Genomic DNA, 60,948 nt, shown 5'->3' with positions numbered 1-60,948 from the left:
TCTACTGTTTCCAAAGTTTTCATTTCAGTAGACCTCTGCCTTTATCTCAAGTGGCTAGGCATTTTGAGAGTCATGGGAATAGTATCATAGCCTTTTGTTCATAATAGGAAAAGTAGGCAGGGCTTTGTGCAATGCAGGCCTTCCTTAAGCCATTCACACTTCAATCTTGGGATCATTATTTCGCACATATACGCAGCAGGTTTCTAACATATATCTAGAAATCTATGAAATAATATGTACCATTAGTCCATATGACAGAGCCTGTGTTTTCTATTGTAATGTATTTCCCTCTTTTATTCTTATTTTAGCTTTTGTCATTAAAACTAGAGTCTTTTAAATTTAAAATTTAAATTTTAACTCAAAAATTAGCAGGTTCAAGACACTCTAATTATTTCTTGGAACACAAATAGATAAAATCCTCTATTTTATAAGAAACTGCCCTATTGAATATGCTTATTTCTGACATAATTTGCCAAATTTCAAGGTGACAAGGCTGAAGAAATTATTCTGAAACAGCCTCCCAAGGAATGATGGCAGTTTTTCCTTATTGTGAGTCATGGGACAAGAATTAGACAAAAAGATAACAAAGCAGAATAAGCATTACATAAGAAAGAAGGACAACAATAGGACATGTTAACCTTTCATAGGATAAAGTTTTGGTAATATGTGGTGAGAAGAAATGCACTGAACAGAGCTTGGTGGAGATGATTGAAGGCCTGAATAAGTTATTGTTTCAAGACCAAATAATTAGAATTTTGAGAGTTGCAACCAGATGAATGGAAGAGAGGCTGTAGAACCAAGGCCGTGGTTGAAACACATTTGATTAACTTCAAGAATATTTTCCATGCATCTCTGCTAAGGATGATGTTATAATGCTAAATATTTTAACAATCCCAACAACAAAATTAACAGCAGCATACATACTGTCCTACATAATGTTGTAACTGCTTTGTATTATTTAAGCTGTGCATAGCCCTGTAAGGTACATCCTATTATTGTCACCATTTCACAGATAAGGAAACTGAGGTAAAGGGAGGTTATGCAACTTGATCAATTTTAAGCAATCCATGAGCAATGGAGCTTCCTCGCCAGCCCAGAGAGTACTTCAGGGCCTGCCATGATAACTTCTGGACTATTGGAGGGAAAATAAATCTAGCTAAGGATGAAGCTCTAATTCCTGAACGGATGATGATTACCTCTGAACTTGCTTCCACCTGACATGGGAAAGTAAATGATTTTTAACAGCTTTAGGAAAACAGCAGAATTTTTGTGAATTTGAATCAGTACTATGAAGAGAGGAATTTTAAAAAATTGTTAATTTGAAGAGGCTCTGAGTCTAGGTTGATGAATGTGTTGTTCAGAATAGCGTGGTGGATAGATTAGAGGATCAACCAAGGAACAGTTCTTTGCCTGCATGGACAAAACCATCTTCTGTCTTTAGGGAAATGGTATCACTACCCTGAGTGTTTGGAGCCCAGGTCTCACTTATCTGTGCAGTTGTGAAGGTCCTCACACCCACAGTGGTGAGGTTAATTGAATGTTACTCTTTTAATTCCTGCAAAGAATGAGACAGCTTCTGGACCTCAAGAAAGATCGCTAACAAGTAAATACAAGTATATCCGGAAGATAAAGTTGTAATAGACTCTTCTTTTCAACCTGATCCATCATGCACTTAGGGAGCTGACTGGGCACAGTTGGAGTATAAAGAGAAAAATGAAGCCACAGCCTTCTATTTTCTTTCTAACAGACTTGTACCAACATTCTGTGGCTGAATCTAGGTGATGGTGACACAAGAGGACACAGGGGTTAAATTCTGTGGCCACAGGGGAGAAGTTCTACCCTCAGGGTGAGCCAATGGCCTTTTCTGGCCTGGTCCCCTGGGCATGGGCTGCTGAGTGCAGAGAGGGGAGGCAGATGGTCTCTGCAGCTGGAAGCCTAGCACCTGCCCCAGCTGCTTTGCATGTCCCTCCCAGCTGCCCTACCTTCCAGAGCCCATATCAATGCCTGGGTCAGAGCTCTGGAGAAGAGCTGCTTAGTTAGGACACAGAGGGAACCATGGAAACCCCAGCGCAGCTTCTCTTCCTCCTGCTACTCTGGCTCCCAGGTGAGGGGAACACGGGATGGTTTTGCATGTCAGTGAAAACGCTCTCAAGTCCTGTTACCCGGCAGCTCTGCTCAGTCAACACAATAATTAAAGCTCAATATAGAGCAATAATTCTGGCTCTTCTGGGAAGACAGTGGGTTTTATCTAGATTACATGGGTGACTTTTCTGTTTTATTTCCAATCTCAGATACCACCAGAGAAATTGTGTTGACGCAGTCTCCAGCCACCCTATCTTTGTCTCCAGGGGAAAAAGCCACCCTCTCCTGCAGGGCCAGTCAGAGTGTTGGCAGTAACTTAGCCTGGTACCAGCAGAAACCTGGCCAGGCTCCCAGGCTCCTTATCTATGGTGCAACCAACAGGGCCACTGGCATCCCAGACAGGTTCAGTGGCAGTGGGTCTGGGACGGACTTCACTCTCACCATCAGCAGCCTGGAGCCTGAAGATTTTGCAGTGTATTACTGTCAGAAGTATGGTAGCTCACCTCCCACAGTGCTTCAACATGAAACAAAAACCTCTGCAAGACCTTCATTGTTTACTAGATTATACCAGCTTCTTCCTTTAGAGATAGCTGCTGCAATGACAACTCAATTTTAGCATCTCTTCTCTGCTTGGGCATTTTGAGGATCTTGAAAAAGTAATCCCTTCATGTATTTAGACTCTGATTCCTGCGTTTTTCCTCAGACCAAGATGGACAGCCAGGTTTAAGCACAGTTTCACAGTAATGGCCATTGGATCAAATTTACATCAGTGGATGTCAATAAAGGTCCCAACCAGAGCCATAAGGCAACAACAATAGCAACAAATAATCAAAATTGGAAAAGAAGAATTAAAGCTGTCATAATTCACTGATGAAGGATTGTGTGCAGATAAAATTCAAATTTGTCTACAGAGAAACTATTAAAATTGATATGAGAAAGAGAAAATCATTAGATTCAAGATCAATTTATTAATTCATAGATTCAAAAATCAATTTTATTTTTGCATAACAAAAAAATGCTAAAAATTAACATTATAAAACAAACGCACCATTTACAAAAACATCAAAGTATCAATTATTTAGAAAAAATAGACTAAATACACTGATGTCTCCAGGATATTATTTTGAAAAATAAAAGAAAACCTAAGTAAATAGAAATTCATATTATGTTCAAAGACTGAATGTCTCAGTATTATAAAAACGTAGGTTCCTCAAAGATTAAAATATTGATTACATACAAGAAAAATCAAAATCCTAAAGTATACTCAAATTTAAATTAAGAAGCTAATCTAAATATTATATGGGAATGTCAACGATGTAGAATAGCCACAGTGAACCTGAAGAAACACCAAAATGAGAACTTACAGTGCCTGAATGCCTGGAATATAGTGTGGGTGACAGTATGGTGGTGATGGTGAGATCAGAAGTTTAAAAATTTGCGAATGTGCCTATTTTTGGAAATAATTACTATGCAGACGTAGCCAAACCGTCTTCAATTGTGCCACCAGAATCTCAGATTTCCAGAATTAGTTTCTCACAGTGTGATTCTTAACACGGCATCAATAATTCTCAGTCTCCCCAGTAAATGCAGTTCAGTGCATGGTACAGCTATCCATTTGTTTTCTACAATATTTTAAATGGTAGAAAATTATATTTATTTATCCAACTAGTTGACTCGGTAACAGCTGAGTCATTTGCAGAGAGGTACTCTGTTTTAATAAATAACAAAACTAAGAAAGTTAGTGAATGACCAAGTAGGAAGAGTGATAGGAACAGCTGTCTTACCTTTGTCCAAGGCTTCCTTCCAAAAGGGATTTCACTGATCACTTTCATTTATCACCACCAATAATTTATTATAATTTATTGTAATGTAGTTTATTGAATATTATATGAAAGTGAAAAACAGAGTAGTTGTACCAGTACTGGAAGCACTGTTTCTACTGAATACAAATAATTTTCACACTATTGTAAAGTCAAAACATCTTAAGTCCAACCACCATGAATTAGGGACTTACTGTAAGTTCAGGAAGTAACTATAAAGAAACTCGCAAATTTTAAGAAAAATAGAATATATTCCTGATAGAGGTACAAGAATATATTATCTAAAATGTACAGTTTTCCATTAAAAAAATCCTGCAAAGAAACAGAAAAGTATGATCAATATTGAGGGAACAAAACAAAACAACTGCAGCAAAAAAACACAGTCAATGAAAGCTGATTCTGACTTGTCCTAAAACCAGCTTTAGCAAAGACTACAAAGCAGTTATTATATAGATGTTTAAATAATTATTCTTAAAACTATGATCATATACTTTTAAAGACATAAAGAGAAAAATATAAAGACAATGACTCAGCAAATGGAAACTCTTAAAAAATAGAAACTATGGAAAAGAATCAAGTGAGAATTCTAGAAACAAAAACTACAATAACTCAACTGAAAAATATATTAGATAACTCCAACATCAGTTTAAGATGGCAAAAGATTCAGTGAACTTAAAAATAGATGTACAGAAATTATTGAATCTAAATAAAGAAAGGAGTTTAGGAAAAAATGTGCAAGACTTGACAGAATCACAGCTCAGGTGGAAAGATACCAACAAGTGTGTGAAGGGAGTCACAAAAAAAGCAGAGAGAGAGAGAAAGTGATCAAAAAATACTTGGAATAGTAATGACAACAGCTTTTCAAAAATAATGAACCACAAAGATAATTTAATCTATAGATGAAAGAAACTCAGTGAAACCCTTTCAGGATATAATATGAGATTAATAACAACATACATCATACTTAAAAATGTTGAAAGACAAAGAGAAATTCGTGAGTGTGTCAGGACTGAAAGCTGACTCTACATATGGAGAAACGATAATAATGCCATTGGTTAAGTTTTCATCAGGAGTGAGGGAGGCTGGAAGACATTGGAATGACATATTTAAATACTCAAAGGAAACTAAAGAGGACAACCAGCAATTTTGTTTCTGATGAAAATATTCTTCAGAACTAAAAATATTCCTTGATAAACAGAATAAATTCATTAATAGCAGCTCTGCCGTCTAAGAAATTCAAGAGGAAATCTTTCAGAATCACAGAAAATTACAGCAGGCAGGATTTTGAGCCCACAGGCTATAATGAAGGACTCAAAAGTAGTAAACAATAAGAATAAAGCTAGAAAAAAAACCACACAATTCAATTTATATACATTAAAGATGTAAAAACCCAAATTACTGTGTTCAATGTCAGAATGACAATTACCTTGGTTGAGATGGGGAAGCAGTTACTGAAGAGGAAGGTGCATGGAGGAAGCATCAGCAGAAGGTAAATATTCTGTAGTTCCATCTGGCCAATGAATACACAAAAACTTTATTCAGTTACAATTTGAAGACGTGTGCCCTTTGTGCCCTCTGGGTGTTTTATCACTTAAAATAATACGTAAAAAGACCAAATAGAATAGAAAATATTTATGAAAACTCAGCCTATTAAAGACCAATGTAAAACATGCCTGAGAAAGGGAAAAATAATTAGAAACCTCTTAGAGAAAACAGAAGGACATTAAAAAATATGTCCCTTTGGCAGGGCGCAGTGGCTCACGCCTGTAATCCCAGCACTTTGGGAGGCCAAGGCAGGCAGATCATGAGGCTTAAGATCCATGTCTGGAAGTTTGTAAGATGCTAAATTATGTAAAACACAATAAGCCAAGGATGCAGGTTGTAGTTCTCTGGGGTACTCAATTATAATAAAATAATACAGAACTAAAAAACAAGTTAGGATAAAATAAACCAACACTGTAAACAAAATATGTTGTGCCAAATATGATTGAATTTTTAGATAAAAGATTGTAAATAAATAAATGAAATTGCATACACAAAAATAAAATCAAAAGACAACTAAAAACAAGGAGAAACTATTCTTAATATATTAAACAAATAAACTGTTACTGTTCTAATATGAAACAACTCTATTAAAAGTTAAGATAATGGATCAAAAATCCAATAGAAAAAAGAAGAGAACAGACAATGCATTATAAAAGATATATATATATAGCATTTATACACAAGTAAAGTGTGTAATCTCAATAATGAGGGAAATGCAAACTGAAACTACTTTGAGGTAGTATTATCTGGTTCAAGAAAAATCCAAAAGATATTAACCATATTTTTAGGCAAGGTTATAGGGAAACAGGATTTCTCATTAACAGCTGTGAGGATGGAAACTAATACTACCTTTTTAAGAAGGAGAATATGACAACATCTACAAAACTATCTTAATGTGTATCTTTGACCCATAATCCCATTCCTAGGAATCTCTGAAGATACACCTTCAACACTACAAAAATACATACACACAAGGTTATTCATTGGAACATTAATTGTAATGATTTGTAAAATGTTGACACCACCCAGAATATTCATAGATAAATATTTTGTTGAAATAGCTATGGAACATTCATGCAATGGAGTATGTATCAGCTGTCAAAAGGAAGAAAGTATCTATGAATTGACAGGAAGTTATTTCTCAGATATATCGCTAAATGAAAAAAAGCAAAGTGCAAACAAATATCTATACTGTGTTACCTTCCAAGTAAGAAAGCAGTGGAGATTTAAAAACAAACAGAACCATAAACGAAAACAACAAATTTGAGAGGATAGACAAAGTGAGGCTGGGAGGGAGTGATAAGAGGAAGGGGCTGGTAACAGGGTGAAGGAATGAGATGACAGTGGTACAGAAGGGGTGGAAGGGGACACGTCTCTGAGCTTACCTTTTTGTTTTTGGGAATTTATGTCTTTGGAGACTCTATTTATATTACAAATATTTGAAAATAATTGAAATCAAGAAAGATGAGAGGATCCAAATCGGTTACAAACAAGAGTAAATGAAACTAAATGTATTACAAATGAATTAAAAAAAATAACCTGGGGGTGGATATGGGAAGAAAGGACTAATCCAGTATTTTGACTATTTCCACTAAAGCTAATGACAAAAATATCTGTGATTCAATATTTTACTGGACTTAGTAGCTTCAATTTTTACAGGGGTATGGTTATGCATCTGCACACATATTTTTCTTTCTTTATTCCAGGCAATGGCTACATGAATTTTTAAAAGTTTTATTTTGATTTTAATTGACAAATAGTAATGTATATACATACGGGGTACAATGAGATGCATACCTGTATACATTGTCGAATAATCAAATCTGGTTAATTACCATAGTCATCACCTCCAATATTTATCATTTTTTTGTAGTGAGAACATTTAATATATTTTGTTGTGAGAACATTTAATATATTTTGTTATTTTGAAATACAGAATATAGTATTATTAACTACAAAACCACTGTCATAAGGTTAACAAGAACAGTATGCCATGTTCCAGACTGAAGTATAGTTAAGCATTAATCAGGCTACATTCTGAGCCACTTCCCTTAGCTTCTCACTAACGAAAAGTCAAGTTGCAATAAATACAGACCATTAACGTCCCCAATGTTCCCAAATATAACACCTTCACCATTAGGAGTGTAAAACCTAATCTTTGAGATATTTTCCCGATCCTGAATTCCAGTAGCATAGCTGATACCAACTTGTCTAAAGACCACCCCCCTCCCAAAGAACCGAGTCAACATAAGAATGCAGTTTCTTCACCTCCCAGTCCCGTGACTTCATCCATCACTCTTCAACCAATCTCTCTCCATCCAAAACCACTTAAAATCTTAAACCCCAAAGTGCTTGGGGAGGTAGATATGAGGTTTCCTCCTGTCTTCTCATTTAATTGCCTTGGGATTAAATCTCTTTCTCTGCAGCAGCCCCCAGTGTCTTAGTGTATGTTGACTTGCCATGTAACTGGCAATCAAGCATGCCAGAATTACATCTATATAATAATGTCGCCATGCTATGCAACAGGTCACCAAAACTTACTCCTCCTATCAGACTGACATTTTGTACCCTTTGACAATGCAGTCCCTGGTAACCAGCATTCTACTTGCTATTTCTGTGACTTTCATTTTTTTAGATTTTTCTTCCTAAGCTTAGAACAAGGGATTGCTGTGGCCATGGCAGAAGAAGTTTGCCTCTGCATACAGTTTCCCTCCACTGCAAAACTGCAGCTTCTGCCAGTTGCATCCACTGTCTTTATGAATAAACATACCTGGAAGTGTTCATAGCATTTGCAATGAATTATACAAGATTTTGAAGCCCCCCCTCCTTTCTCTTCCTTTTTTTTTCTTTTGTGCCATCTTTAAATTTTTCATTTAGCACAGTGGATGACTGTTGGGGCTCAATACATATTTGTTGCAAAAAGGGTAAAAAAAAAGGTGTTCCTTCTTTTCAATAGGAAAAATCTGTAGCTTAAGTCTCACAAGACCGTCTTCTAGTCAGACTCAAACTCACATCCACAGTCACCTTCTGTGGATGTAGAAAATGTGACCTTTATGTGTATGTCTCCTCATACATTGAATGGTGGTCCAGATTTCCAGCTTCTCGGGATCTGTGCCCACAGGCTATTGTGTCCGGAGTTGGTTCCTGCTGGTGAGTCTCGCCGACTTCAAGAATGAAGCCACGGACCTTCCCAGAGAGTGTTACAACTCTTAAACATGGCACGGAATGGTAGGAAGCATTACTGTGAAGAGCCAAAGGACGAAGCTTCCACATCAGGTAAGAGGACCCTAGCAAGTTGCCGCTGCCTGCTGAGGTGGCTAGCTTTTATTCCCTTACTGTCCCCGCCCATCCGTTTCTGTCCTATCAGAGTGCCCTTTTTTCAATCCTCCCCACGATTGGCTACTTTTAGAATCCTGCTGATTGGTGCATTTTACAGAGCACTGATTGGTGCATTTTACAGAGCGCTGATTGGTGCATTTTACAGAGCACTGATTGGTGCATTTTACAGAGCGCTGATTGGTGCATTTTATAGAACGCTGATTGGTGCATTTTACAGAGTGCTGATTGGTGCATTTTACAATCCTCTCATAAGAAGTCCCCACTCCACCCAGGCAGTCCAGCTGGCCTCACCTCTCATTATCAATGACTGAAATGATCATTAGTAGCAGTGGCTTTAGTTAAATTTATACCAGTAGTTACATACAGGGTAGAAAAATGGTCTGAAGAGATATATTCAGTATCAAATGAAAAATTACACCTTGTGACCCCTTTCTCTCCCTGTATGATCCCTTAAGATTGTGCTGAAACCTCAGAGAATCAGGTCAGCCTCATATTGCTCCTTCCTAAATCTTGGTCCCTGCTCAACCTGAGCCCATGTTTGGCCATCCACGGGCATCCATGTATACAACTTTGAAGGCAAAACTCCCTGCTTGGAGTGGCTCATTAGATGACCAGGGTCCAGATAGCATTGCCAAGGAGGCTTACAGATGGCTTCATACTGAGTCTCTCTCCTCAGCCTCCCAGCATCACTGGCCCTGAAGGAATGTCCCTGTTATCCATGGCACCCAGAGCACAGTCAGCCCTGATCTGACTTCACTGCCCAATTCACAGCCTCATCGCAGATTCCACTGCAAAATTGACAGTGTCAGATCTCAAAGAGAGGCCGATTTGTAGGCCCGAAAAGCAACAACCCATTGTTCCCTCGATCTCTCTGGTGGAATTCTGAAGTTCGTCATAAACTGAATTTCTGTACAAACATACTCTCTTAACAATGGAAACTATTTGCAATATGGGAAACATAAAACATAGGAAAAGTTTAAATCTCACAAGAGAATCTTCTAGTCAGACTCAAATTCAACTTCCCTGATTCTGAACTTCCTGTCTTGCAGTCACCTTCTTTGGGTCCATGTGTTTCACCCTTTCCAGCTCAGATCTTCTCTCCCTGGCTACCCTTAGTCTCAGGTTGTCCTTATGTTTGATAGGCTTCTACCTTATGGATGCTGTAAGGTTATCCTCTCATTTGCTGGATTCTCGTGGAAAAAAATCCCTCCAAGTTCACATCCTGAGACTTCAGACTCCACTCTTCCTTGGAGAGCCATCCTCCATTTCCTGCAGGTCTGGTCAGAGCCCCTTTCATAGAAATGGAAACACTTACTTGAATTAGTTTCTGCAGAAGCCAGGCCAACCTCTAAGGTGCCTGATTTATGAAGTTTCTAACAGGAAGTCTGGGGTCTCAGGCAGGTTCAGCCCCAGTGGTTCAGGGACAGATTTCAATTATTGAAAATCAGCAGGGTAAAGGCTGAGGACGTTGGGGTTTATTACTGCCTGCAAGGTACGCAAGTACCTCCCACAGTGGTACAACCCTGAATACAAACCTCCCTGCTTGGAGTGGCCCAGCTGCTCAAATATGTTGTTCATTTGGGGAGCGGCACAACAGAATCTCTGTCTGTATAAGATGAAGATGTTGGGCCGAGACGGACAGATCATGAGGTCAAAAGTTTGAGACCAGCCTGACCAACATGGTGAAACCCCATCTCTACTAAAAATACAAAAATTAGCTAGACGTGGTGGTGTGTGCCTATAATCCTAGTTACTCAGGAGGCTGAGGCAGGAGAATAGCCTGAACCCAGGAGGTGGAGGTTGCAGTGAGCCAAGATCATGCCACTGCACTCCAGCCTGGGTGACAGAGCGAGACACCGTCTCAAAAAAAAGAAAAAGAGATGAAGATGTTGGTGAGCTCAGGGTAACAGGTTGCATCTGAATGACCCGTCCCATGGGGGCCTCAGCAGTACATCAGGTAAAACCCATTCATGGTCCTGTCAGCTCCCACAGCCTTGGTATGGCATAAGCCAAAGGAAAATAGAGATAATTCAAGTGCCTTCAGAGTAAGCAGACAGGACTGAGGGAGAACGGAGGGAAATCTCACCCTAATCCTCCCTGCCTTGCCTACATTCGACAATAAGACTTAAAATAGCTTAGTAGTCAGACAAGTAACACAGATTTTTGTCAACACATGTTGAATATCCCTTGAAGTTTAGCTCTTTTGTGTATATTTTTAAGAGGATAGTATTTGGTAGCATTTAGAAACTGGTATTTTTCAACTTTCCCTATTTCCTTCTTCTCCTTTTCACTAGTTCCCTTCCCTCTGCACCACATACAAATAGTGAAAAGAGCATTCTACACAAGCTATCCTCAGGGAGAGCTGGCCGAGGACAATCATTAAAAAGCTTGAATTTGCACCTCTAAATAGACTTTTGTGAATTCATGGAAGATGGAAGATCCTGATGTTAAAACTCTTTCATTCATTTTAATTACTTCTTGCTAATAATAAAGGATAATATTTGAAATTCCAAAAGTTGGATTTTAAAAACAAAAACTTAAACTGGTATAAGCAGATTATAGAATTTATCATATATGCCACTAGAATAACACAGAATAATGTGAGATTTTTTTTTCTTTACCAAAGGGTGAGAATTTTAAAACTGTGGGCAGACTCCAGGAATGAGAGCATAAAGGGAATATAGTAGAGGCCAGCTACGGTCCAATAACCTGCACTTTGTCTTGTATTTGTTGCAGTTGTGGATGGTATTCTGTGATGTACATATACCACATTTTCTTTCTTCTGTCTACCACTGATGGGCACTTAGTTAATTCCATGTCTTTGCTAGCGTGAGTAATGCTGCAGTGAACATATGTGTGCGTGTGTCTTTATGGTAGAACAATTTATATTCCTTTGGGTATACACTCTGTAATAGGATTGCTGAATCAAATGGTAGTTCTGTTTAAAGTTCTTTGAGGAATCTCCAAAGTGCTTTGCACAGTGGCTGAACTAATTTACACTGCCACCAGCAGTGTCTGAGCATTCTCTTTTCTCTGCAACCTCATCATTTGTTATTTTTTGACTTTTTAATGGAAGCCATTCTGACTGGTGTGAGATGGTACCTAATTGTGGTTTTAATTTGCATTTTTCTAATGATTAGTGGTGTTGAGCATTTTTCATATGCTTGTTGACTATGTGTATATTTTCAAGAAGAGTCTGTTCATGTCATTTGGCCACTTTTTAATGGGGTTGTTTTTGTTTGTTGCTTGTTAATTTACTTTCATTACAGATTCTGGTTATTAGGACTTTGTCGGATGCATAGCTTACAAATATTTTATCTCATTCTGTAGGCTGTCTGTTGACTCTGTTTATAGTTTCTTTAACTTGTGCAGAAGCTCTTTAATTAGGTCCCATTTGTTTTTGTTGCAGTTGCTTTTGGAGTTCTTGTCATGAAATTTTTACTATGGCCTTTGTCTAGAATGGTATTTCTTAGATTTTCTTCTAGTGTTTTTGAAGTTTTAGGTTTTACATTTAAGTCTTTAATCCATATTGAGTTGATTTTTGTATATGGTGAAAGGAAGGGGTCCAGTTTCAATCTTCTGTATATGGCTGGCCAGTTATGTTAGCACCATTTATCAAATAGGGAGCCTTTTCTCTATTGCTACCTTTTGTCAACATTGTCAACATCAGATGGTTATAACGTACAGCTTTAAGTCTGGGTTGTCTAACCTGTTACATTGATTTTTGTGGCTATTTTTCTACCAGAACCATGTAATTTTGGTTACTGTAGGCTTGTAGTATATAGTTTGAAGTCGGGTAGTGCAATGCCTCTGGTTTTGTTCATTTTGCTTAGGATGGCTTTGTCTATTCAGGCTCTTTTGTGGTTCCATATGAATTTTAGAATAGTTTTTCTTCTTCTGTGAAAAATTTTGTTGATAGTTTGATATAAATAGCATTGAATCTATAAATTGCTTTGGGCTATATGATCATTTTAACAATATTGATTCTTTCCATCCATGAGCATGAAATATTTTTCCATTTGTTTTTATCATCTCTAATTTCTTTCAGCAGTTTATTATAATTCTAGTTGTAGATATCTTTCAGCACCCTGGTTAACTGTATTCCTAAGTATTTTATTTTCTGTGGCTATTGTGAATGGGATTGCATTATTGATTTGGCTCTCAGCATAGACATTATTGGTATAGAGAAATGCTACTGATTTTTTACATTGATTTTCTGTCTTGAAACTTTGCTGAAGTGGTTTATTAGATCCAGGAACATTTGGGCAGTGAAGACAGGGTTTTCTGGGTATAAATTATATCAGATGCAAAGAGAGATAGATTGACTTCCTCTCCTCCTCTGGCTAGGACTTCTAGTTCTATGTTGAATAGGAGTGGTGAGATTAATAAGCATCCTTGTCTTGTTCTGGTTCTTAGAGGAAATTCTTCCAGCTTTTCACCATTCAGTATGATGTTGGCTGTGGGTTTGTCATATATAGGTCTTATAATTGTGAGGTATCTTCCTTCAATGTCTAGTTTGTTCCGGGCTTTTAAAATCAAGGGATGATGAATTTTATTGAAAGCCTTTTCTGCATCTATTGAGATGATCATATGGTCTTTGTTTTTAGTTCCTTTCCTCTCAGATCCTGTCCTGAAAATCTAACAAGCCCTACTAATATAAAAAGAAACAAACAACCACACATGTTCCCCCACATTGTGCTGTGAGAGCTGACCCCTAGGATCTCAGACATGCAGATCATATGAGACCTAATAAAGGGACTCTCCCAAGAGATTTTCCACCTAAGAATTCTGGTGCTAGCTCTCCTCGCAATAAAATATTCTCCGCCTCTGGTCAAAATCGACACCAAATGATAACACAATGGAAATGTTTAGGAGAAGAAGGACAATCACACTTTTAGAAAGATAAAAGACATGCCTTATGCCTGTAACAGTTTCCTATTGCTAGGGCAACTAATTACCACAATTATACCGCATTCAGTATGATTTATTATCTACAATAAATCCTATCAAATTTATTATCTATAATTCTGGATTGAGAAGTCTTACTGAGCTAAAATTAAGGAGTCACTAGGGCTGTATTTCTTCTGGAGGCTCCAGGGGAGAAAATCAGATTTCTTGCTTTTAATCTTCAAGATACCCTCATATTCCTGGCTCCATAACTCCTTCCTCCATCAGTCCAGCACATCCACGCAGGAAAAAAAAAAAAGATGTGAACTTACATTTAAATCTGCATCTCTCTAGAATTTGATCCTGGCAAGCTGGATGTAAGCAAGTTTCTCTAAAAAATCAGGCTCATGAAAGGCCACAGGAGGATGGTGCACAGGCTAGACTGCTGTGATTTGGCCACCCCTAGTCTTGCATGCCAATGCTCCCTGGAGTCCTCAGGCTCCAGTCTACTGATGCTGATGCAATTTGTTCCACTCCCTCTGTTGCTGAACCAGGCTGAGACAATCAGGGCCAAGTTAGATATGTAAAAAATCAGAGTTTAAATCTTTGTCCAGTCTTATTAGAATCTAAAATACTTTTCCATATACATAAGCAGTGGCTTGCCAGGAGATGAACACTCTCCCTCCTACAGATGCCAACAGAGAGGCTGGAATCTGGGTCAGGATGATGTCCCCATTCATTGCTTAAGCGTAAAAGAGGAAAGTGGCATTGATGGTGCACAGCAGGAATATACACCCAACAGCTCCATGACGTGGCCTTTCCCCGGTGCCTCCCCTTCACCTGCTCTCCAGAAAGCCAGGGTCTAGGAGAGCTGTTCCTGAGTTCATAGGAACATGCTAGTAGGGAGTAGAGCTCAGAGAATTACTGAGGGAATATGATATTGGTCTTCCTGCTTTGGAGACCAGGTGTCATTGGAGCCTGGATTGATCCACTTTTTCAGTTTATCGGAATCCAGTCTCCCACATTAGAGAGAGAAACAGATTTTTTTTTAAGTAATCAGATTTGCCATCACTATTCATCCTTCATGCTAATGAACTGTGAGAAATCATAACCAATGGCAGAAAAGAAGGCAGAATATGGAGCTCACCAAACCAAGAATAAGGTGCAGCTAGTCTCTGAGTAGTAAAAAGACCTACAGCTCCGAATAATGGTGTGTCTGTAAATGGTGCATGCATTGAAGAATCACGGTATCATCTTTGCACATCTGCGGTGAATTGCTTGACCTAATACTGATAATTACAATGACTTAGGGATATCACAAAATTATTCTGAGAACATCTAACATGCTTATGATAATTTTTATTAAAAAATTAATTCCACACTTATAAAAATGTAGTATATCACAAAGTATCCCTCCCCACAACTGAAATAACTTCACAGTATGTTGAAGAACTGAGAGCTCCACCCTCTAAGGCTTTATAAAATAAACCACACACACACAAACGCACACATACACACACACACGAAGAGATATTTTTCCATTTACCCCCAATACAATTTTAAAATGCATTACTCCATGTGGTTCTCACAACCACTTCAAGGTTTGGCAACAGATGCCCAATAAATTCTTTGGTAATAAAATGTCCACCTGGGAGAAATATATTCTCCGCAGATAAATCTCTGCTGCCCTGGTCTGCCCTCAAACACCTGGGGACACTGAGCCTGTGCTGAGTTACTGAGATGAGCCAACCCCTGCTGATTTGCATGCTCCCGGAGCACAGCCCCCTGCCCTGAAGACTTATTCATAGGCTGGTCACACCCTGTGCAGGAGTCAGACCCAGTCAGGACACAGCATGGACATGAGGGTCCCCACTCAGCTCCTGGGGTTCCTGCTGCTCTGGCTCCCAGGTAAGAAAGAAGAGCACTAGGAATTTACTCAGCCAGTGTAATCAGTACTGCCTGGGTCTTCAGGGATGTCTTCTTATAACATGATTAATTCTGTAAATATTTGTCTTAAATGTTTCCAATTTCAGGGGTCAGGTGTGACATCCAGATGACCCAGTCTCCATCCTCCCTGTCTGCATCTGTAGGAGACAGAGTCACCATCACTTGCCGGGCAAGTCAGAGCATTAGCAATGATTTAACCTGGTATCAGCAGAAACCAGGGAAAGCCCCTACGCTCCTGATCTATGATGCAACCAACCTGCACACCGGGGTCCCATCGCAGTTCAGTGGCGGTGGATCTGGGGCAGATTATTCTCTCACCATCAGCAGCCTGCAGCTGGAAGATTTTGCAACTTATTACTGTCAACAGGAATACAGTTACCCTCCCATACTGTTACAAGCCAGAACAAAAACCCCTTAGGGAAGTCGATATGTGAGGCTGGGCTACCCCAGCTGCTCCTCCTGGTACTTTGATCTGCTGAAAGCATTTCTCAGATGCAGCCAAGTTTTGAAGGTTTTGGTAAGAGGGGCCAGGGAGGTTCTCTGCGTTCTAACTCTTTCTTCCATGTCAGCCCGGCAGCAGAGACATGACAGTGTCTCTCCTGACTTAATAAAGGAAAGCAATTATGATACCTGAGGAATCAATTTCATGGCATCAATCAGTGTTCATACATCAAAAGATTAAGATGCTCTACATATTCCAAGAAAAAAACCATTGTAATACAGGGAATTATAATTCAAAATACAAACCTGAGGTTAGGGTTATCAGGGAAGCTGATGCTTGAAACAGGGGAATCTCTGATGGTCCACCAGAAGCCAGAGTGCATCTAACCATGAAGGTCTGGGCTGCCTTATATGTGGTCCTCAGACCTGTCTAGGAAGTCTACATTTGAGGATGCTGATGTTCTTGGCTGCCTGCAGCACCTCTCCATGTGATTTTCCAGTTCTCAATTCAGTCCAAGGGCCTACCTGCAGATGTCAATGAATATTGAATCATCCTTTTCTGACTTTTAAATATCGTGAGAGGACATCTCATTGAGAAACTCTACAAGACACCGTAAAGGGAAAATGGGTTTTGGGAGACATACTTCTAGAAATGCCTTTAATAATGGGGAGTTGAGAACTAATAGCCAAGTAAGGTTAATATTTTCCCAAATCTCAAAATGTTCTGGGTATGCAATGGCCCCAGAATACCCATGCATGTGCTTCCATGTACTATTAGCAAGTCTGCGATCATTGCAAGCTAACTCCATTTAGTCATAAAGTAAAAAGAAAAATGAGAAACTTGCTTACAATACATAGCAATCCTTTGACAAACAAATGAAGATCCTTTCTTGAAAAACCAAACAAGAAAACCCACTTGTTCACATAGTGTACTTTTTCCTTAATGTGAAAACACTTTGCAACTTAAAATTTGTACAGATTTCAGCCACATCCTCAGCATCACTATAAGCATATGGCAAATGCAAAGTAGCAGATGCACCTTAGATGGATTGCATGATACTCTGCTTTTTAACAAGTGTACAGGTAATCTGTAGCAGTTTTAAGGAGCTATGTTTTAGAGGACCTTTACTTTTGTTAACATTTTTACAATGAGGCCATTATGTTAAAGTTACATGTTGAAAACACACCTAGCCTTTTTTTTCTAATTGGTGCAAAATTACATTTGAAAACATTTTCAAGATTGTAAAGGTTGAAAAACATAATTTTTCCATGGATGAATCAAATATCTTGATAGTTAAATGCAGTAAAGGTTTTTAGGAACTTTAGGAATTAACAACGTGAATAAAATTGTATGCACCTGGGTTATAAATTAACAGACTGACATTTGCCTCTTCAACTTGGTTTGAAAATGTTGTTCCATTCCCGTTACTTGCCACAAGCATGTTGTACCTGAGGTAGCCCCTGCCTTGGTCCCAGATAAAACATAATTCAAAGACTGTAGACAAGCTCAGTGCCCTGCAACAGAACCACCCTGCTAAGCCCTTCTTTGATCAGTCAGATAATTGTTAACATGAACAAGAAAATAAAGAGTTAGTGGTATTAGCCACTGAATTTTGAAATATCATATACTTTTACGTACATTATTTTTCATAAATGAGGCAATTTTCCCAATTTTTAATCAAATACTATTTAGTTTTAGTTTCTTCTCAAAATCTTTTTCAATAGGACCATCAATTTTTATAAAATATATCTATCTATATAAGTGGATGTTTAAATATTATATTTGTCACCTTTTATCCAGGTGGTCAAATCAGAAAAGGCTATTAGCTCAGCCTGAGTGTACAATTTCTGTTCTTGACCACAGAATTTTATCCCTGTGTCCTCCTGTCTCATCAATCACGTGGACTAAATGAGATGGCACCTGGCATGAGACTTTAAGAAATAAAAGAGAAGCCTATGGTCCCATTTTGCTTCTTCTACCCCACATGTGCCTGGCTGTCTGTCTCCCTTGATGCATGGCAGAATCTGGTTGGAATGAGAACTGATCAGAACTTTATCTTCTAACTATTTTTCACTTTATGCTTAGTGATCTCTCCTGAGGGTCTTGAAGCATCCTCAAAGAGTAACACTCAAGTAACCCCAGCACTGCAGGTGCAAAGATGTCACAATTGCACAGATGAGTAGCACTCAGACTCTGACCCCTCAGAGTACTGATATCCATTCCCTGAAGACAGACAGTGGCGCTGTCCAAGCAGGCAGGTAGCAACTCCTTGGGTGATTTTTAAATTTCCATACCACTCATTCCACACAATATTTTCATCAACCCAGACTCAGGACCTCTTCTCCTTAATAGTTCTGAGAAACTCTGTTTATGTTTCTGAGTTTCATTTACTATAAATCTGTTCCTTTCCTTCAGCCAGTTAAACTATTTTGCTTTCCCAGCGTTTCTCTAGGACTCAAGGAAGCAGTTTTATTAATGCTACTCCAAATTCTTATGGAATAGTCATCCATTCTGGAATTAGAGCTTTATGCACAGCCAGAAAACACACACGCAACAGTCCATATATTATCTTGGCAGGCCCTGAAGTCAAACCACTGTGGTTGCAGAGAGAACTTTAATGCTTACAGTTTGTATGGCATTAGTAAAGTTACTTAACCTTCTGTTGCCTCAGTTTCCATATCTGCGATACTGTAACAATAATAGGTTCTACCTTATCGGTCTATTTACAATTTAAAAAAGCTGGGGGCGGGGGCTAAAGTCTGTAATCCCAGCACTTTGGGAGGCGGGCAGATCACAAGGTCAGGAATTCAAGACCAGCCTAGCCAATATGGTGAAACCCCGTCTTCACATCTTTTATTATGTCTATTCATAAGAATTTAATGTTTTGTGATGCTTTTTAAAAAGCATATTTCACAATTCCATCTCCAATTTGTTTGTTGCTGATATGATCTTTTTTTACACATGGTTTTTATATTTATTGACTTTTCTAAATGTATTTATTCATTCAAAAATATGTATTAGCCTTTACTACATTCACCTGATTTTTAAATGTCCTTTGAATCCTGTACTAGCTAATAACATTAAATGGACTTTTAGAAATAAAATTATATATGTTCCTTACAAAAATTCTATGGACATCCCTACCAGATTTAGATACTTGACTTTCTGAATTTATTTTCAAAAATAAGTTCTCTGTTTATTATTGATTCACCAAGAAAAAATAAATAAATATTTTCCTATTAACACCTTAGTCTCTACAAGTAATCATCAGCTCTATGTAACTATTATTGCAGACTGCAAGCCCATTTGCTGATTATCTACTGATGCTCTTGGCATAAAAATGCAACACTCTAGAGGAGACCTGATCCTGTGCTGCCTGGATCGTAAGAGAGAGACCAATAAAATAATGGAGTATATACCTGAAATTTTGAATAGTCAAGCATTCCAATCAGTGTATTATTTTCTCAGAATGTATTTCTTGAAGATTCAAAGCACAAAAAGAATGCAATTTAGCAAGCATTTACTTAATAGGGCAAGGATGATACAGTGTTTAATAATGTACCTTCTAGAGCTATGGTCAAGACAGATTTTGGTTCTCCTTCTCATTTCAGTAAAAAAAGACAATGATTTGTTGATCTCTCCCATGTGCCTAGGAAAGGAGCGTGTCAACACATTCTAGATATAACTAATTCTGTTATAGAGCAAAAACCAATGATATCTTCTCAGTAGCATTTTTTGTCTCATATGTAAACTTAGAAAATAATTATTAATTAATAAATAATTTTAGCAGCTTTAAAATTATGCACTTTCAAATATGTTCCTAGGCACCTCTTTTCTTGCAGTTCAACAAATTAACTTGCAGTTCAAATATGAATTCACCTGATAAGAAAAGAATAGTGTGTCTTAACAAATACTACAGTACATTGCACTGAACCTTCTACATATCTAGGACTCAAAAATATATTTGACACATTTTAAAACGTGAAAATATTAGATTAGTGCTTCACATTTAATTAATCTTTTAAGGTAATTTGTGCATTGGCTTTTTGTTAGACATATCAATTCTTCAATTTTTTTATTTCTATGTTTGAATTTAAATATATTTAAATTGGTTTAATAAAATTATAAAATCAAATTTCTATAAGCAACAAGGAAGTAAATTCTATATCAAATACTGAACCATAAATATTTGTAATAAACTCTGAAATAAAGATTACAATATTATATTGAAACAGTGGAAAGTTCACAAAGAAGTACGTTAACGCTCACAATAATGAATAACAAATTAAAGGTAAAACTGATCTGTATATAATCACATTACTTTATCCAGTCTATCACTGATGGACATTTAGGTTGACTCCATGTCTGCTACTGCGAATAGTGCTGAAATGAACATTCATGTGCATATGTCTTCATAATACAACAACTTCTATTTCTTTGAGTACATACACAGTAATGAGATTGCTGGATCTAATGGTAGTTGTCTTTAGCCCTTTGAGGAATTGTCACACTGTCTTCCACAATGGTTGAACTAATTTATACTCCCACTAAGAGTATATAAGCATTCGTTTTTCTCCACATCCTCTCCAGCATTTATTTTTTGACTTTTTAGTAATACCAGTTCTAACTGGTGTGAGATGATACCTCATTGTGGTTTTGATTCGCGTTTCTCTAACAATCTGTGGTATTGAACTTTTTTCCATATAAGTGTTGGCCACGTGTAAGTCTTTTGAAAAGTATCTGTTCATGTCCTCTGCCCACTTTTTAATGGGGCTATTTTTTTCTTGTAAATTTGTTTAAGTTCTTTATAGATGCTGGATATTAAACTGTTGTCAGATGCAGAGTTTGCAAACATTTTCTCCCATTCTATAGGTTGTCTGTTTATTCTGCTGATAGTATCTTTGGCTGTGCAGAAGCTCTTTAGTTTAATTAAGTCCCATTTGTCAATTTTTGCTTTTGTTGCAATTGCTTTTGGTGTCTTTGTAATGAAATATTTGCCCATGTCTATGTCCTGAATGGTATTGCCTAGGTTGTAGGATTTTTAGAGTTTTTGGGTTTTACGTTTAAGTCTGTAATCCATCTTTAGTTAATTTTTGTATATGGTGTAAGGAAGGGGTCCAGTTTCAATCTTCTGCATATGGCTACCCAGTTATCCCAGCACAATTTCTTGAATAGGGAGTCCTTTCTCCATTGCTTGCTTTTGTCAAATTTTTCAAAGATCAGATAGTTGTAGGTATGGAGTCTTATTTGCGGGTTCTCTATTCTGTCCCATTGATCTATGTATCTGTTTTTGTACCAGTACCATGCTGTTTTGGTTACTGCAGCCTTGTAGTATAGTCTGAAGTCAGGTAGTGTAATGCCTCCAGCTTTGTTCTTTTTGTTTACAATTGCTTTGACTATTTGGGCTATTTTTTGGTTCCATATAAATTTTAAAACAGTTTTTTCTAGTTTGTAGATAATCACAATGGTACTTTAATGATAATAGCATTGAATATATAAATTGTTTTCAGCAATATGGTCATTATAACGAAATTGATTCTTCCTGTCTATGAGCATGGAATGTTTTTCCTTTTAATTGTGTCATTTCTGATTTCTTTGAGCAATGTTTTATAGTTCTCTTTATAGAGATCTTTCACCTCTTGGGCTAGCTGCATTCCTAGGTATTTTCTTTCTCTTTGTGGCAATTTTGAATGTTATTGCATTACTGATTTGGCTCTCAGCTTGGCTCTTCTTGGAGCACAGAAATATTAGTATTTTTTGTACATTGAGTTTGTATCCTGGAACTTGGCTGAAGTTGTTTGTCAGCTTAAGTAGCTTTGGGGCTGAGACTATGGGGTTCTCTAGAGATATAATCATGTGGGGCCAGGTGCAGTGGCTAGTGCCTGTAATCCCAGAGCCTTGGGAGGCCAAGGTGGGCAGATCACTTGAGATCAGGAGTTCGAGACCAGCCTGGTCAACGTGGTGAAACTCCATCTCTAGTAAAAATACAAAAGTTAGCTGAGCATGGTGGTGCATAACTGTAATCCCAGCTACTCAGGAGGCTGAGGATGGAGGATCATTTGACTCCAGGAGGTGGAGGTTGCAGTGAGCAGAGATTATACTGCTACACTCCAGCCTGGGTGACAGAGCAAGATTCTGTCTCAAAAAAAAAAAAAGAGGAAATCATGTCATATGCAGCAAGGATAGTTTGACTTCCTCTCTTCCTGTTTGGGTGCCTTTTATATCCTTCTTTTGCCTGGTTGTTCTGGTCAGTACTTCTAACACCATGCTGTTAGGATTGGTGGAGAGAGGGCATCATTGTCTTGTTACAGTTTTCAAGGGGAATGCTTCTAACTTTTGCCCACTCAGTGTGATGCTGGCTATGGCTTCATCCTAGATGTCTCTTATTATTTTGAGGTATGTTCCTTCAATATCTAGTTTGTTGAGAGTTTTTAACATAAAGGGATGTTAAATTTTATCAAATGTCTTTTCTGCATCTATTGAGATAATCAAGCCATTTCTGTGTTTAGTTCTGTTTATGTGATGAATTATATTTATTTATTTGCATATGTTGAACCAAACTTATATCCTGGGGATAAAGTCTCTTGATCATGGTGGATTAGCTTTTTGATATGTTGCTGGATTTGACTTGCTAGTATTTTGCTGAGGATTTTTGAATCAATGTTCATCAACCATATTGGCTTGAAGTTTTTTGTTGTTGTTGTTGTATCTCTGCCAGGTTTTGGTATGATGCTGGCTTCATAGAATGAGCTAGGGAGGAGTCCCTCCTCCTCGATATATATATATATATATATATATTTTTTTTTTTTTTTTGAGACAGAGTCTTACTCTGTTGCCCAGGCTGGAGTGCAGTGATGTCATCTCGGCTCACTGCAAGCCCCACCTCCCGGGTTCAAGCAATTCTCCAGCCCCAGCCTCCCATGTAGCTGAGATTACAGGCGCATGCCACCATGCCAGGCTAATTTTTCTGTATTTAGTACAGACAGGGTTTTACCATGTTGGCCAGGCTGGTCTCGAACTCCTGACCTCAATTCACCCACCTCAGCCTCCCAAAGTGCTAGAATTACAGGCATGAGTGACCACACCCAGCCTTTCCTCCTCAATTTTTTGGAATACCTTTAGTAGGAATGATAGCAGCTCTTCTTTGTCCATCTGATGGAATTCGGTTGTGAATCCGTTTGGTCCTGGGATTTTTTTGGTTGGTAGGCTATTTATTACTGATTCAATTACAAGCTCATTTTTGCTCACTTCAGGGACTCAATTTCTTTCTGGTTCAGTCTTGGGAAGGTATATGCATCCAGGAATTTATCTATTTCTTCTAGATTTTCTAGTTTTTGTGCATAGAGGTGTTCACAGTAGTCTCTGATGGTTAGTTGTATTTCTGTGGGGTCAGTGATAATGTCCTTTTGTCACTTCTAATTTTATTTATTTGGATACTCACTCTTTTCTTCTTTATTAGTTTAGCTAGTGGTCTATTTATCTCATTAGCTTTTTCAAAATAAAAACAGATACCGGTTTCATTGATCTTTTGAATTTTTTTGTGTGTCTTATCTCCTTCAGTTCAACTCTGATTTTGGTTATTTCTTGTTTTCTGCTAGATTTGGAATTGGTTTTCTCTTGTTTCTCTGGTTCTTTTAGTTGTGATGTTCGGCTGTTAATTTGAGATATAACTTTCTGATGTGGACATTTAGTGCTATAAACTTCCCTTTTAACACTGCCTAACCTGTGTCCCAGAGATTCTGGTATATTGTATCTTTGTTCTCATTCATTTCAAAGAATGTTTTGATTTCTGCCTTAACTTCATTATTTACCCAAGAGTCATTCAGGAGCATGTTGTTTAATCTCCATGGTTTTGAGTGATTTTCTTAGTCTCGAATTCTACATTCATTTTTCTGTGGTCCAAGAGAGAGGTTGGCATGATTTTGGTTCTTTTGCATTTGCTGAATATTGATGTATGTCTGATTGTGTGGTCAATTTTAGCGTATGTGCCATGTGGTGATGAGAATATGTATATTCTGTTGTTTTGGGGTGAATAGTTCTGCAGATTTCTATAAGGTCCATTTGAGCCAGGGTTGAGTCCAGGTCTTGAATATCTTTGTTAATTTTCTGCTGCAGAAAATTAATTATACAGATTATAATCTGTAAAATACTGTCAGTGGGGTGTTGAAATTGCCCACTATTATTGTGTGGGTGTCTAAGTCTCCTTGAAAGTGTCTAAGAACTTTCTTTATGAATCTAGGTGATCTTGAGCTGGCAGCATATAGATTTAGAGTAACTAGATCTTCTTGGTGAATTGAACCCTTTACCATTATGTAATGCCCTTCTTTGTCTTTTTTGATTTTTGCTGACTTAAAGTCTGTTTTATCTGAAATTAGAATTAAAACCCTGTTTTTTTTCTGTTTTCCATTTGCTTGGTAGATTTTTCTCCATCCCTTTATTTGAGTCCATGGGCTTCACTGCATGTGAGATGGGTCTCTTTAAGGCAGCATACCACTTGGTCTTGCTTCTTTATCCAGCTTGCCACCCTGTGTCTTTTAATTGGGGCGTTTAGCCTGTTGACATTCAAGGTTAGTATTGATATGTTAGATTTGATACCACCATCATGCTGTTAACCTGTTATTTTGCCAACTTGTTTGTGTGGTTGCTTTATAAGGTCACTGGTCTGTGTACTTCAGTGTGTTTTTATAGTGGCTGAGAACAGTGTTTCATTTCCATATTTAGTGCTTCTTCCAGAAGTTCATGGTAGGCAGGTCTGGTGGTAACAAATTTCCTGAGCATTTGCTTGTCTGAAAAGGATCTTATTTCTCCTTTGCTTCTGAAGCACAGTTTGTTCAAATACGAAATTCTTAGCTGGAATTTATTTTCTTTAAGAATGTTAAATATAGTCCCCCAATCTCTTCTGCTGAGAGGTCTTCTGTTAGTCTGATAGGCTTCCCTTTGTAGGTGATCTGTCTTTTCTCTCTAGCTGCCTTTAACATTTTTTTCTTTCATTTTAACCTTTGAGAATTGATGATTATGTGTCTTGGGGATGATCTTGTGAAGTATTTTGTGATGGTTCTCTGCATTTACTGAATTTGAATGTTGGCCTCTCTAGCTAAGTCAGGAAAGTTCTCATAGATGATGTCCTGAAATATGTTTTCCAGATTTTTTCCATTCTCCCCCATCCTTTTCAGAAATGCCAATGAGTAATAGATGTGTTCTCTTTATGTAATACATATTAATTGAAAGTTTTGTTCATTTTTTTATTCTTTTCTTAAAATTTTTGTCTGCCTGTCTTATTGCAGAAAGTCAGTCTTCAAGCTCAGAGATTTTGCCTCAGCTTGGCCTATTCTGCTATTCATACCTGTGATTTCATTATGAAACTCTTGTATTGTGTTTTTAGCTCTATCTGGTAAGTTATATTCTTTTCCAAAATACTGGCTATTTTGTCTGTCAGCTCCTATATCAATTTATTGTGATTTTTAGCTTCCTTAGGTAGGTTTCAACAATCTCCTGAATTTCAATGATCTTTGTTCTTATTTATATTCTTAATTCTGTTTCTTTTATTTCAGCAATCTTGGCCCAGTTAAGAACCCATGGCTGGATAACTAGTTTGGCATTTGAAGAAAACAAGGCACTCTGTCTTTTTGAGATGTCAGAGTTCTTATGCTGGTTCCTTCTCATCTTTGTGGGCTTTCAGTCTTTGAAGTGGCTGTCCTTTGATTTGGTTCTTGTTTTTGTTTTTTTCTTTTATTCTATTTGATAACCTTGAAGGTTTGATTGTGGTATAAGCTGGGTTCCATCAATTGGCTTCATTTCTGGAAGATTTTATGGAGCCAAGGCACAGCTCAGGACTCTTGGACTGCATGGTCTAACCCTTGGGGACAGGTATTGGTACCCACCTTTGTTCTCTGGCTCCTCAAGGTTAAGAACCTGATTCACTGGAGGGGCCAAGGTGCTCTTGGACCACTGGTCACAAGACTTCTGTGGGTGGTGCCAGCCAAAGCACTTCATAGGGTGGTGGCAGCGGGATCCATCCTTGTTTGTGTGTGTCAGCAGCAGTGGCAGCCACATGTGTGCACTCATCAGCTGTGGCAGGATGCTAGTGGGTGCTGGGGTGCCAGCTTCCATGCAAGCATTTTCAGCAGAGACAGTGGCAGCATGACTCGTGGGGGGAGTGGGGCCTGCCAGTGACTGTACACACATTTGAGCTGGTGGTGTATTAACACAGGGATGGGGAATTGGTAGGCACAGGACTGTATGCAGCCTCTGTGCAGGTTCACGTGGGCAGTGGTGGCCACTCAAGGTGAGGGTGTGTTCGCTTTTCACTATGACTTTTTTTGTGCCAGCAACTGTGTCAGCACAGACAAAGTGGCACAGGGGAGTCTGTGCCACGAGGGATGCTGCAGTGGTGGAATAACACTGGTGACCTGGTATATGTCCATGGGAGCCACTCTGCTGGAGTACTTTCCCTGTCAGATGCAATCTGCCAGTGAAGGAGCTATGATGTGGGCCCCCAGGATGTACCTAGGGGCTGCAATGCAAGCAGGAATGGTGAGGCTGTGGCCCTGGGAGACAGTAGCAGCCCAAGGGAAACTCAGATCAGATTGTCCCTGTTTCATTGACAAGATCACTCTGCAGAGTTTATGTCGTACAGTTCCCCTAGGACTAAAGCCTAGGGGCATAAGTGTCCCTGGCCATACTCCACTACAGACACTCCTGCACCAAACGCTCTGGGCTCTGTGCTGGCTGGAATTCTGTCCCTATCATTTCTGTAAGTAGCTCTCCCTGACAAATCAAGTGTCTTTGGTGTTCAAGGGATTCCAGACACCCAAGTTGCTCCTTGTTGGCTCAACTCATCCCTATCACAGGAGTCATTGGGAGCGAGGACTGTGTCCTGGTACATGGTAGCCCCACACAGTGTTCCCAGCTTCCTTCCCCTTCAGCCCAGTATCTTTGTCTTCCTTTCATCTATTCTTAGTGCCTTCCCTCTGAAGATCTGCTAGAAGTGCACCAGTCTTTCTAATGTCATGGTCCTTTGGTGCGAGCTCTTCCTCCTGGCTGTGACTAGTCAGCCATCTTGGAGCAGCTGTCATGGAAATAGAATTCTATGTTGGCAGGTCTTTTCTTTCATTACTTGAAATGGTGTTATTCCCTTCTAACCTTCATAGTTTTTGAGAAGGAATTCTCTGTCATTCAAATCATTTTCCCCTAAAGATTACGAGTAGTTTTTTAAAAATTCTGCCTTTAAAGATTTTCTTTGTGTTTAGTTTTTAGAAGTTTGACTAGGATACGCCTTACCATAGATTTCTTTCTGTTTATCTTGTGTCTACATCCATTTCCTTTTGGCCTATTTTCTCACTGTTGTTTAGATTGGATAATAGTAATTATCCAATTACTAATAGATAATTATTATCTATTATCTATGATCACTTTCCTATGTCTACTCTTTTCTGCTATTAGGCCATACACTGAGCTGCTCATATAGTGATTGTATCTTTCAATTCTAAAATTTCCATTTTTCTTTTATTAAATTTCGTATTTCATTCTTTATGCCATTATTTCATTTGTCTCAAGCTTTTTTTGCAATTGTTCATTGATGCATTTTTATGATGGCAGCTTTAAAATCCTTTTAAGATAATTTTAACATATCTGTCATATAGGGGCTAAATAGCTACTGGTTTTCCTTTCCCATTCAAGTAGAGATTTTCTTAATTTTTGGTATAAAAACTGCAATTTGATTGATATATGGACCTTTTCGATGTTGTGTTATAGTCCTGGACCTGATATTTTGAATATTCTAAGAAGCTCCCAGTTCATGAAAATGCTGTGGCTGCTGGACTACAGAGGCAAAGAGCCAATTAGATAAAAGATTTTCTATCCTACTTGCATCTATAAATATTCTGGGAAGATTTTTAAACATGCAGCTGCCTGAACTCCAGTCAAGTATTTTTAGCCAACTAGGCTAGGATAAGAGCAGGCAGCAATACATTTAAAATATTCCCATTTGATTCTAGTATGTGGCTAGAATTACCTTGAAAAGGGTGATTCATAGCTTTCAAGTGTGAATGAACACCTGAAAATGAACACACATGATACATGTTGCTGAGGGAAGTATATCGTAAGACACAAAACTAAAAAATTTCCATGCATTTTTTGAGCCTTGGAGGTTCTTGCTATAGCTGCACTTCTCCTGAAAGAGCTGGAGCAATGGAGCCACTTAGAAATATTTTCCTTTTCCTACCTTCTTTTAATTATTTGTAATTTTACTTTACATTAAGTTGAGGATTAATTATCATCTAATTATGGTGTGTGTTCTTCAATCCAGACATATTCCCAGATATATTCCTCCTCTAACCAAAAATGTAGCAGAAAACGATCTTTTCATGATAGTTTTACTATTTGCTGAAATAGGTATGTTTGGTTGCCTTCTTGTCTACTGGTATGAGGAAGCTTGCATTACCATAGCTTGAGGTTTAGCTTCAGGATTATCTATAGTAGTCCCGAGTAGAAGCATGTACTCCTGGATATCCATAGATGCCTGTGGCCAACAGGGTCTAAAATTGCATTATTGGACACACATGTCCACCAGCTGGGTTCCTGTTTAGGATGACTAAAGAGTCTGCTTGTACTCCTGGCCCTTGGCTTCCTGAACCATTACTTCATTCTACTATGGTCATTGGTTTAAAGATTCAGAACACCTTGAGGGAGAGCATCTAAACTCTGCAGAATATTATACCCTTGTGGATTTATTTGGGTGATATATTTGGTAGGACCAATGGATGCTATAATCACGTGGCTATTATTTTGTTTCTTTCCCCACAATGTAGGAACATAGTTCTGAAATATTCCCATATTAATACAAAAAACGCTCTCAGAGCACTGAGATAGCCAATTGTCTGTGGGCAGGAAAGGTAAACATACATCTAGAATACAGGAGAATCCTAGTTAGGATGCATCAGAGTCACCTCCAGGGGACAGTGATCTGATATCCCTAATAACCACCCACTTGTTGAAGATAATTGTCTCTGCTGTTGAGAAGTTGGATACCCAGAAGTGGCAACAGTGGGATTAACACAGGTGGCGATGGTAGTTGTGAGGCATGGCTCAAGTCATTTTACTCATTCATAGCCCTGTTCAGGCCATCATGTCTACTTCATTACAGACTCTATTATGCAAATATTGTGGAAGTTAAGAGAAAAGACTGAGTTCAGTTATCTGCTTATAAGGGGATGAGCCTTCCAGTATGATTGGTTGTTTGGTGTCTTACTGTGGAAGATATTCTCTGCTTTTTGCAGAAATAAATAAAATTTTGCACATGTAATTTCTTACTCATATGCGTGCATCCACATACCTCTCCTCTAGAGCTTCTTCTCTGTGATCTTCCAATTTTCTTTATCAAAGACTGTGGCCAACCAGCTATCACTAATTCATGCATATACTTGACTCAGTACATTTCTCTCTCCACACTAAGTTGAACACTACATGCTGTCCTCAAATGTCTGCTAACTCAAGATAACACCTCAGTCACCCATGATTGTGGCCAAAATGTGGGAGCAGCCCACTTTTACTTGCAGAAATATATGATGCTAACCCATTCAAAAAGCTTAGATTTTCTTATTGTTGTTTTGGTTTTCTTCTTTTATTTGTTTGCATTTTTGGTTTCCCCCTTTGCTATTAGCTGATTGAGAAAACTCCTGAGGTCACTGGAGTGGGCTGATGCAAAGGTGTTAGAGTAAGAGAGAAAAATGATAGGAAGAACTGGAACACCTGTTTATGTAAATGAAGCATGGCCTCTGAATCTGCTTGAACCAAACCCCAAAGGTACCTAATATTCATGCTAATATTGAATGGTGCGAAGTCTCACCTGACCCTAAAAATTGGTGAGACTGGCTTCCTCCACTTATGAGGGGCAGTTCGGTCACATACTTTTTAAATGCCTCATGGGACTACCTACCATTACCTAGTGATATTCTGCATTTTGAACAAGAATTTTTGTATTTTTTATCTGGTCATTACTTGGTCTTTTCTAAAATTCCAGGGATTTATGCCGTGAGTTTTATTGGAGTTTGCAAGAAAGTTCACAAAGCATTCCCATCTAATGCAGATGCATCTAGCACCGAACAATGTTCTGGATCACATGGCTCAAGTGACAGAGTCACTTGTATCAAAGCCCAAAACCTTCTGCAAAACCTCTTTTTCTGAGCCCACTCCAAAAATATAGCCTTCCAAGTTAGCTTGTAAGTGGGGTGGTGGAGTAGACCCAAGTGTGGGATTTGTTACGTTGTTGCCAACACTGTGCTGCATTCTCAGTGGTTGGAGCTGCAAACTACAATTATTTGTCCTTACCTTGAAGGGGATGAGCCAACGCTACTCATGCCCCTTCACTAAATCCCTAATACCTTCTCCAATGTGACAGGCCCTTAAATTTCGTAGGGTTGAATCCCACACTCTGGTCCACATGTGCTTTCACTGAATACCCAGAGTCATTATTATTTTTTGCTTATCATATCTAGTTACCATGATGACATCAATATTGTGTTGTATGGGGTGATGCATTGTGAAGCATCCACAGGATCAAAGTTTCTTCAGCCTCATTGTGAGTGTTGTCAGGAAAGTTAACATAGCCCTGGGCCGAGACTGAGGATGTGAGCTGCTGTTCACCCCAGATGACTGCAGAGCCTCCCAGAGACTGCGATGGACTCTGCCTTCATTCTGTGGCTGGGCCCTGGGTCTGGTCAAACCCTGCGGGAGGCTCAGCTGCGCTCATCTGCAGGTGCCAGCAGAGGGCGCCTCTCACATTCACGGAAGGGGAGGGAAGGGCGCTCTCCTGACAACAGTGATGTCTGTGTATTTAAAACAACAGGACATTCCCATAATTTGCATGTATCCTTCCTCCCACATCTGAAGTGGTCCTGCCTCTCAGTATCTTATAAGAGGCTTTTTCTCCTAGATGCGTCTTCAGCAACACTGAAGTCAAGAGCACTGAGATGATGTCCCCGTTGCAACTCCTGTGGCTTCTGCTCCTCTGGGTTCCAGGTGAGAATATTTAGAAAAAGCTAAAACTAATTCTTTGAATCATTAATTTTCTTAATTAGGAACCTAGCACCATATGGAACTTGGCTTGTTTTTAAATGTGATTTTTTTTTTTAAGTAATGCGTATTCTTTCATCTTGTCCTACTAGATTAGTGGTGATTTCATTAAGCAGATGCTTATATTGTGCTAATGTTTGCTGTATGGTTTCAGCCTCCAGGGCTGATATTGTGATGACACAGTCTCCAGCTTTCCTCTCTGCGACTCCAGGGGAGAAAGTCACCATCACCTGCCGTGCCAGTCAGAGCACTGGTAGTAGCTTACGCTGGTACCAGCAGAAACCAGATCAAGCCCCAAAGCTCCTCATCAAGTACGCTTCCCAGTCCATCTCAGGGGTCCCCTCGAGGTTCAGTGGCAGTGGATCTGGGACAGATTTCACCCTCACCATCAGTAGCCTGGAAGTTGAAGATGCTGCAACTTATTACTGTCAGCAGGGCAGTAAGTACCCTCACACTGTGCTACAACCTAAAACAAAAACTAGTTCAGCCTGGCTGAACAGAGAAACTGAGCAATACCCCGTTTTTATGATCCTTGCAGGTGCAGTTGGGGAAATAATCTACCAAATACCATCACGTATGGCCCATTCAGCAGAGCTGACACCCAAGAGTCAGTGCCTCATACTTTCATCTTTACCCACATAACTTTCAAACTAGGAGAAGAGTTGTTGAAGATTACTTCTCCTGTTTCTTTCCATATGTGTACATAAACTGTCCTTTACAAGTTGGTAAAAACTGTGGATTGTTCTTCAGGGCTACAGTAATTCATTTATGACAAAATCACTTTAAAGGGCAAAGATTAGGAAACAGTCAGGTGACGGCCTGGAGCTCTTTTGACAGAAGAGCCATGGACTCAGGTTTCAGTCATTGTGGGTTCAAAGGAATGAGACATTGTTCCTATTTCCAAAGCAGCTCTGTGAAGTCTGACATTTGTTAAATCAGATTAACATTTAAGGTTCACTTTCACTGAATATTTGGGTTTTGAAACATGAAACTGATCCATCAGGAACAGGGTTATAAATATCTAGCTATGGCTTTGGAAATGGGTGAAGGGCGACAGGCTAGTCAGAGACGACACCGGTGGCAGCCAAGAGATCTTTATTGGAGAGGTAGAGGTCAGGTCGCGCGGGGGAGAGAGAGAAGAGAAAAGAGAAGAGAAGAGAAGAAGAGAAGAGAAGAGAAGAGAAGAGAAGAGAAGAGAAGAGAAGAGAAGAGAAGAGAGAGAGCTGCTGGTGTGCTGGGTGTTATATCCCTTGGGCTTACGTGGAGAGGGCCCGAGGGAAGGCGAGAGATGCTTCTTTCTGATTGGCCCTCCTTTGGCGGATTCAGACAGTGCCAGGTCAAGGAGGGGAGAAGAACCCGGAACCGGCGCCATTAAGGTACCCCTGTTGCCTAACAATGGGGACTATCCCAGAAACAATATTTACCTGGAATAAAAAAGGAATCAGCGTCTTTTGTTGCCAGTCTTAGAAGCAGGACAGGGCTACGAGCCAAAGAAGGTTGAAATTACCAACTCTTAATTCCTCCATAAGAACTGCTTCACCAAAATCTGAGTGTACCAAAGCAAAAACTACAAAGAGAAAGCAGCTTCAGGAACTCAAGTAAGATACAAAAACAAAATGGACATTTGATTTTATATGTTGTTTGACATATGAAACACAGGGAGATCACCCATGATCCTTGGAATGTTCTTTTCTGCACATCAAAAGCATTGTCTGTCTCCTGTTTTTCCACCTCTATTATCCAAATTGCAGTTTGAAAAAACGTATTTTTTAAATTTTCATTATTCTTGATTGAAAGACCAGTATCTTATTGCTAACATTTTTTAATACCAAGAGCAACTAAATTCATTTTTTGACTTTGTTTCCTGTGTATTTGTTCCTTTATTTAAAAATAACTTTGGAATACAATGCAGTTGTTGAGAATTCAGGCTTATACTCAGTGACATTTTTGTTAAAGATTTTCATTGTATTTGGTCACATGAAGTTACATCAATTTTCTATCAAATGTTTTTAATAAAACATATTTTATTTCAAAGAAGTGAAAAAATGCATTGTAAGAAATGATGTGTTTCAGACACTGCCACCAATTCTCTCCACAAGACGTTTCCAGTTGGAGAACATCTTCTGGAAAGAAACTTGAATTTTGTGTCATGGTTGGTTAAACACAATATCAAGAAAGGCTGAGGAAGAAACAGCATTCTGTAAGATTCTTTAGTTTTTATGTGTGGGCTGTTTCTATGTGTTCTGTAGCATGTTGCTTTCAACCTATATTCTGCTTATTCTATGGATATGCAGAAACCTTAAGGAAAATAAAGTTGTAATTAGAAATATCTGGTCCTGATATTGGACACCTGCCTGAGGTCACTTATTAGACCCTCCCCATGCTTCAAAGAACTGACTCCCCCACCTCTCTATCAGGTCCCATCCTCCGTGAGAACCTTTCTTCCTTCTGTGTTGTGTACAATTAATCATATTGGACATTTTACATGCAAAGCAAAATTTCAAAATGATGCTTGTTACTCCTACAAATGTGTTTTTATAGATTCGTGTCCAATTAATCTTTTTCAACTGTAAAAGTAGTTAAGTGTCTCTAGTTGAGGGGAATATATCATATATTTTTCCAATAAGAAAGACAGACATATTTTTGAATTTAATGAATTTTCATTTCATATCATATTTTTCAGGAACAAGTAAATGCCATCATTTGAGGGTAAGTTGTATGTGAATAATTAAGACAAATTTTGATCCCAAGTACTGATATTCAGTAGGGGAATGAGCCATGCAGAGAACAATTACCACATAATGAAACTGAATAGAATACTTTCAGTAGTTGACAAACTGCATAAAAGTCAGGCAATGATATGTGGTATCTGGAGGCTGAGGCCATTTATTTGTGCTGATCAGGGAAGGTCTCGGGGTCATACTGAAGATGTATCTGAGTGATGAGAAGACAATGAAGTGACCATGGTGAACCGATCACCATTAGGCGGGCAGGGACCGGGGGATTTCAGATAAACAACTGTGTATTGAAAAAAGTATGTTTTTAAACCTTTGTAATAGCCAATCAATCCTATAATAATCCAACACCTTCTGTGATTTTATTCCCTTAAGAATAAAATTTATCCCAATATCTTTCACCAAATACCTTGGCCTGGATCATACCCATGACATAGAATGTTCTCTTGCTCAGAAGCTGGAAGCCCAGATCTCTCCTTTGTTGCTAGTTTGCAGGCTTCCTAAAGACCCTCCCTGCCACTCAAGCCCTTATCGGTGTGTTGGTTGCTGCCTTTGGGGTGGGACCATCTGAGGCAGGAGGAGCACTGGACACTGGACATAGGACTCTGGCCCTTAGTGTCCTGGTGCCCTGACCTCAGCTGTGGGGGCTCCATGTGACAGGATTCATATGTCCCATGGGACTGAGATTGAGTCCATTGCTCAGGGAGCCCAGCATTCACCTCCTGCATTCACCTCCTGCTTGGTCAGCCAGCAGGACTCTCCTGGGAAGCCCACAGAGTGAGACATCCTTAATACTGGGGAAGATTTGTGTTTTGTTTCCACCTCAGATTCTAGTGGCAACACTGTAGACCCCAGTCTCCAGTCTCCCCCTCAGTGTCTCCAAGAGAAAGAGTTTCTATCACCTGCCTAGAAGCAGTAGAATCCAGAAAAGATTCCAAAGATCCACCCACGTGGTCTGCTTTGACCAACATACAGCCCCAGCTTGGTGCAATGGTCCTGGAAAAGACCCTTGCTTGTTAATTAGCAACTTAGTTGTCCTGATGACATTGTGGGTTATTACTGTCTAAACCTGTGCTGTCTCACGTGGTTAACACTAGCAGTGCATAGCTGCAAATATGTAAATCAGACTAAATTAAAGTTAAAAATGTAGATTCTTAGTTATACATGCTGTATTTCAAGGGCTTGGTAACCACATGATTAATCACTACCCTTGCAGAGCATAAATACAGACATTTTCATCATCTTAGAAAAATTGTTTTGGCTGGTGCTGACCTCAGTGATGACATGTGGTCACTCAGTGTTACAGCTTAGAGCACAGGCCTCAGCAGCTTTCATTCAGAGGGCAGTGTGGCCCGGATCCTTCTTGGCTGGAGCTGCCGCTGTGGTCCTCAGAGCTGCTCTGGAAGGGTTTCTTGGATGGGAGGAATGAGACTCGGCTGACAGTTCTAGATCAGGGCCCTGTGCTTGCCATCCCCACCCCTGCCATTATGTCTTGCAGGATTCCTTGTGGCCCATCATCTCTTTTCCAAAACCTTTGGCATCTCACATGGGTCATAGAATCTAGCCCATAATAATTTTTTGACAAATAACTTTTCTGAATATCTTTTGTCCTCAACTATGCAGCTAGTTTTTTGAGAAGAGAAATTATTTTGTGAATCTGGCCTAGTGATGGATGAATCTGGCCTGAGATCCCCTTCGTTAATACCCGTGAAAAGACTCACGGTCAAGACTCACTGGGACTCAGCATCTATAATTCTACATAAGAGGCTAAGCTACAATCCTAACACTAGATGGTAGACAAACCCCATAATAACCCTAAGATATAAGCCTGATCATAGAAATACTGGGAGAGGTTAAGAGTGATAGTGTCCTATAATCAACAGGTAGCCCCTAAGGCTGGAATGTGGTCTCTTGTGTTACCTAGAGTACCTGGGAGGAGCTGCCAGCATCCTGCATTGTGGGAACCACCTCTGTGCTCTGTGCTCTGAGACTAGAAGCCCAGCCTTGCCTTCACTGCTGCCTTGGCTGTGTCCCCAAAGCCCATCTGCTATGGACCGAATTGTGCTTCAGAAATTCTTATCTTGAATCTCTAACCTCCAATATAGCTGCATTTGAAGATAAGGCATATAAGGTGGTAATTAGGGTTAAAGGAGATAATAAAGGTGGAGCCCTGATTCAATAAGACTAGTGTCTTTATAAAAAGAGACCCTACTGAGCTCTCGTCCACCCCTACCCTCCATGCATGCAGTGGGGAAAGGCCATGTGAGGACATGGACAGAAGTTGGCATCTGAAAATCAGAGGGAGGGTCCTCAGCAGAAAGAAGACCTTTCTGGACCTTGATCTTGGACTTTCCAGCCTTCCAAACTGTTAGAAGTAAACTTCTTTCCTTTAAGCCATCCAGCCCAGGGAATTTTGGTGTGGCAGTCCCAGCAGACAATCTACCATCTCCACCTTCTCTGAGCAGGATCAGCTTCAGGAGGCACCTTGTGGACTGTGGGACCCAGCTTTTCTTCTCTTCCTCCTTCTGTTCTGACTGCCTGGTGAGGAAGGGGAACTGAGGCTTCATCCTCAGATACTTTGTATCAAACATGAACATTTCTTTGGTGATGAAGTTGTTAGCCCGCTTTATTTCTGATCAGAATTGCATCAGATTGAATGAACTACTTGCTTCATATTAATATTGGGAGATTTGCATGTTTGTTCCGCACTTGGATAATAGTCAGCATGTTGTGTGGATGCCATCTCCAGCCCCCTCCCTGTGTCCCAAGTGAGAGGGTCACTGTCACCTGCAGGGCCGGCTGGAGTATGAACAACAGCCTAGTCTGGCACCAGCGGAAACCAGATCTGGCTCTGAGCTCCCGCTTGATCCTGCTGCCCCACTGGACATGATCCCTGCCTGGGTCAGGGGCAGTGGGCCTGAACATATGTCACTCTGGCCATCACCAACCAAGATGCCTTCAGAGGTAGGTGCTCCCTCCTCCTGTCCCCTATCATGCAAAATCTTCCCTAGCAACAGCTCTGCCCAGGGGCTGCTAAGGGTCTGAAGTCTTCTAAGGGGAACAGGCTGGGGGACACCTCTGAATTCACATCGCCTCTTTGTCTCAAACTGCCCTCCCACCTCCTCTGTGGGCACCTCTAGTGTATCTTGTGGGCATCGCTGCACAGAGCATGTCAGGATGTTTTCTCCCACCTCCTTCTCTGAATTCATGATGCAAATTCATCCTCACTTCAGACACGGGCTGGCCATGCCTTGTTTCTCTTATATACATGGCCCGGCACGTTGCTGAACCCATAGTTCTGACCCCACTCCATGAATCTTTGTGGAAGGGTCATGGCTGGCAAGTTGTGGTTACTGGAGACCAGAAAGTAAAATGTCGAGTATTGAGAAGCTTGTGCATGGAGCAGACATAGGCCATCGTCAACAGAGTCCCAGAAGCTGGTGAGCCATGAAAGCTGGGCAGAGATATCCCACATCACCCCAGTCAGAGGGGAAGTTAGGAATGAGCCATGGAGCATCTTCATCCTGTGATCATGCAGCCTCTGAGCCACATGTGCTGCTTTGTTTGATGGAAATGACCAGAAGAGGACTTGTCTATGCTGAACTCTGGGGACAAAACATCCCTCCATTCAGGGCCCAGACCCACTATCCATCTCCTGGGCATCTGCTGCCCTGTGACTCCACAGACCCCCCTCAGGTCGCTCATGATCCTCAGCAATGGGCAGTTCACTTCTCTCAGCCCAGTGGGAACATGGAAGAAGGTCCTGAGCTTTCTCACTCTCAGGGACTGTAGTGAGGAAGGGGCCATGAGGTGGTGCACCAGGTGCTCATTTTCAATGTTCATGTTCAATTTATTAAAGTTTAAAACTATACCTTATACTAGCAATCAAAGTTATATCTCTTTACATATAAACGTGCATCACATATTTATTCATAGATACATAGTATATACAAATATATAAATACAACTTACTTCTAAAATATGTATTCAATATGTAAAGTTCACAGTAGAAAGTCATATTACATATACACATAATTTTATGTTTATTTGTGTAGTGTGTGGTCCTTTTCTTTCCAAGCAGAACAGAGTCTGGCTGAATAAAGACTTTGAGGACATTTGCTGACCCTCCATCTTTGGCTTCAACAAGGTCCCAGTCATTCAGGACCAGGGAGGGCACAGCTGCCAGCACCCATCCCAGGAACCCAGTGCCAATCCTGAGGTCTAGGTCCTGAGACTTTCACTCTTACCAGGCTGAGGGATATATGCTTAATGCAGCTCCTGTGAATTTGTGAGCAGTTTCCTTCCCTGAAGCCCCTGCCAGGCAGCCCTGTGGCCAGGCCCTGTGGTTCCTCCCAGGTCCTCAGCCCTGTGGCTCAGGAGAACAGCTGCTTCCACCACTGCCCAAAGCCAGTGCCTGACAGCTCTCAGGCATGGCCAGCCTGACCCTAGCCCTGGGCTAAGGACCCTATTCCAAATGCCTCCTCATTTATTGCAGTACCTGAAAGTCTGTCTTGTTCTTAAACTCAAAGTCCACATTTCCATAATTGCTAAAGCTAGCGTTTGCCATCTGGAAAATTAGACATGTGAATTCATTGTCATTCTCAGAGCTTGGCCTCTTCCAAGCCCAACAGGTAAAGTTGCCCATCTGTTCTCTTCTCTCCACAAAACTTTACTTAGAATTACGGTGAAATGTAACATGTGGTAAAGCCCTAATCACCTGCACAGAAACCATCCTCTTCTCCTTTGGTGCCTAGGGCACCAGCTCTATCCTGCTGGGCATGGTGAAGACAGTGAGTCTCTCCCAGCCTGGGACAGGAGCAGGGATTAAAGTCGCATGTGATTAGCTCCACAATGCAACGTCAGGGGAGTGAAGGAGGGGCAGGGACTCTGGGAAGAATTTGATCCTCCATAAGAAGATGGAAGGTGAAGAGCTTTGCTTCACCTTCTAAAATCAATGACTTTATTTTAGATTTGGGAGCTGGGACACATGTTTCATTGCCCTGACTCCCTCCACATCTCCTCTTTCTCTCACAATATCTCTGACTCGTTTGTCATTCTCAGATTGTGTCCTGAAAATCAATTCTCCCTCCTAATATGAAAACAAACTAACAAAATCCTCTTCCTCATGTCATGTACTGTGAGATCTGATGCCTAAACTCTGCAATATCCAGATCATATAAGAGATAATCATGAGATTTTCCCCAAGAGATTTTCTAGCTAAAAAGAATTCTCGTGCTAGCTCTTCTCTCAGAAAAATTTTCTGTCTCTTGTCATAACTGACACCAGATAACAAGGTAGAAATATTTCAAAGAACAGAGGACAACCATGCGCTCAGTGAGGTGAAAGACATCTCTTCCCCTTGCATTAGTTTCCAATGCTGCTGTTTAAATTGCCACATTCTTACTGGCTTCACACAACATAAATATATTACCCTGTAGTTCTGGAGGTCAGAAGTCTCACTGAGATAATGCCAAGGTGTCAGTAGGGCTGCATTCCTTCTGGAAGCTCCAGAAGAGAGAACTGGATTCTCTGCTTTTTACCTTTCAGGTGCTCCCATATTTCTGGTTCCATGGCCCCTTCCTTCCTCAAATCACATCCCTCCCTATTGTCCCAGCTCCTGTCTGACTGTGAGCCTCCTCCTCTATTTTAAGGACCTTTGTGATTATATTGGTTTCATCTCAATAACCAGGTTTCTTATTCTCAAAGTCCTTCACTTACATCTGTCAAATTCTCTTTTTGCTATGTAAGGTAGAATTTTTATGATATGGCTCCAATGACTGGAGGAACACCAGAGTTCTTGATCTCACGCCAGTTTGGATAAAATGACACAGACAGGCATGGCGTGTTTTAAGGAGAGAAAGGTTTAATATGCTAGAAGGAAGGAAGAAGAAAACAGCTCCCTCATACAGAGACAGGGGAAGGCGTGATGCAAAGAGAAAACTCTATGTGCAGAAGAAAAGAGACTCCTATAAGAGGAGGCTGGAGGAAGTGGTGTCTCATTTGCATAGGGCTCTTGAGATTGGTTTGACCAGGCATGTCATTCATGTAGCCTGCAATAACTGGCCTTCCCACCATAGCCTTTTAATATACAAATGCACGGCGCCAAAATATTCTATACACATGGGGATATGTGGGGGCAGCCATGTGGCCAGGCATATGTGGGAGTAAGGAAGAAGATTGTGGGAGTCACCATGTTTGGCTGGACCCAGTTTCTAATGGCCGGAATTTTCATATCAAAGCTTACCAGCATGGCTCTAAGAGCCAGGGCTTTCCTGCTAGACAAGAAACTTTTCTGGAGCTACTTTAAAAGAAACAAAACTTTCCCAAGGACCCCTTTTCCTCTCTATCTGCCTAAAATAATTTCTTAATAACTCCTCTAACACTTGGGTTTCAGAGATGAGGACATGGACATCTTTTGGGGTGGGACATTATTCATTCCACCGACCATAAATATGTTCCCCAAAATTGTCCTTCTCTAAAGTGAAATTTTAAAAATCGCAAAGTATTTTTATGAAACAAGAGAGCTGGACAAAATCTTAGACTCAGGTTCCTTTAAATTGTGAGCTTTAACTGTTAAGGTGTGATCACTCCACTGACTCTAATGTAGATTTATTGATGTGTAGATTGTTTTAGAGGATTTTTAAGTTTTGTTACCCAATGTAAACAAAACAGTATCTGAGACGGGTCCCAATCAAGTTACAGGTTTATTTTGCCAAAGATAAGGCTTATGGCCTGTGACACAGCCTTAGGATGTCCTACAAATATGTGCCCAAGGTGGTTGGATTACACGTTGGTTTAAAACACTTTGGAGAGACAGAAATTATGAGAAAAGACATAAATCAATACATATCAGATATATATTAGTTTGTCCTGGAAAGGTGGGATATCTTGAAGCAGGGGCTTCCAGGTCATACATGGATTCAAAGGTTTCCTGACTGGCCACTGGTTGAAAGAGTTAAGCTCTGCCTAAAGAGTTGAATTCATCATAAAGAAATACATGAGTTTAGATAAGGGGGTGTGGTAGCCAAGGTTCTTGTCATGTGGAAGAATCCTATGGGTAGCAGACAAAGTAGATGGTGAATGTTGCCTATCAGACCTTTAAAAAAAGTCAGACTCTTTGGAAAAGACTTAGTAAGGGGAGGAGATTCTCTGCAGAATGCAAATTTCCCCCCACAACAGGCAGCTTTGCAGGGCCACTTCAGAATATGATGAAGAAATATTTTTAAGGTAAAATATTTAGATTTTCTTCAGGGCCTATTATCTGTCATGTTGGAGTATGGTATCTTACTGCTACAAAGCATCTGTTTTGTCAGTCCAAAGGTGTCTCTCATAATGATAATGTTGGTCAGTTTTGTCTGAACTCCAAAGGGGGGAGAGTATAATGAGGCACATGTAAACCCATCTGCCAGTCATGGCCTAACCTAGTTTTCCTATTTTCTTTGAAGTTCTCTCTGCCACAAGAGGAGAACGTTCAGCTGGTTGGTGGCTTACACTTATTTTTTTGTTTTAACAAAAAGAACAAAAAAAAATCACTGCATAAATTCAATCTAAAATAGATTGGTTAAAAAAAATTAAGTGCTTCCTGAATATTCCTCCATGTCAAAGAAAGAGAAGTGATAAGAATAAACATGGGAAATACCCCTCATACAAAAGATAAACAATTTTTTTGCTATCTTAGTTCGGGTCCACCAGCAATGAGGATTCCTGTTTAGGCAGCAAATTTACAGTGGGAGGAAAGGAAGAAAGTGAGGCAGGGAACAGAAAGTGAAGGGTAAAAGACACATCAACAACCCATCTGACTCAGGATAACTAAAGATCAACCACATGTGGAAACATGGACTAAATTCCTTTGGGCTGTTCCACCTGAGAGATGAGGAAGCTGGGGTATGTATACATCCCATCCTGTCCTCACTGATTGTGAGCTGTCTCTCTTGTTCCATTTCAAACTGTTATAACAGGTTCCTTGTCACTGTGTAATTCATAAAGAACAGAAATTTATTTTCTCACACTTCTGGAGAATGGGAAATTTAAGATCAAGGCATGGGCAGGTTGAGGTCTGCTTTCTCTGCTTTCAAGATGATGCCTGGAAGAAAGGCCTCGTCTTAACCTGACAGATGGATAGAAGAGAGAAAAGAATTCCAGCCCCATAATTCCTGTTTATAGTGGCATTAATGTATTCCACTAGAGGGCTCCACCCTCATGACCTAAACACATCCTAATAGGCCCCACCTGGCAATACCATTACACTGAGATTTAACTTTACAACAGATGGATTCTGGAGGACATAGTCAAACCATAGCACTTTCCTAAGAGATACACATTCCAGGCCATCTGGCCAGCAAGGCATACAGACAGATCTCTCTGCCCAAGATCATAAAGAACGTAAGACAATATACGGCCATTGGAAGTGAGCAGAGGTACAGCAAAGGGAAAAGCCCCAGATTACAGATGGGGACTGCTACACTCATCATGGTACAGTTAACCCTTGAATAACTTGGGTTTGAAATTTGCAGATCCACTTATATTTTCTTCCGTGTGTGTCACCTGTGAGCAAGCACTTTGTAAGTAGTAAATATATTTTCTCATTTTTATGGTTTTCCTAAAAACATTTTTTCTTTAGCATACTTTATTGGAAGAATAGAGTATATAACATGTATAACATAAAAAAGGGTTAATCAACTATTTATGTTATCACTAAGGCTTCTAGTCAAAAGTAATCTATTAGTACTTAAGTTAGGGATGCAAAAGTTCTACACAGGTTTTCAACTGCACCCGTGGTCAGTGCCCCAACCTCCACATTCTTCAGGGGTCAACTGCTCTTTCTGTCTGTAGCTGCATCTCTCTGGAACAGCATCTTGGCAGGTGGGTTGCAAGTAAAGGAATCCAGAAAATAACATCTCAAACTGTGCTGCATTTGTATGATGACTATGTAGAACTAAAGGCATTTAGAAAGCAGCAAAGGCACAAAAAGGCTTTTCCTAAATATCCCTTATCTGCCTAAAAGCAAATTCTTCAGAAGAAAACCAATTTTTAAGAAAATTCTTCCTGAGAATTTTTATATCAGGGAAGATTAACACAAAACAGGAGTCAAAAATAAAAGAGACTGGAAGTTGATAATTCATCCAGACAGGTGATTACCTATTCTTTTGAGGATACACTTCTGTTCTCATCTATACTCTCCAGGTTGCCTACACTTCCCAATTCCCTCTTCCCTAAAAAAGAAATATAAACACCTGGATTTCATTGACTTATCTGGGTAATCGCCCTGCTATGATATCCTGCTGCACTTTAAGTGAATTTTGTTTGCATTTTCTCTTATTAATCTTCCTTTTGTCAGCTTATTTTCAGCAAATATTTAGAGGACAAATGGAACATTCTTCCTTTCTCCCAATGTAAGCAATTTCCCTTAAAATTCAGGCAGCTTATAAAGCAGCAGGAAAGTTTGTGCATGGGCTACAGCACTGAGATTTGGCTCCCCTAGTCAGGCATCAGTAAAATTTTGTGGAGTCCTAGGCTGCAGCCCACTGATGCTGGTATAGTTGGATCCACTTCCCCTGCTACTGAGCCAGGCTGGGACATTTTTGGGCACATTAGAGATGTGAGATATAACGAGTGCAAATCCCTGTCCAGTTTCATCTGGATCCAAGTGATTTCTCCATGTACATGGGCAACTGCTTGATAAAAGATTGTCTCTTACCTAAAGATGTTAACAGGGAGGCTGGTGTCTGGGTCAGGATGATGTCCCCACTCACTGATAAAATGTAAAAGAGGAAAGTGGCATTGACGGTGCATGGCAGAGACATGCTCTGTGCAGTGGCCACGCTCACTAAGAGAGATAAACTTTGGAAAATAGTACTCAATGGCAGAAAAGAAAGTAGACTATAAGGTGCCCAAAACAAGAATAAGGTGCAGCCCATTTAGTCTCTGGGTATTGAAGAGACCTGTCATTCTTGGTAACGGTGGATGTGTGAGTGCTGCATGCATTAAGGAAATATGGTATCATCTTTGTGTATATGTAGTAAATTGCTTGAATTTATACTGGTAAGAAGAATAGCATAACACCATTACCTAATACTTACAAATATATGTATCATCATGTCAATATATTTTATTTTCAATGTTTTTTAGAAAGGAACAATGATAAACTTACAGAAAAGTTGCAAGTATATGACAAATACACCCTTCCCTAACTGGAATCATACAATAGTCTTTTAAAGACCTTAGAATTGTACCATCTAAAACTTTACTATGTGTTTCCTACAAAAAAGAATATCCTCCTAAATACTCCCCATACACCAGCGAAATATGTTACTCCATCGACTCCTGACGAATATTTCAAATTGTCAAAAAAATCTAAAAAATGTCTCTGGTCACAAAATAGTCTCCAGTAGAAACCCATTCTCTGCAGACAAATTTGTGCTACCCTGGTCTTACCAGGGACACCTAGGGACACTGAGCTGGTGCTGAGTTACTGAGAAGAGCCAGCTCTGCAGCTGTGCCCAGCCTGCCCCATCCCCTGCTCATTTGCATGTTCCCAGAGCACAACCTCCTGCCCTGAAGATTTATTAATAGGCTGGTCACACTTCATGCAGGAGTCAGACCCAGTCAGGACACAGCATGGACATGAGGGTCCCCGCTCAGCTCCTGGGGCTCCTGCTGCTCTGGCTCCCAGGTAAGGAAGCAGAACACTAGCAGTTTACACAGCCCACTGTGCCGAGTACTGCTTTACTGTTCAGGGAAATTCTCCTACAACATAATTAATTGTGTGGGCATTTGCTTTTATGTTTCCAATCTCAGGTTCCAGATGTGACATCCAGATGACCCAGTCTCCATCTTCCTTGTCTGCATCTGTAGGAGACAGAGTCACCATCACTTGTCGGGTGAGTCAGGGCATTAGCAATTATTTAAACTGGTATCAGCAGAAACCAGGGAAAGCTCCTAAACTCCTGATCTATGATGCATCCAGTTTGCAAACTGGGGTCCCATCAAGGTTCAGCGGCAGTGGATCTGGGACAGAATTCACTCTCACCATCAGCAGCCTGCAGCCTGAAGATTTTGCAACTTATTACTGTCAACAGTATAATAGTTACCCTACCACAGTGTTACACACCCGAACATAAACCCCTAGGGAAGCAGATGTGTGAGGCTGGGCTGCCCCAGCTGCTCCTCCTGATGCCTCCATCGGCTGAGAGTGTTCCTCAGATGCAGCTACACTCTGACGGTGTTGGTAGACGGGGACGTGAAGTCACCTCTGCACTCTAATTCTTTTCTCTTTCTCAGCCCCAACTACACAGACATAGAAATGCCTCTACTAATTTAATAGAGACAGAGATCATGACACCTGAGGAGTTTAGTTTATGGCTTCAGTTCGACTTTATATAACAGAGAAGAAGCCACTATAGATATTCTAAGTAGGAATTGTCTTAATACAGAGAATTAAAGTAAACTACTGTCGTCTAAATAAAATGTAGAAATGAATCTCTAAATTTGATGTTTTATTTACATAGAAATATTTCCTAAATGGGGCATACAGGAAAACTCAGTGGTCTTCAGTATGTCACAAGAACAAAGAGAAAGTTAGCGTTTCATGAAAAATGGAAAATATTACCTATGGCTCTTTGAGAAAGTTCATTGGCACTAGGAAGGGTTTGGAGCGGCAAGCTCCGACTGATAAGCAGTGGTGGACAAAGTGAATCCTAGAATTATATCAAGTTATCTCAGAAGTTGTGGATAAATTTGATTTCAGGTTACAATAAGCCAAAGCAGTGAAGGTTGCAGAGAATTTTGTTACTGAAATACCAGGGATTCAGTGTACATCCTGCAGCTCACCACACAGAAAGCCAATCACTAAGACAACAAGCATTACCAAGGAAAAGGTTTAATCAGGTGCTATAACCGAGGAGATGGGACAGCATTCTCAAATGTATCTCCCTGACCAACAAAAATTAGGTGTTTATATAGCAGGGAAGAAATGTGGGAAAACAGGAATTATGGAAGGTTAAGGGCGATAATTTGGTCAACAGGAAGCAGGAGGTCAGTTAGACAATCATAATGGGTGAAGGCTCTGATGTCTCACTGTCCCAATTCAGTGACATGTAAATTTCAACTCCTTGACAGTATCTGGGAGGCCTGATGGTTGGTTTACTGAAAAAAGAACTCAGGTAAGACATGACTATCTTGAGTTTTAAGATTGGGGAAGTCAATTTCTATGTTTATTCAAAAAACCATAAACATTAGTTCCATGGGATAATAGGGTCTATTTCAATTGCATTCTAGAAACAATATTTTTCACCCTGAGTGCCCTTCTCCTCTGGTTTCTTGGCTCTGTTGGGTATGACAGAATGACCCAATTCCTATGATTAATGTTCACACTACAACCTTTCAAAGCCAAGGATATAGTATTCAGGAAAGTTGATATTAGAAGCAGGATTATCTGGTGCTCCCTCAGGCATCCACCCCCGAAGTAAGGGTTTTCTAACCATGTGGTCCTCAGTCCTGTCTGGAAGCTTAAGTCTGGGATTGCTGAAGTTCTCAGCTTCCTAGAGCATCTTTGCAGGTGTTACTCCAGTTCTCACCTTTGTCTCTGTGCCTGTCTTAGGTACCAATGGATAATATTGAGTCTTCCTTTTCTCACTTTGAAATCTCATGCGGGGACCTCTTATTGGGCAACTCTATAAGATACGAGAGGTAAAGAGGGATATTTACATAAGTTAAAATGATTTTTCCCCCAAAAGCCCATTTAAGAAAATTATATTTAAAGCCACATGTTGAAAATACATGCAGCTTTGTTTCCTTATTAATGCAAACTTTCATTTGCAAATATTTTCAGGATTGTAAAGGTTGAAAACATAACTATTTGGCCATGGAATGATCAAACACCTCTGTAGTTAAGTGGAGTAAACATTTTCTTGACAATTTGTACTCATTGAAATAAACGAATATATTTAAAATGTGTGAAGCTATGTTAGAAATTATTGGACTTAAATTGAACTGTGCAGTTTGGTTTGGGAGGTTGATCACTACTGTGACCTGTCACAAGAATCTTGTGTCATGTGTAGTCACTGCTGTTCAGCCTTGTCATAAAACAATTGATATCTACAGGCTGAATACAAGCTCAGTGCCATGCAGAGGAACCACTCAGCAGAGCCCTTCCTTGATCAGCCAGATGATTGTGAACATGAGCAATCATTAATCATTAATGCCTAAAAGCTTCCTGGTACAGTATTTGCACCTCTACCTATATAAACATATGTATTTGTTCTTAAATTGGTGGTATAAATGTGAATATTTAGTAATCAAACTATTAAGAGAAAAAGACAAAATTAAAACTAATTAGTATTTCAATGAAAAATTAAAATTTACCTTATTTATGGAAAAATGTGCATATATATTTAAGATACATAGAAGTAAATATATATTTATTTGATAAAATGTTGGCTACATATATATAGTATTCATATTTAAGTACATTTATTCTATTACATATGTAATATATAAATGTTTATAAAATATTTTCTAAATTATAAACATTTAAATAATTATTGTTACATTCCACAAAAAAAAATGGTATTCTGGACAACATATAGTTCATACTTTTGCTACAGAAAATGTCTTTGTAGCCTTTATTTTTAAAACTCTACCAAATGGTTGTCCTTATACCTAAAATATTTTTCCAATCCAGTAGAGCTCCAAGGGTAGGACTAGAGCAAATTTTGACTAATGTTAAATATTAACCATTGCATCCTACGAAAGTCTCCATTATGTTCATGCCCACAATGATGATCTGCCAAAGAGAGTTCTCACAACAATGGATGCTGGATGGAGTCACATCAGTGTCATTGTCATGGAAACCCTGGAAATGTAAAAATCGTAACAATGGGTAAACTGCAAGGCCTACATCTGATGATCACACTGCGAAGAGAACAGCAATTTAATAATATTGATTGTTGGTATTGACAGATCATCAGGCCTTAAAAGAAATGCAACAGGATGATTTCAGACAAAGTCATTCTGTGAGAGCTATGACCAGACATTTCAAAATGAGCCATAATCGAGAAAAAAGGCTTTCCAAGTGAATATTAATCAAAATGCCATTAATGAGCAGGGGCTTTTAATAAGTCTCGCTCTGTCGCCCAGACTGGAGTGCAGTGGCGCTATCTCGGCTCACTGCAAGCTCCGCCTCCTGGGTTCATGCCATTCTCCTGCCTCAGCCTCTCCGAATAGCTGGGACTACAGGCGCCTGCCACCACGCCTGGCTAATCTTTTTGTATTTTTAGTACAGACAGGGTTTCACAGTGGCCTCGATCTCCCGACCTCGTAATCTGCCCGCGTCGGCCTCCCAAAGTGCTGGGATTACAAGCGTGAGCCACCGCGCCCGGCCGGGATGGCATCTTTTGACTGACACTGAACATGGACATTCTGCCCAATGGGACAAACTACATGCAATGATAGTAGCCATGCAGGCTGCCCCTAACACTATATCTTGCTCCGTTTCCACCAAATCATGGGCCATTGCCAACAACCCAGCCATCTCATCAGGAAAATAGCAACTGAGTGACTGAACTATTAAAGGATCCCCCGTGTAGGGAAAAGGACTATAGCAATAGCTTGCTTCCTGGACAGATAACTATATGTCACTCAATTAGATGCTGGGGCTACCACGGCGACCCTGGAGAGAAATTTATGTCATGTTTTTGGATACCCCATGAGACTTCACTCTGACCAAGAAACAACCTCACTGCCTAATCAACATGAAAATAGGCACATTCTCATGGAACATAATGCTTGTTCCATGTAATTACCAACACCCAACACTGCCTGCTGTACCTGGATAAACACCTCAGGTATCCTAGAAATACAAGTAGAGGTGATCCTGATGCAGGCTCAATGGCGGCAGACAATAGGGCATCTGAAAGATCCCCCTTTCACCTCTTTAGCATCTTATTTTCTTGATGATGGGATCCTAGACTAGGTCACTGCTTTGGGGGGGTCTTATCCTCCTGCCAGTGGTAGTAGCTTTCCTTGGACCAATGAAATGTACTCTCACTATGGCTTACTAATCTGCATTGAGATTGTGTAAGTCAAGTGCTTCAGCAATCTGAAAAGGTACACCCCCACCTTCAGTTCAGGGGAAGTTGTTGGGCATATGAAATATGCTAACTTTGCTAAGGAGGATGTCTAGGTGGTGTGGTAACTGCAAGACAGTTCTCCAATGACCCTGGACTGACTTAGTTCTCTCCACTTGCTTGCTTATTTTAAGAGTTCTCAAAAATAATTGTAGAATGTGCTGGAATTGTAAAATCCTGCGATAGAAAGGAACTGACCAGAACAACCTACCTGTGCTCTATACCAGTTTCCCATCGAATGGAATGTCCTTTAGCACTTTAGCCCTGTGTGTCTTGTTACCCCAGAATATAAAACCCAGAGTGGCTGCTTTTCCGGGTTCCTGTGCTGTGGTAGAAGGGGGGTACACACAGTCTACTCCATCAGTTCCACATAACTTCCCTATGCCTTGGGGGACAGACCCATAAGTCCAAGACTTTTGTGTTCCCTTGCTGCTCATCTGTAAATAATAAACTCACTTCATGTAACTTGCTGTGGGGGTGTTCTCTTCCCCACACTCAAGTACGTTGGTAATCAGTGCACAGCGAAGCTGTTTCAAAGATGTCACTGACATAGAGACAGAACTGGAATGCAGGTTGCTGGGGGTAGTGATAGAGGAAATGGGGGAAGTATTATTTAAGGAGTGTAGATATTAATTTTTATAAGATGAAAAGAATTCTGGAGACAGTATCAGTAATAACAGCAGAACATGTGAATATGCTTAATGCCACTGCACAGCACTTTTAAATATGGTTAAGATAGACAATTTTGTGTTCTCTGTATTTTCTATAGTTAAATAATTAACATCTTTATTATAGTACTGTTAGCTCAGAAGACATTGCTTTATTTTGTAATTTTCTTAGCAAATGTTCATAAATACTCACTTTGTGATGACATTGTTCATAAATGGTGTGTGTGTGTATGTGTGTTTCTGTTTTTTAGACATGAGGTCCCCTGTGTTGCCCAGGCTAGCATCAAATTCTTGGACTTACGTGATCCTTCCTCCTTGGTCTCTCAATGTGCTGAGATAACAGGTGTGAGCCCGAGCACCTGGCCATAAGAAACAATTTATAAGACATTTCATAGGGGACTTCTTCAAAATGTCTACTACATTGCAGCCACCTCCAAAGCCAATCTCCTAAGCCATGTTTCTGTACACAAGTGCACTTCTCCCTCTGTGATGTCACATCCCCTCAGCATGAAGTCACGCAGACATATAAGGAGAACAGGGCAAGGAGTCAACCCAACTTTATGAGTGGAAATCACTGGGAAGATCTGGCATTAATAGGGTTTAGGTGCTGCAGCTCTTCTCCACTAGCAAACACCCTCTGATTTCTCTTCCTGGATTGTTTTCTTAAAGGTTTCCTAATATTTAATGCAAAAGCTGAGATTAGAAACTTTTTATCCCGAGTCTAGTTGAATCCTATTTCACTCAAAATGTTAACAGTCCCTTTAGATCTCCTGTTATCATCCTAAAAATCATGACTTAGGAAAAGTGTTTAAAAGGGGGTGAAGACAATATTGATCCTGTTTTCAATATCCTGATACAAGCCAAGCACCCACGAAAGTCAAGAAAATTGTCAGGAAAACATGACTTAATGATCATTAGCCATTCTGGTCACTGTTGAGTGAAGATTAAGAAAAAGTCTTAAAAACAAGTAGCTGAAACATTGAGAACTCTCATAAATTCTGGGCTGAGATATAAAATGGTACAACTACTTTGGAAAACAGTTTGGTAGAGTATTAAACACTTACTGTAAGACCCAGTAAATGCACTCCTAGGTATTTGCCCAAAAGAAATGAAGAAATAGTCATGCAAAGCCATGTATAATACCATTCATGGTAGCTTTATCCATAATAGCCCAAAGAGGAAACAACCCACATATCCATCAGCAGGTGATGGGATACATTGTGAAATTACCACACAGTTAAATAGTACTCAAAACTGAAGAGTAACACATCATGAGGACACAGGGCAGCATGAATGAGCCTGGGAAACAATTATGCTGCACGAAAGTCACTAGCCACAAAAGAACACGTGCTATATTCCATTTATGTGAAATTCGTAAAAAGAAAGTGGAATCTATACTATCAAAAAGCTGACCAACGATTTTCTGTTCTGTGAGGTGGAAAGCAAGTTGATTCCTGAAGAGCAGGATAAAACTTTCTGGAGTTATGGAAATGTTGTATGTATTGATTTTGTCTACAAGAATGTATTTATTTATTAAACCTTGTTCAACAGTACACTTAAAATCAGTGTATTTGATTCGAATCTTTTTTTCAATAAAATTGGTTAACAGTGAACAGTGAGTAATTGCAAATCCAATGAAGTAACGTTGCCTTCACATCTCTTATTCTTGCAGTGTCCTGGAAGCTACATGAGCCAAAAGTTATTTCTGGGAGATAATCTCAGCCTGACATGAAAGAACTGTGTATATTCTGTCAAGAGCTCACATTTCTAGGTATTTTTGGATTTTTCCAAGAATTTAAATATATTTCATAGGTTAAATCAAAGTGGTAGGCTTTTAATACACATTTCTTATTTATATCAACTAAAATTCTAAGCAATACAAAGTCATTAAAAATTGATAAAGAATTTAAATGCAAGGAAATATTTTTTAAGTTAGGGAAAGAGATTCAACATAGCTTATGGTTCATATATATTTTTCAGAAATTAAAATTACCTATCAAGAGTTCTTATAAAAACTGTAATACTTTTTACAATGTGTGTTCACTAAATGTGTAGGTATACAGATGGATTGCATTTTTCTTTTTTTCTTAAGGTATTTGTTTTTATATTCATAAGAGATACCAGCCTTTAATTTCTTTGTTTTGTTATGTGCCTATTAATTTTTGGACTACAGGACATTATGACCTCCTATAATAATTCTGAGAGTATTGTTTATTCACTTGAATCTTTGTGTAATTTTGATAAGTACCATGTCACTAACCACCAAATATAAAATTGGAGTTTTCTTTCTGGGTTAATTTTCATTACAGATTGCTTGTTAATTTTGAGGCAAGAGGTAGGCAGGACTTCACTCTGGACCAGATGTGAGGCTGGCCAAAACAGGAACAGGGTTCTTAAAGGACCTTTCCATAGGACATGCCCACCAATGCCATGGCAGTTTACCATTGCCATGGCAACATACAGAAGTCACAGAGCCTTGCCATGGCAACATCTGGAAATTACTGCACCTGCCATAGCAACACCTGGAAGTTGGGGCACCGCCACCCATTTTCTAGCTATTTCTGAACAACCCATCCCTTAATCATCACATGATTAAAAGTGGGTATTAACGTGACTGTAAAAATGCCCCCGGCTGCTACTCTCAGCCCTCTGCCTATGGGTTAGCCCAGCTCCTCAGGAGTAGTCACAGAGCTGTAACACTGCTGCAGCACCAATAAAGCTGTTTTCTTCTATCACCGGCTTACTCTTACATTCCTTCCTGAGCAAAGCTGAGAACTTGCCTTGCATCAGTATTGAGCCAGCCACTCACCACTAGAGATGGTGAGAGGCAGCATTTGATGTGGCAGTGAGACAGTGGAAACAGCAGAGAAGCAAGACAGCAAGAGACAACAAGAGATGGCACTTTATGAGAAGATGCACACAGTCATGAGCAATGGGCAAGACAGCTATTGGAGAAATGGCAAGACAGCGATCAGTGAGAGAGGGCAAGACAGTGATCAGTGCTACAGCCATCAAAGCTACAGAGTTGCTAACATTGCAGAGCTGTTAACGCTAGCCAAAGGCTGTTTTCAGAGCCATCATCCTTCCTGACAGGCGGTGGAGCCCTGGGGATGGGCAAGTGGCCACAGAGCCTCTGCTTCATGCACGCCAGCCGCTCCATGTTCCAGTTCCCCTGTGGGAGTCCAACCCACCCAAGTTGGGGAGCCTGGAGAGATCTTCACGCAGGCCCCACGTTAGAGACTGCTTGGCACCATTTTGGCTCCTGCACACCTGTAACAGTCCCATCTACCCACCTGCCCTATATCAAATGATCCAGGGAATAAGGCCTTTGGCTAGATAGTCAATTTGAAGTCCCCCATAGCACACCTGACTATATCCTCGTTGCTCTTTCTCTTAGTCATTTCTCCTCTAATGCCATTTTATTTATCCATCAGCCATTTTATCTTATTTTCTGCCCTGATATATGTGCTTGGTTTGCAGTTTTGACTTTGGCTCACTGCTAATTATGTTTGTGCAATTGTTTAAGGCAGGACACTTGGATGTAAGAATTCTCCTGTTCTGTTGACTCTAAGAAGCCAGAGTCACGTTTTTCTATGGCCCCAACCAGGCCTTTAGGGCTCACTGTTGGCCCCCCCACTGAGGCTCCAGGATTTTCTGCACTGGTCAGTCCCTGGATACTCCAGGGTTTCCTGGCATTTGGTGTGGGACACTCATAGGCTGATACTCGGGTACTCTGGGTTTTCAGCATTTGGTATTTTTGGCCACTATCTGGATGCTCCAGAGTTTTCAGCCTTGACATTCCTCCTTGGATTGTGCATTGGAGGCTCACCCTACAGGAATCTTGGTTAGCCTTTTCTTGTTTTCTGCCCTAAAGTTATCATTTTCCATAATGGCATTTTTTTTTCTTATTGTCACTTTATTTACACTTTTTCTTCTACACTTCACTTAATAAAAATATTGCTTAAATTCTGGTGCAGTGGCTCATGCCTGTAATCCCAGCACTTTTGGAGGCCAAGGTGGATGGATCATCTGAGGTCAGGAAGACTGGCCTGGCCAACATGGTGCAACCTTGTCTCTACTAAAAATACAAAAAAAATGAGCTGGACGTAGTGGCACATGCCTATAATCCTAGCTATGTGGGTGGCTGAGGCATGAAAATCACTGGAACCCAGGAGACAAAGGTTGCAATGAGCCGAGATTGCACCACTGCACTCCAGCCTGGGTGACAGAGTGAAAGACTGTCTCAAATAATAATAATAATAAATGAAAATTTAAAAATAAAAAATAAAAATACTGCTTTAGTCATATTTTGTTCACTAACAAATGCTTACAATTCACTTTCAGAACACCTTGCTACTTATATGTACACCTTCTATGTGGGAAGTGGAAATGTGAGATGAGAACAATGATGGCCCAGTCACTTTCCCTCTTGTTGGACTTAGAAAAACTTCTGTGTCCAGTAGAAATCTTTGTTAGACATGGGGACAATGGCGAGCATCACAGAGGACTTGCCACTAGGGTATATATTAGGCTATTGGAGCAAATTCAAATTCAGCTTAAAGAAAAAGAAACATTTTCTATCACAACACTGTTTGGGTTCAACACAAATAAGAAAACCAAGAGACTTGTCTTAAACATGGTTCCATACATTATAATACTATTTTACATTTAGACTTATTCTGTAAAAAAGAAGAAGAGTTGTCTCTTGTGTATATGCTTTTGTGGCCCTTTACTCTCCCTTGTTGTTAGCTGGGTGTGGTGGCACATGCCTGTAATCCCAGCTACTTGGGAGGGTAAGGCAGGAGATCCGCTTGAACCAGGGAGATGGAGGTTACAGTGAGCCAAGATCACACCACTGCACTACAGCCTGGGCAACAGAGCGAGATACTGTCAAACAAAAATTGTAGCTTTGAATTTTAAACATCTATCTGACAAGAAATGCATAGTTCCTTCTCTTTAAAATAATGTAATGTTTCTTTCAAGAATGAGCCTGGTTTGATGCCTCTCTCCCCAACATGATAGAAGAGTAGCGTAAATCTATGAAAAATTCCATTTCCCTCTGCCTACAATCACTACCTAGGATTGAAAACTTCTTCCCTTGCTCTAGTCCGTTACTCTACACCCAGTTCCACCTTATCTGTGACTCAAAACAATACTTGTCAAGAAAGAGTCAGGAAAGAGCAAAAAAGACTTCCTTAGAGGTGTCAGAGATTCCTGTACCACTATCTGTCCATCTCTAGAGGGGGTTGTGAGTATGAGGAAGAGCAGAGCTTATAAATCTTCTACTTGCTTTCACTCTCCCTGTATTTCCTAACAGCAATCACAGCAATACCTGTAACATCATAGGACAAACCTCTACTACTTCCAAGGCATTTGTCTCAGTAAATCTGGTCTACCTCTGTCTCAGGCAGCTAGGTTTGATACTCATACAAATAGTACTGTAGCTTTCTGTTCATAGTTGGAAAAATAGACAAGACCCAATGTAATACAGGCATTCCTTAAGCCAGTTACCGTTCAGTTTTTGGATCACCATTGCACACATATACCCAGCATATGTCTAACATATATGTAGAAATCCAAGAAGCAGGAGTTATAATAGCTTGTGTTTTCTATTGTATTGTATTTTCCTCTTATATCATCTTCTTCTTTGTTCATTAAAAAAAATCTGTTCAAGTCAGTCTAAATTAATTATTGGATGATAAGTAGATAAAATCTTTTATTTGATAATGCATTGACCCAATGAATATGTTTCTTTTGCAAGACATAGTCTTCATTTCCAAGATAACAAACCTGACAAAATTATACTGGAGCAAGTCCACAAGTAATGATGGTAGCTTTTCCTTATTGTCCTGGGGCAAGAATAAGACAAAAGATACCTAGGAAATAAAGATTACATAAGAAAGAAGGACAGCAACAGGACATGGGAACATTTTATAGCATAACATTTTGATAATGGATGATGAGAAGTAATGTGTTAGACAGGGATTGGTGGGAATGATTGAAGGTCTGAGTACTTTAGCACAGATTAAGACCAAATCATTAGGATTTTAAGAGTTGTGTACAGTTAGTGAAGGAAAAGCCTTAGAATTTAATTTGACTGTTGATAAAACATTCTTGGATTAGATTGAAGACTCTTTTCTGTGCTAAGTAAGTATATTTATGATAATGATAATGACTGTGGTGCTGAATATTTAATCAATAAAAACAAAAATAATTGCCACATACATAATGTCCTGAATACTATTGTAAATGTTTTATCTTATTTTGTTTAAACTGTCTACAGCACTGTAAGGTAGGTACCAGTATCATCACAGTTACACAGATATGGAGACTGAGACACAGGGAAGTTAAGTTACTTGATCAATTTCAAGCAATCGGCAACCCATGGAGCATCTATGTCAGGGCCTGCCAGGACACATGACTGTAAACAGAAGTTTTTCACTTTTAACTCAAAGAGGGTATGTGTCTGGGTTGATGGAAAGCTTCAGGACCCTCAGAAAACATTACTAACAAGCAAATGAAAGGTGTATCTGGAAGATTACGTTTTAACAGACTCTTCATTTCAATAGATCCAATAATGTACTTAGGGAGATGACTGGGCATATTGAGGATAGGAAGAGAGAAGTGAAAACACAGCCTTTTATATTGTTCTTAACAGGCTTGTGCCAAATATCATCTGGGTGGATTTAGGTGACTGAGGAGAAGAAAGACACAGGAGTGAAATTCTCTGAGCACAAGGGAGAAATTCTACACTCAGGCTGAGCCAACAGACTTTTCTGACCTGACAACCAGGGCGGCACAGGATGCTCAGTGCAGAGAGGAAGAAGCAGGTGGTCTCTGCAGCTGGAAGCCCAGCTTCCACCCCAGCTGCTTTGCATGTCCCTCCCAGCCGCCCTACCTTCCAGAGCCCATATCAATGCCTGGGTCAGAGCTCTGGGGAGGAACTGCTCAGTTAGAACCCAGAGGGAACCATGGAAGCCCCAGCGCAGCTTCTCTTCCTCCTGCTACTCTGGCTCCCAGGTGAGGGGAACATGAGGTGGTTTTGCACATCAGTGAAAACTCCTGCCACCTCTGCTCAGCACCAAATATAATTAAAATTCAAAGTAGATCAACAATTTTGGCTCTACTCAAAGACATTTGGCTTGATCTTGATTACATGAGTGCATTTCTGTTTTATTTCCAATCTCAGATACCACCGGAGAAATAGTGTTGACGCAGTCTCCAGCCACCCTGTCTTTGTCTACGAGGGAAAGAGCCACCATCTCCTGCACGGCCAGTCAGAGTGTTAGCAGCTACTTAGCCTGGTACCAGCAGAAACCTGGCCAGGCTCCCAGGCTCCTCATCTATTATGCATCCAGCAGGGCCACTGGCATCCCAGACAGGTTCAGCGGCAGTGGATCTGGGACAGACTTCACTCTCACCATCAGCAGCCTAGAGCCTGAAGATTTTGCAGTTTACTACTGTCAGCAGTATAAGAGCTTTCCTCCCACAGTGATTCAACATGAAACAAAAACCTCAACGAGACCATGAGTGTTTACTAGATTATACCAGCTGCTTCCTTTACAGACAGCTAGTGTGGTGGCCACTCATTTTTAGCATCTCTGCTCTATTTGGCCATTTTGGAGCTCAGGTTCTCAAGTCCAAAATTACTTATGTTAGTCTATTACATCATACCATTTCAGTGTGGCTATTATGTTAATTTAAACGCATTTTAGAAGGCGTCTCTGTTTATGGCATCACAAAGAGTTTAATAAATCTTCTGTGCAAGAATAAACAACAAACACACCTATAAATATAAAGCTGAAATATCAAAACTATTTCAGCACTCTGAAAATTGGCTAAGCATAAAATAATTAAGGATGCATATTCTTTATAGAAAAAAAAAGTACTAGTGCTTTGAGTAAGGACAGAAAATGTCTGTAGCATTTGGCCTGTGACAGCACCCTTCTATTCCCAGCTCAGTCAACATGAATTGCAGAACTGGAGTTTTACCCATGTAAGGATAGCAAATAAAACTGGTAGCTTGCTGCCAATGCGGGTGGACTTGAGTAAAGCCAAGGAGTGGAAAAAAATTTTTCAGTGTTTCCAGCTAAACATGGAGAACTCCATAGGAAATGAACAGAAAAAGCCCACAGCCTTGCTAGTCCAAGATGATGCCCTGTTTGGGGCAAGTAGTACATCTGCTGATAGTAAATAGGAGATTCCTGGATAAGATAGACCCATATTGCTGAAATAATCTCTGCACATATTCCTAGTGACCTAGAAGTTATAGATATGAGTGATGAGAACCAGGAGTTTCCGGTGCAAAGTAACACCAGAGGGAGGTAAGAACTAGCTGCATTTTGCATGCAGTTTGCTTTTTAAACTACACACAGATGGGTTGACAGAAGACAGATTTATAACCTCCAGATATTTGAACAAAATGTCTCAGATCATTGGTGACCACTTCGCTATGCAGATACATGTGTAGTTCCTATAAAATCAAACTAAATATTAATATTAAGAACAAAAAGAAGCAGAGATATCTGTGGTCAAACGCCACGTGAGATACAGATTTTTCGATATCATGCATTGAAAATACATTTAATACATCTAATCCATTGAACATTATACCTCAGTCTATCCTATCCTAAATGTGCTCAGAACACTTACATTAGCTTACTGTTGGTCAACGTTATCTTACACAAAGCTTATCTTACAATAAAGTGTTGAATACCTCATGTGATTTATTGAATACTATACTGAAAGAGAAAATAGAATAGTTGTATGAATACTAGAAGTTCTATTTCTACTTGAATGCATATCACATTCACACCATCTGAAAGCCAAAACATTATAACTCCAACTATCATAAGTCAGGTACTATCAGTAAGTTCAGACAAGAAACTAAGAAGAAAATTTAAAAATGATCAGAAAAACAAAACAAATTCCAGGCCTGACATGGTGGCTCAAGCTTGTAATCCCAGTATTTTGGGAGGCTGATGCAGAAGGATTACTTGATGCCAGGAATTCGAGACCAGGCTGGGTGGGCAAAATAGTGACACCCTTATCTTACAATTAAAAAAAAATAGCAGAGAGTGGTGGCATGCCCCTATAGTCCCAGCTACTCAGGAGGATGAAGCTGGAGAACCACTGGACCCCAAGAGGTTGAGGCTGCAGCAAGCTATGATCACAGCACCACACTCCAGCCTGGGTGAAAGAGGGACAGCATAAGGAGATATACCTAATGCTAAATGATGAGTTAATGGGTTTAGCAAACCAACACGGCACAAGGATGCATATGTAACAAACCTGCACATTGTGCACATGTACCCTAAAACCTAAAGTATAATAATAATAAAAAAAAGAGTAAGACCCTATTTCTAAAAAAGTTAAAATTAAAATAAAAAAGCCAAAATCTAAAGACAGGTACTATAATATGCTGTCAAAAATGTACAGTTTTCAGTTTAACAACTCCTGGAAAAAAGCAGAGAAGTATGAACAATATTAAAGGAATAAAAAAAAGCAGCTACAATAATAACAAAAGAAAATAGTCAATGAAAGCTAATTCTAACTTGCCCCAATTATACGATTTAGCAAAGACTACAAAGCAGTTAATATGTAGATGTTCAAATAATTATGTTTAAATCTATGATCATTGATATAAAAAAGAAAATGTTTTAAAAAAAGAAGTTTCGGCAAGTAGGACCTCAAGAAAAGACATGGAAGATATAAAAAATGACCAAATGGGAACTCTAGAAATGAAAAGTACAATAATCCAATTTAAATATTTATTAGCTAGGTCTAATAGCAAATTGAGATGGCAGAACAATCAGTTAACTTGAAAATAGAGGTATAGAAATTATTGAGTCTAAAGAAAATGTTTAGAAAAAAAAGAAGACTTCAGAGATTTATAGCTCAGAGTGAAGGGATACCAACAAATGTATAATGAGAGTCACAAAGGTGGAGAGAAAGAGATAGTGGCTGAAAAAATCTTTGGAGAAATAATGACAAAAACTTTTCAAAAGTAATAAAATAATTCTTAGATGAAAAAATTCAATCAAAATCTTTTAGATAATAGGAATTAATAACTGAACACATTATATTAAAATGTTGAAAGACAAAGAGAAAATCTTCATTGCATCAGAATGAAAGCAGACACTATATACAGAAAAACAACAATATAGCCATTGGCTGAGTTTTCATCAGGACCAATAGAGGCTAGAAGGAGTGAAATGTCATATTTAAATGCTGAAAGGATAAAAAAAGGCAACCAGGAAATCTATATCCATCGAAAATACCCTTCAAATCTAAAAAAGCAAAAAAATTCTTTGATAAACAAAATACATTCATTCATAGCAGCTATGTCTTACAAGACATTTGAGAGAAAATCCTTCAGAATCACAGGAAATGACATGAGACAGGACCTTGACTCCTCTGAAAGAAATGAAGGCCTCAAAAGTTGTAAGGAGCAATACCAAGTCTAAAAAGATAAAAATACACTTAATGCCATTTATATATAGTTCAAGACAGGAAAACCTAAATGATTGTGTAGATGTCAGAAAGACAGTTAATTTTGCTGGGTGGAAGGGGTGATAACTGACAAAGATTGTCCATGAGGGAAGCACAAGGGAATGTGAAATATTCTATCATTCCATCCGGACAATGAATTACACAAAAACTGTATTCAGTTGAACATTCAAGATTTATGCACTTTACTCTGGCTACTTTCATCAGTTGAAATAAAACTAATAAAAACCAAACCTAGACTCTTTCCCACTTACCAGTAATCACAGCCAAGAGCCCAGACTAATTTGGAATATTATTATTATTATCACCACTTCAATACCCTTTCTTGACATTTACACTTTTTATCCAGCTACAGTTTCACAGCTCCACCTCTGGCCCATTCTTTTGGAAGACCCCATAGCCGTAGGTCAGGTAACACCTATGGAAGACTCATAAATGACATGATTGATGGGTATTTAGCAGAAAACAAGTTGTATGTATCACAGACTGTCCGATGCAGAGGGTACAATACATGTCAGTGAAAGAGTCCCACTAGCACAGAAAAGAAGTGTGAACTACACCTTCAGAATATGGTCCAGATTTTAGAGTTCATCAGATGAACACAGATCAAGGTGTCCTCTCATCTGGGTATGGGAAAGTGAAATGACTGCAGGTTCTCCCCAGATCAGTGGCCTGTGTCTTTGGAGAAGTGTACATGAATCTCACATTTGTTCACATCCACAGTCACTTCCTGGCTTCACCCATAGCAATGATGGTCTGGCTTCCAGTTATTTAGGA

The 60,948-nt window shown here is 39.7% G+C and overlaps 5 gene segments (V, D, J or C); all 5 read left to right on the top strand.

The window, feature by feature from the left end:
• Positions 1–2,055: 2,055 nt before the first annotated feature.
• Positions 2,056–13,490, top strand: LOC115833679. The segment is given in 4 exon segments: positions 2,056–2,104; positions 2,292–2,571; positions 13,265–13,270; positions 13,394–13,490. Coding segments are annotated over 4 exon segments (432 nt in total).
• A 2,036-nt stretch (positions 13,491–15,526) lies between these two features.
• Positions 15,527–16,038, top strand: LOC100587363. The segment is given in 2 exon segments: positions 15,527–15,581; positions 15,707–16,038. Coding segments are annotated over 2 exon segments (387 nt in total).
• Positions 16,039–31,031: 14,993 nt separating this feature from the next.
• Positions 31,032–31,776, top strand: LOC115830459. The segment is given in 2 exon segments: positions 31,032–31,080; positions 31,289–31,776. Coding segments are annotated over 2 exon segments (537 nt in total).
• A 12,691-nt stretch (positions 31,777–44,467) lies between these two features.
• On the top strand, positions 44,468–44,989 carry LOC115830338. The segment is given in 2 exon segments: positions 44,468–44,541; positions 44,667–44,989. Coding segments are annotated over 2 exon segments (378 nt in total).
• Positions 44,990–56,600: 11,611 nt separating this feature from the next.
• LOC115833681 overlaps positions 56,601–60,948 on the top strand; it is a gene marked incomplete at its 3' end in the record, with an annotated part of 10,053 nt that continues 5,705 nt past the window's right edge. Inside the window, 2 exon segments of the V gene segment in view lie at positions 56,601–56,682; positions 56,852–57,131. Of these exon segments, the coding sequence occupies positions 56,634–56,682; positions 56,852–57,131 (329 nt within the window).

The sequence above is a fragment of the Nomascus leucogenys genome, unplaced genomic scaffold (genome assembly GCF_006542625.1).
Source record: "Nomascus leucogenys isolate Asia unplaced genomic scaffold, Asia_NLE_v1 Super-Scaffold_551, whole genome shotgun sequence".
NCBI classification, from domain to species: Eukaryota; Metazoa; Chordata; class Mammalia; order Primates; family Hylobatidae; genus Nomascus; species Nomascus leucogenys.
The sequence above is the reverse complement of the archived record's forward strand: the minus strand, read 5'-3'. Positions and strand labels throughout refer to the sequence as shown.